Genomic DNA, 71225 nt, shown 5'->3' with positions numbered 1-71225 from the left:
CCCACTTCAAAGCTCATTATTGTGGTCATTTGGGTCCTGGCCGTGTCCATCATGTGTCCCTCAGGGGTGATGCTGCAGGTCACAAAGGAGCACAGGGTGAGGATAATCCTCGGGCACAACAATGACACCCAGCCCTTCTACTGGTGCAGAGAAAATTGGCCCAATCAGGAGATGAGGAAAATCTACACCACAGTCCTCTTTGCTAACATCTACCTCGCTCCCCTAAGCCTCATTGTCATCATGTATGCTCGCATCGGCTTCACACTTTCCAAGACTACTATTCCTACGGGGAGTGGAAGTGGAAGTGGGTCTGAGAAGGGCGCTGGCAACAACAAACCGAGCATGGAGGGTCGTCAAACGATTTCAAAGAAGAAGACCCGCGTGATCATGATGCTGCTGGTCGTGGCTTCGCTGTTCATCTTGTCCTGGCTTCCTCTGTGGACGCTGATGATGCTGAGCGACTACGCCAGCTTGGCGGAGCACCAGTATCGCGTCATCAACATCTACGTGTATCCGTTCGCCCACTGGTTGGCGTTCTTCAACAGCAGCGTCAACCCCATCATCTACGGGTTCTTCAACGAGAACTTCCGCAGAGGCTTCCAGGCCGCTTTCAAATTCCAGCTCTGTTCCGTCGGCATCGAGCGCCAGAAGACCTACTCCCATCGGATCCGAGGGAACGCGGTGCTCCCGTTCCAACCGCCCGCCTTCCATAGATCGGGCTCGAGAGGCGGCTCGGCGTTAGCGAGGAACGGGAATTGCGCGGGACAGGAGGGAAGTAGCTTGCGTGGCAGAAGCGATATCAAAGAACAGGACCTGATTGTGGAGGATCTGGAACAGGTGTCCCAGATTTAGAAAGACTTAAGAGAGACTTAATATCCCACAAGCTTTCAAGGGACCTTTGAGTTGTGCAATGCCTTTTCAAGGACGATGAAAAGTCCAAGGCAAATACATGATGAAAATGTACATATTTATCCCAAGTGAATGTAGTTGCAAGCTCAGCATCATTTGTTCCATAATTGAATCCATAACCTCCCACTTAGCCTTACCTCAGTTAGCAAAGCATTTATTCACCATACATCTAGAGTGTGCTTCTGAAACTACCATTATCTAGACCTGACAGAAGATAGGATGACCACCACCCCACGCCCATTGCAGTTCAAACAAAGAGTAGTGTAAAATGGTACAGCTAGCTGGGAGAACTGGAATTTAACCTAACAGATGACTCAGAGCTTCATTTCCCGTCCCTTACTCAGCAAAGCATTGTCACTTAATTGTCCTCTCCCATGCCCCATTTTGGTGAGTTGTTCTTCTCCCACTATATTTGGAGTCCGCTTCAGAAAAACACTTTATTTTGAGATCAGTTTTGTGGGTTAGATGGCCACCACACCTCAGTCCCACCCCCCCCCCCCCCCCCCTCCAAAATTGTCACATCCTATCCTTAAAGTGGCAATGGAAAATTACTTCATGCATATCTGTTCAACGCTAATGTATCAGCTAATGGCCTCACCAATTTAAGCAAACGCTTCATTTTGATAGTCCAGAGGGTGAAAGGTTGTCCTGTTCCTTTCTGGGATTGAGAATTAGGAAAATGACAAATACAGTATGTGACAAAACTCCATACCACCACAGAAGATAAGTAGTCCCATTTCTTTTGGGTCGCTTTGTTGCAGTAGTCGCTATACCTCAAAAAGGGTTTCGATGGAGTGTTTTTCCAAAGCTGACGCAATATTTTGTGAGGAAAGTAAAAATTCAAAGAGTGCTTTGCAAACTGAAGCGGTGTAAAATGGAAAGCACCATTGGTGGAGGGAAAAAAAACCCACATCTTTGCACTTCATATAGCAAACATTTTAAAATCGTCTGTAAAATGTCAATGTTGATGCTTCATGTAAATAAGGACATGTGAGAGTTTCATTTTCATACAAATCAAGCTTAAATAATACGACCTCAAGAGCCCATACAGATTAAAGGGCACCCACCCCAACAGAGGGTGAGACCACGATGAATCATCCTTGATTGTTGATTATAGTGTTCATGGTAAAGAAAAACACACGAGGGGGATTAAAGGGCTGAAAATTTTGGTGTCAGTCAAGCCCATTGTAGATCAGAATATAAAATACCTTGATGCAACATTGTCCTGAAGGTGATGGCATTCCTGTGAGATTCATATGCAACATACTGATCAGGCTTTTATTCATTTAAGATAAAAAAAAAGTTATTATAAGAATTATAGCACAGCTCTCATGAGTGAGGTGTAAAGCTCTGTGATGAAACTCTGTCAGCTTCGATATGTCACTGTGTGCTCCAGTGGCCGTTATAGCATGTCGACAATTCTTATGTGCACAGTAACGAGAGACTCACAGAGCCTCTCTTTGTCCACTTTCTCATGTGGAAAACTGACACGTTCACACTTGAACACTTACCGCGTTGCACGTCAAGTGGACACTGGAGGAACTGCAGGATTTTGCTCTTCCGCATCGGCTTCTTTTTTTTTTAACATTGCTGCTTGGATTCACATGATGGCAGTGTTTTTTATGTATTGTCACAAAGTCAATATTTCTGAAAGCTATTCCGCATTGTCTTTATCCAATGCAATTACATCTGAATACGTATTGTTCCTCGACATGTGATGTGTTATTGCAGATGTTGAAGCATCTATTTAATACATGCCAATTATCGAAAGTATCTTTTCAGTTTATTTGTATTTGTCATTATGTGTTCAAATGTCATTTCATTTGTGTTTGTGTTCGGCATTATGCTAGCTAAGGTTGTAATGTGATTGTGCCAAAATCTTAAAGGTGGCCTGTGTAGTTTTTCACCACTAGTAGTGCCATGGAGCAATGTTTACAAAAGTCAGGTTCCTGTTTTGGTTTGTTTCTCATAAGGAGGACTTGATTTGATAAAAAGTTGTTTTCACACTGTTCAGCTGAGATTGTAGTTCCCAGAAAAAAAAAATACAGCCCATACATTTCCTGTGAAAGCATCTTATATACGGCTGCCAAAAGTAGCAGTCAAGCAGATCAGCATGCAGAGTGAGAATGTTAGCATATAGTCAGGAAGTCAGGATTGATCAAAAGCATGGACAAACGCAAGATTTTGTTTCTCGTTTGAAATCCACTTCTTGGGGCGCCGGTAGCCTGGTGGTTAGTTTGCACACCACATGCACAGAGGTCGCCCAGTGTCCAATCAGACCTGTGGCTCCTTTCCCACGTGTTATTCCCAAACCTCTCTCTCCCAAATTCTGAATCTATCCACTGTCGTGTCTCTAAATACAAGGATTAAAATCCCAAAAATAAAACATACGTCAATTTACCTGACTTTTCAATCTGGAAACTTGCCCTCATGTTACTGCAGGGGGCTTTGAAAGATGGGGCTGAAAATCTTGGTATAGCCTAAATAATGTCTGTAGAAGAAAACACAATTTCCTAGATCTAAGTGTGCAGGGTGATGTTTCTCCTCAACAGGGCGAACTAATCAATGAAAGGTAACTTTAGACATTACCAAACCAATGTGACAACAAACTTATTTTCCTCTATTAGTAACTTGGAATAGGGTAAAAAAACTTAGCAAGGGGCGGGGAAAAAGGCAAAAATGACTAACAGTTGTGCTAACGATTCCCAAATAACCTGTATTTTTAAAAAGTGGGTATTTTTTAAATGTTTGATGAGCAGAGAAGTGCACTTTTGCCAGTTTGTTTCAGCTTGATGTGGCGCCATTTTGGTGACAGAGAACTCAACATGGCGTCTGTTGTCACTGACAGCCCGCTGCTTTAAGAGTATCATATGAATGCATGATATGTTATGGGATTGTTATGAGTGTGTGAGTCATGATACTGGTTTTGACCGACTTATTGTATGCTGTGCCGGTGCCTGTGCATGCTTTTTGTCCTTGCAGTGTGTTAGTGAAAACGTCTCATTGGGATTCATGTCATTCTTTAGTCAGGGGTAAATATTGGCCTACATGTAGGGGGGGGGGGGGGGGGGGGGGTAATGGAAGCACCCCTCGATGACACTTGAAATAGCAGCCTCAGGCATTAAAGCAAAGAAGAATACCTCACTGAGTTCATACAGAGCTCTTTTCTCTGGATCATGTTGGTGCTTTGTTTCTGTATCGATGTTGGGAAATATGGAAATTGTCAAAAGATGTATGAATGAATACTCTGTACCTCATGTGTCTTCATAAACACAACCTGTTTCACATGTGTAGAATAATATATGTTTGACCTGATATACTGTATATTTACCTCATTAAATGCAGAAAGGTTTACAGACCTAAAAACTGAAGCTTCGGCGTCCACCACATGGCAACCTACGTGAGCATCGACTATAAGAGATGATAATAGAGAGGAGGGGGGAGACAGCTCTCTACAATGTTTTGAATGTGGACTGCAGTACCCCTTTTTTAACACTAGGTGTCAGAGTTACATATTGCTCCTTTAATCCTTTAATGAACGTTTGTCTACTAGATAAATATGTTCTTGTACAACTGTGATTAATATATTGTACTCTACATGTTCTTTGATGCTTTTAAGCAATGTGCAGACTTATAGACAGACTTTTGCTAATATCAAATAAAATTGAACAGTACCAAGAATCTGTTGCAAGAATCAGTTTGTAATTATTATTCTCACATGTAAATCAGTAGGCTGCATGGTGGTGCAGTTCCTGCAGGTTCCAGGTTTGGATACCTGTCAGTCAGAGCCTTTCTGTGTGGAGTTTGCATGTTATCCCTATGCATGTGTGGCTTCTTCTCACAGTTCAAAGAAGATGCTAGTTTTCTAAACTTGATTCTAAAATTAGATTCTTAAACTACCTCTAGGTGTGCATGTGAGTGTGCCTGGTTGTTAGTGTCTGTAAGTCGGTACTGTGATTGTCTGCCAACCAATCCAGGGTGTTCCCAAGGTGTACAGCTGGGATCGGCTTGATCCAGTAAAGATAATGGATGGATAAATGGATTCCAATTTTCTGTGTTAAAAAATGAAGCCAATGGGAAAGAAGCAGTTCCTCGAGTGTCCACTTGAGGCTGCCTCCAAGAGACCCGGAAGTCACATACACACCCCATCCAAAAAAGTCCAGTTTTACAGCAGAAATGAACAAGTTTACAGCCTGGTACCACAAATGATTTTGGTCTGATTGTCTTCATGAACCATACTGAGGGGGTGACTTTTTTAAAATAAATAACTAATCCCATTTTGATTTTCTGAAGGATACAAGTTATGCAAAGTAAGGCACATATCTGACCCGATGTACGGGCAGGCATGATGTAGCGGTTTGTCAGGAGGCTTAAAAGCTACCCCAGCTCCAACACTTAGCCTGTCGTTAAGTTGACTGAAAGTTAGACTGAGACAACCATTTCAACATGGCGACTCCCACTGATGGAACTCCAAGCCCCCCTGCAGTAACAGATGGGTGACGTCACTCGGGCATCCTCCATTTCCAATGGGCGCTCTAAGCTGTATGAATAGTAATATACATGTATTGGATTAAATTGATTAAATTCCCGTTATAATGAGTCATTTCTGGATGTTTACTGGATATTTATCATGTTATCTCAAGGTTTCTTGTAATTCCGAGTCGATTTCAGTTATTTTCTCATAATCCAAATGTATATTTCTTGTTATCGCTGGATAACAAAGCTGATTTTTTTCATTTTTGCAAATGTATTTATTGCATTATATTCAGATTTTAAAAAATGCCTCAGGGGCGCTTGACAATCTTTGAAGCATGCAATTCACCAACTGTACTTACAGCTTCAATTTTAATCAAGAAAGATAAACGTAGAAGTATAAATGGATCCAGGGATCCAGAGGAGGCTGGACTTCATCACATAAACACAATCACGCTGTAGAGATCATGCAGAAGGTGACATACAATAGATGAGATGTAATGGCCATGATAATAATTGACTGTTCATTTATGCTTCACATTATTCAAGATAACAATGATAATGTTCTGCAGTACGACACCCGATGCATTACCTTCTTATTTTTATTTAAATGTGTTATACATCTGGCTTTAGCATGGATAATTTCAATTCATGTAAAACCTCATTAGACATGCCATGGCAAGAAGCCCTTTGGCAGCCACGACGTCCCTGACCCCGAATACAAAATACTTTTTATTCAATAGCTGTGATGAAATGACCATGGGCGGAATAATGGGACATGTCAGAAATTCGTTCTTCTTTCTTTTCTTCGGGTAACATGATTGATATAATTGTATGAATTATATGTTATATATTTCTGTACTGACACACAGTCGTTCTCGGCACATGTAGGTAACCATGGCGACAGCTGTGAGTTCCTTTGAACCGATGCATGATAAAGAGTAGTTTCAACTTAACGATAATTCCTCAAAGTACACCTTTAAGAGAACATTGAGGCGCAGTATCCGACGAACACGACAAAGCCCCACTGCTTTGCAGCAGCAGGAAAGTTCACAGCGGGGGAGTTTAGTGAGTGGGAGGACATTTCAAGCGGTCTCTGTAAGATTGTTTGGTCCTCACAGTGGTTCGATTGACAGCCTAACAGCAGCGCAAACGTACCGCATTAACATGGCATACAGACTTGAGTTCGTTTCAGCCGAACCAAACAAGTGTGAACACCTTACCTCTCCTGCACGCTAACAGCTTGTGCTGTGTTTTGCGACATTTGTTATCCCTGTTGTCCATTGATGGAGCTAGGTTAGCTTAGCTCATTTAAACTCTATTGAGAGTGTCAGTGTATCGTTCTGAGTTTGTAGAATGAGGTAAGGTACCGGCTGAAGTGCTTCTGCGTGTCCTGCAACTGGTGCCCAACTGCAAACATTAGGCTGCTCCCTACTCCTTTTTGCTTGCTAGAATGTTCTTCTCCACTCATTTCTTTTGGTATTGTTAATACATTCAATCACACAAAGCATTGATCTCAAGATTAAGGATGTTTTCACAACTTTGTTGTTTGCTCTGGTCTGAATCATGGACCAATTTCTGACATTGTTGCATAATTACCTCAAGTTTGGTCCATAATATGTGATGCGTGAGAAAAATGCCCTTTAATTGGTCTGAATCTCTTGCGGGAACAATCCCTGAAATAAACAAAGACTACTTGACTAGTCCTGCCTGGTTGGGGCTGCTCCAAATACAATTTCAAAATTGGAAGCGGGCAAGAGAAGTGGTTCAGATAGAAGTGATTGTACCCGACCTAAAAAGCCTCTGCATGTTTCTAATAAGCTCCACGAGCAGAAACGTGCTCAAACTAGGATCAATATTGGAGATGCTTTTTGAAAAATGGAGAGAGGTTAGAACACAGAAAGGTTTACAGACCCATGCAGAGCTGGATAAACACTGAAGCTTCAGAGTCCACCACATGGTGACCTGAGTGAGCATCGACTCTAGAGAGGAGGAGAGGAGGAATTATCCTACAAAATTAGCTACTTTGTTTCAAAATTGTAATGAACTTCTTCTTCTACTTAAGTTTTGAGATTGTCTTTTAGTTCTTACTTTTCTATGACAGTTCTGTCATTCCATAGGACTCACTTGGCCAAGAAAAATATTAACCACACCTTGCTTATTGTTACAAAAATAGATTTAACCGTCTTAAGGGGTTGGGAAAAAACACATAATAAATATAAAATGTCATATAAATGATGGTAAATTCAACATAAGCCAACTCTGGGAAGCGAAGCATTTAGTCAAAAATAAATGTAGTTGTTGGTGCTTTCCTACCAGGACTGTCAGTGAAGTGATTTTACTGTTGGTTATTGAAGGCCGTGATAAATGCAGAGCAAACTAATTATCTATTAAATCTGTGTCCTCTGGGAAAAGAGAAAATGGATTGTCTTCCGAACAGATTGAAGTCGCCGCCTGCGCCCACTAATCTTCAAAAGCCATTAGTGTGTCTACCTTTAGAAATATCTTCGTCTGTGCTCTTCCATTAGCTCTATGTGTCATTTTATGGGAGATTTCCATCAAGAAGACGTGCGTGCCTCTTTGTTTCCCAGTGCTATTTACTGTTAAAGCCCATACCTTTTAGCTTCCCAACACTAAACCCATTGTTAATCTCTCAACACCTGTGCAGAGCTTTTTTTCCTATACCTCAGATAGACTTTATTAAATGTTAAGGAGCCTATCTCAGTACTGGTAATTGATTTATTTAGTCTCATTATCGTATTCTACCAGGGGGGAATATGGGATATCAAATGTGATTTGACTGAAAAGGTTGATAGACACTTTATAATAAATGTGGAACAGTGAGGCATGCTGGGTACATCCTCATGGGGCTTTCTGGAGATTGATTTGGGATTTGGGTCATAATGTTCAATTAACAATTACATATCATTTCAGGGGGGAGACAAAGACTCTTGTTTATTGGATATTTGGGCAAATTTGTCTGTTTTCCAGTCTTTTATCCTGTGGAATCAATAATGCTCAGAGATGTGTCCATTATCAGTAATCAATACACAATGTGGAGGTCAGAAAGGAACTAAAATCTGTCTACTCAATTACAAAGATCTTAATGGCAAGGCATCCTCTTGTCTCCTCCTTGTATCCTCTTGAGCTTATAGTGCCATATTAGTCTTTGAGAACATAAGGCTCCCACAGAATGCAGGCCTGCTCGTGGTACCTACAGTCTCTAAGGGCCAGATTTACTAAGCTCCCAATTAAAGAGTACTAAATTGCGTGTTCACTCCAAAAGTTTGCACCTTTGGTTGGTGGGCGTTTTGCGGAATGACACCAGGTGCAAACCTTGTGGAGGCGGTACTATTTAAGTTGGGTTTTTGCGTGTTCTACTGGTTTACATCACGGAGAGTTTGGACAGAAAGCAGGATGACTGTAATCGCAAAATAGGTATCAGTGAGAGAGGCAAATAAACGCACAATACTTTCGAGGTATAGGATATAAATCTCAATATTGCAAAGAAAATTTTGGTTATAAGAAAACCTCGGCATTAAACAGGGCCTCTCTTTTCTTCCCTTCATCTTAAGAATGAAGTGTCATACATTGAGCAGGAGGTGCGAGCTGTGTCTTCTGTGGCACGGACGCTCTACACTCGCCGTTGTTGCGCACCAGACAGCTGGCCAGCGCTGTGTCTGATCGGGTAGGGTATCGAAGACGGGGGTACAAACGGTGGTGCGGTCCCCCAATCAAAGCGTCCTAAAGAGTAGCAGCAGCGGGCTTTAGAGGGAGGAGACGAGCGCATTATGGAGAGGAGCGCACCAGAGGGGGCGAGCTGGGGGAGAGACGCGCGACCCGAGAAAAAGGAAATCCCCAGTTTAAAATATAATGTTGGCGAAAAGAGGGAAATAGGAAGAAATAAATGTCAATGTTGAAATTCTATAGAATTCAGAGGCTGTGAATGTTCAGTTTTCTTTGGCTGTAGGCTTTGGCAACAATAGCCTGTAGTTGAATCATGGTGTTTCTCTTCCTTAACGATTAGAATATTGAATCAAATTAAAGAATAAATGCATGCCATTTATTTTTCTGTCATTTGAAACATGTAAACACTTCGCGATCTTTATGCCTTCTTTTGTTGTGCCTATATCTCCTCCTAACAGCAGTCTGTTGTGCGTAACACTGGTCTCCTGGGTTAGCACATTCTTTTCAAAGGTGTTAAATACAGACACCGTCATAATCACCGCAATTTTTGTCAGGTTTGGTAAATCACAACGCGTGTACTAACTTAACTTGTTTGCATTTTCTCCTCCCAGTATTTTGCACGTTAGGGCAGAAACGCCCCATATTGCATATTTATTAAGGCAAACGTACTAAATGGACAATGCGTGTTGTTTTGCTCATTTGAAAGAGGCAATCCTCACTGCACGCCGTTAGTAGATCAGATAGCACTTTTTTTGCTGGTGGTATCAAGTTTGCACATGTTTTAAGACATGCAAACCTTTAGTAAATCTAGCCCTAAATATACTATGGGGGGTAGAGCCTTCAGTTATCAGGCCTGCTCGTTGTACCTACAGTCTCTAAATGTTCTATGGGAGGTAGAGCCTTCAGTTATCAGGCCTGCTCGTGGTACCTACAGTCTCTAAATGTACTATGGGAGGTAGAGCCTTCAGTTATCAGGCCTGCTCGTGGTACCTACAGTCTCTAAATGTTCTATGGGAGGTAGAGCCTTCAGTTATCAGGCCTGCTCGTGGTACCTACAGTCTCTAAATGTACTATGGGAGGTAGAGCCTTCAGTTATCAGGCCTGCTCGTGGTACCTACAGTCTCTAAATGTTCTATGGGAGGTAGAGCCTTCAGTTATCAGGCCTGCTCGTGGTACCTACAGTCTCTAAATGTACTATGGGAGGTAGAGCCTTCAGTTATCAGACCTGCTCGTGGTACCTACAGTCTCTAAATGTACTATGGGAGGTAGAGCCTTCAGTTATTAGGCCTGCTCGTGGTACCTACAGTCTCTAAATGTACTATGGGAGGTAAGAACATATAAGCTGATAGTGACATCAGCATATTATAAACCATATTGAGAGGGTCTCAACATACATGTCTCACTTTGCATTGAAAAAAGTCCAAGATGGATTGATCTTGACAGCCCAACTATGATTCCATTATTCTTCATTCAGTGTTTAGTGAACATTACTCAATTTTCTCCTCAGCTTGAGAAACTCTTCATCCTCTATAGTCCTCAATTCTCCTCACAATTTGTCACTTTAAGAGCTCTCTTAAAGGCTAAGACGCTTTGTGAATAACTTTTGTCTTCACAAGGATCTAGTCTTAACTTTAAGGGGGAATTCTTAGAAACTGATCCTAAGAATCTTGTTAGATTTATGTCACTAGGAGAGACTTTGTACTTTGACAGCTTTTTGAATCCGGCCTCAGGAGTGCTGCAGCTGACAAATGTGGCAACGAGAAACAGAAAACACCAAACAGCCCTCTTGCACCACCTATTGGAATTTTGTCAAAATTACATAGAACATACAGTACTCACACTTTAAAGGAAATAATACAGACTCTGATGGTTTAATAAAAAGGTTAAGTTGCTGCATGTGATCCATTAATTGCCGTGTTAAAAAAAAGACCTGCCCGGAAATATCTCTTTATATCCTCAGATGAGGGCCTTTCTCTATTCTTGCGAGATCGATATGACATTTTCTGACTTTTAAAGGCCACATATTATCCTCCTGTTCAACCAGTTTGAATGAATGTCTGTGAAGTTTCTTGTTATATATTTACTCTGATCCTGTATTTGATCATGTCTATAAACCCCTCTATTTCAGCCCTGCTCAGAACAGGCTGTTTCTGTGTCTGTACCTTTAAATGCAAATGAGCCGTGTCTGACCACGCCCCCCTCTTAGATTTAGGTGGCTCGAGCTTTCTTACACCATGCCCTATGTTTACCTACCTGTTTACGGTGAGAAGGCAGACTCAGAGGGCAGAACAAACACCTAGCTGTGGGAGTGTCACCCACCTGGGGGAGGGGCTACTGCCCTTTGTGATGTCATGAAGGGAAAATCTCCAAACGGCCTGTTTGAGCACACATTTTCTGAAAAGTGGAGTAAGCAGAAGACAGAGAGGATGGACTTTTCTCATCATTGGGGAGTTTGTAGACAGACTAGAGACACATATGAGTGTAAGAACAACATGGTGAAGTGTGTTTTGCAAAATATTTGACATTTAAATACGCCCACAACAGCTACTACTTCAATAAATATCTTTAAAAAAAATAACAAAGCAGTGCAACCTTTGGGTAAAATTTATTTCCCAGGTGTTTAAGTAATACATGTTTCAAGGGATTGTCTCAACAACGACGTCTTCCAACCTCCCAAAACAACCAGGAGAGTAAATGAAAAGACTTTTTCTTTTTTACTTACTTTTCACACAAACTGTACAATATGTGAATATACTGTAGCACAAGGGATAAAAATGTTCAACTGGAGTACCCTTAATCAGACCCAAACTTACTCCATCAAGTATCAAAAACAGGCAAAAGTACTGCTGTTGGTACTAAAACAAGTCTTTGACTGCATACTTCAACTTTTATCAAAGACGTATCATCTCTTAAATGAAACTACAGATTTTTTTTAGTCTTCATTTCTTGTTATTTTCTTCAAAAAACAAAAGACTTTCTCGTGTGCTTCAAATCTCCAGCCCCTGACTCATCAACGTCATCATCAGCTCCAAGAGAAATATACATGCTCCAAGACGAATGAAGGCATTTCATACAATCAAATGTATGGATTAAAAACAGTCAGTGAGTGAAACCAGGGATTTGACAGAATATTTGCAGAAGCGACCACAGGGACTAAGGCAGGTAAAAAGTCCACAATATGCAGCAAGACATGTTGGAGTGGCGTGAGTCATCTATAAAAATGGATCCATTTTGGACCTTTCTTTGAGGGGTTTTGTGTATTTTCTTTTTCAATGACCCTTCTTTATCTTAGAAAATGACGGAGCTGTTGAAATGGAAGAGGAAGAGAACAGATATGAACCGGAGTACAAAAACAAAAACAAAAACACAGAAAGCCTCTCAGTTCAACCTTCATCTTTAGTGGTTTTATCCTCTAGATCGTCGTCGCTGTCTAAATGACGATGGGGCCTTTTCTCTGTGACGTTTCTGCTACTCTCCTCCTGATCGTCCTTCTTCTGCTGGACTGGTGGTAATGGTTTCACTGGTTTCAAGAGGAAAAAAAGGATCAATAATAACATTAATAATTATTAAAAAAGGAATGATTTTAGGTATGAGAAACTTAAAAAAAAAAAGGGTTTACAAAGTGCCTGAAAACAAGCAAAAGAAGCAAAAAACAAAAACATGACCGAGACCAAAAGGACTTTAAAGGTGACATTTCCTCCTCTTCTTCAGTGTAAATAAATCTCAGAGCTCCTCAAAACATGTGTGTGAAGTTTCTTGTTCTAAATACACTCTGATCCTGTATTTGATCATGTCTATAAACCCCTCTATTTCAGCCCTGCTCAGAACAGGCTGTTTCTGTGTCTGTACCTTTAAATATGTAAATGAGCTGTGTCTGACCACGCCCCCTCTCTGGAAGGGCTTTGGGTGTACTTGGTGCTTTCTCTCTCCATGTCCTATTGTTTACGGTGAGAAGGCAGACTCAGAGGGCAGAACAAACACCTAGCTGTGGGAGTGTCACCCACCTGGGGGAGGGGCTACTGCCCTTTGTGATGTCATGAAGGGAAAATCCCCAAACGGCCTGTTTGAGCACACATTTTCTGAAAAGTGGAGCAGGTATAAGACGGAGAGGATGGACTTTTCTCATGATTGGGGGGTTTTTAGACGGACTAGAGACACATGTTAGAGTTAGAAAAACTTTAAAAAAAGGTAAAGTGAAACAGCAATGAAAAGAGATAAAGCAATTAAGATAGATAAAAAACGCCATTCAAGCTTTCTAACCAAATAAAAGCCGGATGTTTCTGTTTCAAAACTCACCTGCTGACGAAAGAAATTGGTCTTCAGCTCCGGCGCCGTTATCGCTGTGACCGCCGCTGACATTTCCTTTCTGTCCCTCGTCGGTGACGATTCTCTGCCTCGCACTCTCAAACACAGACTTAATGACGATTGAATCCTCATAGATCTACAGAGGTCAACAGAGACCACACACACACACACACACACACACACACACACACACACACACACACACACACACACACACACACACACACACACACACACACACACACACACACACACACACACACACACCAAGCAAGGACAAGCTTTGAGTCCAAATACATCAAATAAAATTCAAATAGAATGAAGACTGAAAAGCACTTTTGTTGCCGTCCAATGAAAGAACTTGTCAGGGTTCACCTGAGATCCCTCCAGGTTGTAGGTCTGCGCGTTGTGACAAAGGAGGAAAATATCCTTCTCCAGATCGCCCACACTTCTGTACTTGTGATTGCGAACACGTTCCTGTGAAGCAGATGGTTAGTATGAAAGACCTCAAAGTGTGACCGTGGCGAGTAATGAAAGAAAAATAAAAAGTAGATGACCCTAAACACGATTACAAGAGTGTTTGGGTCATCTACTTTTTAAAGAGAGTTCAACATTTTGAGGAAAGTTGAATTAAGTTAAGAGATGCTACGTTTAGCTTCTTAGCATCTCTACAGTGTTACAGTTGTGTCACCTGACAATAATGCTTTCTTCTTTTGTTATTTCATGATTGTGAGCAAAACCTGCTCAGGTGTACTACAGCCACCGCCTGGCACACAACACTCAGGGGGCGTAGAAGTTGGTGGGACTGTTTGGTATCAAAAAGTATGGAAGGAGAAGCATTTCGTCGACCTTAATTTATAATAAATAATAATAATAATAATAATAATCTTTATTTATAGAGCACTTTTAAAAAACAAGTTACAAACTGCTTTACAAGGACAAAAACAGGCAGGTCATAGAATAATAAACAAGGCAAGATTAAGGAATAAAAATCACTTTAAGATATAAAATCTGTAAAATGCATTCAATTCTTTTAAAGGAATTCTAAAAAGTGAAAATAGTAACAATTTAAAGCGCTGAAAAAGGTCATTTGTGTTATTTAGGAGTGGTTATAGCGATATCTCAGGGTTATCTGAGGATGTGGGGGAGGGGCCCAGGGACAAAGATCCCGACCCATCTGCACTGACGTCTGTCTGTGAGTGTGTGAGTGTGTGAGTGTGTGAGTGTGTGAGTGTGTGAGTGTGTGAGTGTGTGAGTGTGTGAGTGTGTGTTCAGCGACACGTTACCCTGATCCTCCTGAAGTCCACAGGTTTCCGGATCAGCTCGTAGTACTCGGGTACCTCCTTCTTGGAGGGAAGCTGCACAAAGCCCTTACTGATCTGTCGACCCACGCTGAAAACACAGGTCAGGTTTATCACTCAGCATCATGTTATCACTGCTTCAGAAAAAATGATTTGACATTCATGGAAAGCCCAAGAGCGGACCATGAAGATCAAAACACACAATCTGTCTTTTAGAGTCGAGGATTCATGTCTGTTCCTTTTTTTGATTGACAGCTCCTGCAGCGCCGCGTGAACCAGATTATCAGAGTACAGGAGGAACAGTGAGAGGAAACATTTGCACTTCCTGTTGCTGCATGAGCACAGAGAACAAGTGATTGAGCAACCCCCCCTTACCCGTCCTTGTAGTTGATGACCATATCGACCAGTGTGCTCAGTGTTCTGGTGAGCTCAGGTGGATTTGGAGGCAGCTTCTCAGCCGGCGGGCGTCCTCGCTTCCTCTTCACCTTTTCACCCGTCTCCTGCGTGCCCCGCAGCTCTTTCTCCCCGGGCTGATCGCTTTTACGCTTTTTCAGACCGATGTCCTCTTCCATCTCCTCCAGGGAACCGTTCTCTCGGGACTCGGGCTGCAGGTAGGGGACAGCAAAAACAAAAAAGTCTGAGGAAATGAGGAAATGAGGAAATGAGGAAATGAGAGGTCGAGTAAGTAGTGTGAACATGAAGCTCGCCTACTCTGTTTTTGTTGTTCAGGTAATAACTCAAGATTTCAAAGCAAGGATCGCAAGAGCTGAGGAATGTGTTGAAAGACAAATTGTTACAGATGTGATCTTTTCTCCTTCATTTGAACATTTAGTTTAAACTTGTTTTGTCACTTTGGAGGCTCAGAAACGGCTTCATGCTGAATTTTTAACATTCATTTTCCTGCAAAGACTGAAACCTAAAGCACTCCAGATGGCACGCTTCACATCTAAAACCCTCTAATAAAGCCAATCAGTAGCGGTATTTATAATTTCTGGAGCACTCAGAATGTAGAAGTATTGTTTTTGTATTCAAATAAAAGACGGGTCATGATATCATCATCATAATTTGCATGAACGGAGCGACCCCCACTGCCTGTGCTGCCTCTGCAAAATAGGACAGATTATTTGATCTGGAGGCTTAGATGTTGGATGATAATCGAAGGATCAGATTGAGATATGAATATAAGAGGAGAAGCCACGTCTTATAACGCTAATAATGCATTAAATATTAAACCCGTATTTCACTGTCTCCTCACAAAAAGAAAAAACGAGACGGAAACATAATCTGCCGCATCTAACGCAGGATGCTTTGATGCATCCTGCGTTATTTTTCGACCATTTCATTGCTTCATTTTCTAACTGTTGTCTTGCTGCAAACCGCTGTGTTCTCCACAAAGGCAATTAGAGGCCAGAAACATGAGTATGCATGCAGCAAGAGCAGCTCTAGCAGCAGCAGCAGCATCCCCGTCTGGAGAGAGGAGGGAGGGAGGGAGGAAACAGAAAAAGGCAGGCTGTCCAATCCGAGCAGAATGTTGATGCATCAATCACACAGGCTCATACAGTACACACACAGCAGCATTCAAATCATCTAATAAATTGAGCATGCGCTTGTAGAACAAAAAAAAGTGTTTCTCAAGGACGGAGATGAATGCATGCGGAAAAAATGTAATTTTTTGCACACATTTTGTGAAGGGATCGTGCAGCAGCATAACTGAAAAACAATAATAATGCAAATAAGAATGAAGGTGACTGTGACACTCACACACAAACACACACACACACACATAGAAGGAATTGCTGTAGCTGCAAAACCAAAAGACATGGCAGATTATTTAACAGAGAGGAGGCAACAATAGGAATCCTGCTCTTCATCACTCGGCTCAAAATGTGAGCTTTGAAAGCCCCGCTGCACTCTCTCTCTCTAAAGGGGGGGCTGCAAATGGCTCCAGAGGAATAACTGGAGGGATATATAGAGGGTAATCCTCAAAGATGTAAAAAAAAAAACCCGCAGCTGTGAGGCTTGTCCGAACTGTCTGTGCATGAATGTGTGTGAGAGAGAGAGAGGAGGCTGCTGTCAGCGTGTGCATGTGATGCTCCATGCCTGTTCCTTTTTTCTCTCCTTAACAAGCCTGCCTCTTCCCCCCCTGACTAATCTGGCAAAGATTCCCTCTCATCTGTTACAACACACACCTACACACTCCCTCTTCCTCTCCCCCCCCCTCTCTCTCTGCTCACACACACACACACACATATAAACTCACAGACACTCTCTTCCCAGAGCGCACACACACACACACACACATTTTATCCATCTCTTCCTCTCTTTCCCATGCGATGTAGCCCTGGCTGAATCCTTAAAAAAAAAAAAAAAGAGGACATGGAGGAGGATATTTACCTGAGTGCAATCTGCAGGCTGGTTATCAGGATCGGCTGCAGCTGTGGGGGAGAGAATTAGCAAGCCAGCATAGCGGCGAGCTGCTAGTCTCTTCATCAGCTGATCACTCAGAAGCGGAGAGCCCAGAAGGGGGGAGAATAAAAAGCGCTATGTTTTCATATACAAATCAATGGGCAGAGGGAGAATAGAAATGCCATACCCATCTCCTGTCCGCAGCTCTCCGAAGTCTTTTTCCTGACTCTGGAAGGCCCCGAGCTTGTCTCCCTCTGCATGTTTTTAATATCGACCGCTGCCAGACTTGCTTTTTTCTCTCTCTTCCTACCCCGCTGTTAAAGTTATCGGGTCCATTTTTGATTTTTTTTTTTTTTTTTTTTTCTGATGTTGCATTTCAGAAAAGGGGGACGTACCATTTTTTTCTTTTTTTCATGTCAACCAATGCAGTAATGGTAGAAACATGAGTCCAGCCTGCCTGCAGCAAACACAGTCATGTCTGGGTCATACAGTGTGTGGGCATGTGAGGGGAGCGAGCGGGGTCATTCTTCCCTCGCACACGTCATCAAATCCTTCCGAAAGCTTAAAGAAAGCGACTTATTCCCCTTATTATTAAATATCCAGTATCAAACCCCGTTCACTTACTGGATCTTTTATGTCTTGACTGTACAATCAGAATGGTTCGTGTTTTGTGTGTTTTAATGTGAACCAGAAACAATGAACGCAACATGCTGTGCTGCCAAAGTTTTTCTTTCCTCCCACCACACACTGAAGTCTGACAAACAAGTTAATCACTTGCATGTTTACACTAGTAGAGGTTGGCATCTGCAACATTAAAGGGGGACATGAAGGCTATGTGTGTACACCATAGACTGTGTATAACATTGCCTATATATTTACATTTTCATATATTACACACGTGACATTCAATCCCCCCTATCTAGATTACACTTATCATAACTTATTATTTTCAAATCTATATTTTTTCAGTGACAAAATTCCCTTTTTTGTGTCCGGCAGGCCCAGTAGCGATTATAGTCTGTTGGGGCCCTTGGCAAAAATCAATTGGGGGGGCCCTCATGCCTGCCAGTGTCCCGCTGCTTAACCCTCATCCTCATGTTTCCTGTACTTTTACTTTCATTGACATACTTTGGTTTTAACTTTTCACAGCAGTCAGCGAGAGTGTTTGTGTTGTCAGTCGGGTGGTGCCCTCTTAGGGAGGTTTCCTGTCGTTGCAAAATTTGCACCTTTTAGGCCGCTGCTTTGGTTTAAGTTTGTGAGCTCTCTGGGGCCCCCTACTGGTCTGGGGCCCCCGAGCAGTTGCCTTCTTTGCCTGTTGAAAAGCAGCACCTCTGGGCGGGCCACTCCATCGAGTGTTTATCAAATACGATACTGAGACTTTTTTTTTTTTTTGGGTTTAATTTCCAAATTTCACAAATATTATATTCAAAATATAAATACAAACATCAGTAAACATCTTGTAATTTCAAAACTTTAATATTATTATGATTTGATTGCTGTTTGACACACTCTGGTTTTGTGTATGTGCTGTTCCTTGTTGGGAATTGTCTATTGGATAAAAATGGGTCTGTAAAAAAGAATTCCCCATGGCGACGATAAAATCTCCAGTCTAAAATTTAAATAACATCAAGCCATGAAGTCAAAACACCTCTGAAAGTTGTTCTCTGCTGCAAAAAGAGCCAGTGTTCACATTAGTTGAATATAATAATATCATGAACAATAAAAATCTTAATAGCATCGAAGACCAGAGGCGCTGTTTGTCGACAGGCAAGACAACAGGCAACTGTGGGGCCCTGGGCCAGTAGGCGGCCCCGAAGGGCTGACAAACTTTAAACCACAGCATTCAACTTAAAGGCTTAATATGTGATTTTTAACACTTAAATATAATCTAAATCAAGTACATCCTCTGAAAATAACTCTGTGAGTCATGACTGTCTACAATGGGTGTAACACCCGAGTCCCACTGTCTGTGATGTTTTCAGAGTTTTCAGAGTCCTATCTTCACTTTGTTTACATCGCCCAGACGGCCGGCTGACTCCTCCCCTCGTGTATAAAAGTTGTTTAATTGAGGGACTAGAGAAAAGAAGAATAACATACTGTACTCACTGCTTAACTGTGTTTCTAGATCACGCTCATTTCAGGTAAATTTACATGCAGTGTGAAGATACGAGCATAATAAAGATCGCTAGCATTAGCATGCTAACACAACAATGCAGCGCGAGTTGTTTTTGTTTCATGCCACATATAAAGCCTTTAAAATGTGCACATTTTGTAATGACAGTAGGATACCTCCCTAAGGGGGCCCCATCTAACAGCAGTCCCTCTTGTTGCTCTGCTAAGCGTGGCAATGCGTTTTGTCTTTGAAAACCAACATTGATGTTGAAAATAGGACCTAATGCAAAACTCCCATTGTGAGTGGAGCAACAACAAAACCAGCTCAACACACACTAACAGATTTTATTCACAAACATCCCAAAGTCCCAAATCCCAAAACTGGAACTCTCACAAATCTCTTACAGTCAACACGACTTAAAAAAAAACAAAAATGGTGGAGGATTGGCTGGAAGCTTTTGGACTACTTCTTCATAGTATCAGATATTCTTAATCCTTTGCTTTTGTTTGAAGGCTCTAAATTCCAGCAGGGTGATGGACCTAATTTTCTCGTGTTATTTTGGGCCGATACTCGAACACATCTGTTTTCTGGGAATCAGTTTGTTACCACCCCACCCCACTCCCCCTCCAAACATGTGCAAAACACTGCTGGAAAACATCACACAATGTCGAAACTCACACAGTACAGGAAATGAAGGTTACAAGCAAACAGAGACACAACAGGACTATAATATCCTGTTGCATGTTCTTCTGTTTTCATATTATGTGAAAACTCATCATGACACATTTTACCAGTTTGTGTGCTACAGGACTCTGGTGTGGGTAAAATGGGAATTCAGTGGAACCAGTTTATCAATTTTGTATTTGTCGTATCCTATCAAAAAGTGGGGACAAGATGGACAAAAGGATTAACAGTAAAGAGCAGTGAGGGAACCCGGTCTGTCGTAGAGGACAACAAAGAGCTAAGTGTCAAAGGATGACTCAGACTGTCAGCAGATGGAGGAAGTGTTGATGACCTTCGGAAAAATGTGAGAAAACACTCAAACCAAGGAAACCCTCTGAAGTTTAATCAGGTCAAATATAGAAAGAAAAATGACTCTTTAAAAACAGAAATCGGGTATGGAGGCTTTGCTCCTCCAAGAGGGCGGCCCAGGTTCGAGTCCCGCCTGTGGCTCCTTTCCCGCATGTCATTCCCCACTCTCTCTCTCTCCCTGATTTCTGACTCTATCCACTGTCCTGTCTCTCCATTAAAGGCACAAAAAGCCCAAAAATAAATAAAAAAATAAAAAGTTATTGGTCTACATTTCCTTGTGGATGTTGGGTTTTGATCACCAGAGATGGACATTTAAAGTAAAGAACCAAACGTAATCAATCTGAATGATGAAGCTTGGAGCTGCAGTTTGAGCTCATTTTAAGGTTTCTATACTTCCCCAATAATCAAAAACCAAACCCTCCCCTACATCGTGTTGGTGATGTCTTTGTCGTAGGCTATGACGTCATTAAATAACACACTTTTTATGGATGATTCCCAGGGAACGAGGTGACAGGTTTCCCTGCTCATTAGGAGATATCGGCTGCACCTGTGATGTTCTCCCTCAGCTGATGGCCCGAGAGGCTTCATTGGGAGGTTAAGGTTTCGCTGCTCAGTTGGTTGTTTGTCTCAAGAGAGTCAACAGCATCAGTTGGCTTTCTTTGGTCTGACATTTTGATAGAATCAGTGGGTGTTTTTTTTAAAAATGGTAAATGGACTTGAGCGTGTTTTTATATTTTCTAGTCTTCTGACTACTCAAAGCGCTTTTAAACTGCAGGTCACACCTACACATTCACACCCTGATGGTAGAGGCTGCTGAGTAAAGTGACCATCAGCCATTCACACACATTCATACGCCGCCGACAAAGCAGCAGGAGCAATTTGGGGTTAAGCGTCTTGTCCTAAGTGTCTTGTCCAAGGACACATCGGACATGTAGCTGCAGGAGCTGGGGATTGAACCCCCCGACCGTCTGGTTGAGAGACGACCGACCCTACCAACCGAGCCACAGCGGCCATGTTGGAGGGCTAAGTCCTTCTGCCGCCTTTAAGAAACCCAAGGCTTTCTGATCTGCTACCATTTTATAACCAGTGCTGTGTTTTGTAAGTCCCCCAGCCCGTGACCCCTGTCCTTCAGATTTTGTTTTCTGGGGGGGAATGAAACACACTGAACAAAGAAAAAGATACAATCCAATCCACTGACGGGAAACAGTTTAATACCGCTGGTTGTAGGAAAACATGCATGATGTCCTTTAATCCTACATCATTGAATAACCTCTATTACATGTTACAGTTTCCTTTAAACCACCGTCGTCCTTCCTGCATATTATCCCATATGCCCTTCTGTAAAGCGTCTCGAGATTACACTCGTTATGAATTGGCGTAATGATTTATTGATTGATGACCACCTACAGGGCTTGAAATCTTACAGCATGATCCAGCGTAGTAAATATTTATTGCTATATGTCATAAACAAGCAGCACGTTTTATTGGATATGGGATTTATGTGCACAGTGAAACACTTTTTTAATTTCTTCCATATTGCATCCAAATAAGACTGAATTCCTTCACAAACCGTTTTAAATTAAAAAACGCACACAGCCCCTCGTGTGCCCCTTGTCTTGACTTTGAAGTCTCTCCCGTTACACAAACACAATAAGAAGTAAAGAGGAGCACTGAAGTTTTCTGACATTCTGAAGTGGACTGGATCAGCTTACCCCGATGAAAAAAACGAGAGAGATCATTCCAGTATTTTGTTCCCCTTATAAATAAGAAAAAAAATAATCGCCGGCTGTTACCATGGCAACAGCAAAAAAAAATTGACGGCGGACCCTGTGTATCATTGTATTTTACTGCTGTTGCTGGGAAATGAGTCAGAGTGCGCTCTCAGTGATGGGAGAGACACACACACACACACACACACACACACACACACACACACACACACACACACACACAGCGAGGGGAGGAGGGCTGTGGTGGCGACAGCAGGCCGCTGTGAAGAATGACAACGTCTTTTATAGATCATTCTGTGTGTTTTTGTATATAAAAGCTTTCTATTCCTACAGAGAGGCAGCACTTTGAAAAACATTAGACTATAGGTAAAATGTGAAACGTCTGGAAAGAAGCCGGAGACAAAGAGAGCCAGGCGTCGTGTGAAACATGAAAGAAGCTAGACCTAAAAGCTGTGAATGATAGTAAATATTTATCACAACCCATTTCTTTATTGCAATGTTACACACGTTATCGCAACTCACATGTCACACGGCTAATTAAAGCATGTTGCATTGATTTAAAATAAATCAGTGAGAGTCTCTTAGCTGCAAAGCTAATGCAGAATTGATTTCTAATCCCAGATTTTGATGCCAATAATCTACCCACATACTCTGTTCTTTAGTGTGATCTTTGGAAATATTCATCAGGACACCCTGAACACAACCAGTGTGCACGCCATCCTGAATGTTTGATAATGATTCATGACTTATTCAAACACTGAATTCAGTTGTGTCTGCAAGCTAAACTTGCTTTGATCAAAATCCAGGCTCCGGTCACAGAGCAAAGTAAAAATAAGCCAGTCGCTTTTTTTCATGTCTTCTGAAAATATTTTTTTAATTCAACATCCCTTGCATCTCAAATCTTCTAATTTTCAAAAAATCGAGGACAAGATGGAAAATGTCAAGAGCTAACGAGGACACACAGTCGTTCACTTTGAGGAGGACAAAGAGCAGAGTGTGGAGGGATCACTCAAAAGCTGTCTGAAGGTAGAGAGAGTGTTGATCACCTGCTGCTTGATCCACAGGTTTTCAACTGATAATAAGAGAAATGTGAGAAAAAAATCCACCAAGGAAACCTACAGAAAATGTATCACGTTATAAAAAGAAGAGTCTTGGGTTACCGTTTCATTTAAAAGATATCGAATCAATTTCAGCATACTTTTGAGAGTTATCCTTATCAAGTGCGGCACAATGAAGCAGCTTAAAGGAGCAATCAGTAACGTGTAGAGAGTGAAATGATAAAGTGACCTTACTGTATGATCAGACATTAAGGAAACATACTGTGTTGAAGTGCTGGCTTCTCTGACAACAATGCAGCAGCCAGTATGTCCTCCTTCTAACTTTAGATTCTGCTCCTGAATGCTCTGGATTTGTTTGGACCAGAGAAGGCAGGCGATTTAAGACACCCCCCCCCCCACATGGCCGTTTTGGACGCCCCTCGGTTTGTCAGATATGAGAGCAGTTATCAGGTCAACAGGTGTTGCAGCGATGGAAGCGGGGCAAGAGAAGTGGTTCAGATAGAAGTGATTGTACCCGACCTAAAAAGCCTCTGCATGTTTCTAATAAGCTCCACGAGCAGAAACGTGCTCAAACTAGGATCAATATTGGAGATGCTTTTTGAAAAATGGAGAGAGGTTAGAACACAGAAAGGTTTACAGACCCATGCAGAGCTGGATAAACACTGAAGCTTCAGAGTCCACCACATGGTGACCTGAGTGAGCATCCACTCTAGAGAGGAGGGGGGGGGGAGACAGCTCTCTACAATGTTTAGAATGTGGACTGTAGTACCCATTTTAAACACTAGGTGTCAGAGTTACATACTGCTCCTTTAAAATATACACTGGAATGTTTTCAGTTTTCTCCTCTAACCAGCAAAGAAAGAAGAGACGTGTTTCCCTAAAGGTTGAAATCATCCTTTATGTTGCATCATCAAAAACACTTTTCATCCATCTTAGAAAAATTAGAGGTCACTACAAATGAAAAAAAAAAAAAGTTTGAAATATATACCATGCATCAAAACTCGTTTAGTAAGGAAGGTGTTGATATGACAAAACTATGAACTTAAAATAAAAACATCCTTAAAAAAATCTTATTTACCTTCTATTAATAGCTTTTAATGACATCACAGTTACCTACTGATTATCTCTGCGTGTGACTCTACTGTGATGTAGACTGTTCTGTATTGTCTTCATTTATAAATATTATAAAAATGATAAGAAGCGATTGTGCATATGTGACTGCAGGATACAGAAAATGAACATAGTATGACATGCACACTTTATGTAATGTTAACTAAAGCTCCTACTACTGCTAAAGCTCCTCTTAAATGCCTGCTGTCTGAATTACAAAATCTTTGAAATGTGTTCCTTTAAAATTCTTCCTGTCGTTTTCAGGCTTTGCTATTGAGTCACCTCATGAGTAAAATCTTTGAAGCAAACGTTCAGGCTGTGGGGCTTCAGCTCATTCAGAGTTATTTCTCCCACTAGACGAGGACAGAGACCTGTGACGAGCAGCTGCCTGTCGAGACACACACACACACACACACACACACACACACACACACACACACACACACACACACACACACACACACACACACACACACACACACACACACACACACACACACACACACACACACACACACACACACACACACACACACACACACACACACACACACACACACACACACACACACAGAGAGAGAGAGGACACAAACTGTTAAAACAGTGAATTTTACTGTATTTTATTTTAACTTTGTTTAATCTCTTCAGGTGAGGTTTTGAGATAAGCCCTCATGGGTTTCTACCTCACCTGCACATGTGTTTTATTTTTTATTTGTTTTAATTTTCTGTTTGACTCTTCTTTCAAAAAATGTGCAAATAAACTAAACTAAAACTAAATGTTTGCCGACTGTTAATGCATTAAAAAAAAATCTGTACAAGTTAGTCATTTTAGAACGATAAACTACCTGCAGCACTCGCTACATGTAGCTGAGTCTCATTTCAAGGAGAGCAACCTGAAGACGCACTCACACTAGGCAATCCATACCGAGCCCAAGCACGCTTCACCCTTAAAGTCCAGTTTGTTTGACGAGGGTGAAAATCTCCGATCAGTACCCATCCTCGGCCCTGGCACGCTTGGAAGAGGTGTGCGTCGGCTCAGTACAGTTCACGCATGAGCACATGCACGGGTACAAAACGTGGACAGCCGTCCATTATGGAGACATCCCGGAGTGTTCCGTCTGTATCTGGCTAACATGACTCAAAATAAGACACACTGTCAGTAAAGTAGCCGTCATGTTCTCTGTGTTGTTCTACGGTGTGCGGATGCTGACTCGACTGCTCGTCCCTTTTTTATTTAGTTTTAGTCATCCTGTCTTTTAAACTAAGCACGCTTCATGATTAGCCATTCATGTGTTGTATTACGAGAAGTGGGCAACTGGGGCTAGTGTGAGTGCGCCTGTAAGAGAACCCAGTTAATGAAGGACCAAGCCTTTATAGCAAGGGACAACCAGATACAGCCCGTCTCCTCACTCAAAGCGACCCGCCAGTCAATTTCAAATATTGCTAAATTATAAATATGAAGACAAAATGACAGACTGTGACATGAGGATTTCAACCTTGATTGCCAAAAAGACACCATGCACAAAAAGGCACTTTATATAAATGCTATGTGACAATTTGACTTACTCACAAAAAGAAAATGATTGGCATACTGGGGAGCAGAAACGAGTAAGGACAGCTTCATAACCGGCTCACTCTTAGTGAATTTTCCTGGATATAATCTGCTGCGATCTCACATTGGCTCACCTTTACTTTAAATGGAAATGCACGAGGGTTCTGGCAGGAAAACGTCTGGATAAAACAGCTTTAAAGGCAGAGAGATATTACAACGTGTGTGTATGTATTTATTGAAATATTTTCAAGAGATAACCACTTCCCCTTGTCACTGCCATAGGTACATACATTATATGACCTGTATGTCATTCTGTGGGAAACACTGCACATCACTTGAGTCACATACCCCCGTCTGTCCTTTGGAGAAGTTAGCATGTGCATAAAGGAGCACTGCGATGTCATGATGTCCCGCCTCCAGAGCGATGGACAGCGCCGTGCTTTCATCCTGTAAACACACAAACTCAAAAACATTATGTGAGGTTCTGTTGTTCACTGTGCAAAGGTTATTCATCAACAGAGGATTAACTTCTATAAGTTTGATTAAAAATATGTGAGACAACGTTTCTGCTGCTTCACAGCTTCAAACAATCAGTCTGACACACTCTACACAATGACTCACATACACTGTCAGTCAGCGCGGCATCACAGTCGGGCTGTGCCAGCAGGAGTCTGACGATCTCAGCGTGGCCGTGCTCGCTGGCACACATCAGCGCCGTGGAGCCCTCGTCGTCCTGCAGGTTTACCTCCGCCCCCTGTGCCAGCAGCGCCTGCACCATGTCCATCCTGCCGTGACTCACAGCCAGCATCAGAGCCGTCTGACCCGCCTGGACAGGAAGAGAACACGGGTCAAATAGAGGGATGATGCTAAACGTATACATCTAAAAAAAAAAAAAAGCAAATAAAGATAACCACACAAGTCTGAGAGCTGGAGCAGAACTGGTTTAAAAAACTAAACTTCACACTGGAGGTGTGAAAATCTTTTTATTTATGTACAAATCGAGATTCTTCTCTTCTGAGATGATGTTAGTTGATGGTTTTTTTTTGCCACTCATTTTTTTATTTTTTCAACAGAAAAACATCAACAACATAACATCACAATAATTGCCAGACATTTAGAAATGTTAAATTTTAGGTCATAACCTAAGTAGTGCAGTTCACAAGGAGTCTTTAAATAGCTTCTCATAATTGACATGATAAAATAAAATGAAAAATAAAATGAAACAGTGAAAGGGAGGTAAACGACAAAGTTGTCAGAATGAGTGGGGCAAACCACCTAGCACCTTATCTATCGATCTGTCAAATATTGTCTCCATTTTATCTTCTGAGATTTTAAATAGTTTTATAACTTCCAAAAATCTAATTTTTTTTGGGGCGAATCAGACTCTCCCTGCTAAGTGCTAACGCTAGCTCTTTAACTCAGTAGAATGACAAATGGAGCAGCAAGAAATTCAGCCAGTCTCACAGATGACTGGACTAGATCCTGAAGTATGTGCTCCTTCAAAGGCTTTGAATACATGGATCCATGAATTCAGAATAATTCTGAATCGAAAATAGATTCTGAATCGTGACCTCAAGAATCAAAATCGAATCGAATCATGAGACACCCAAAGATTCCAGGCCTACTTTACTAAAATAGAAAACATGTAGTGGCTTATTTCTCACCATGCAGGTTGTTAATGTGATTCACTCATGGTCTGCTATCGATAGAAACACAACCTGACATTTAAACATCACATCTGACCTCCAAATTAAGGGATACTTAAAATCCATTTACAGCATTAAAAACATTCACTGTAGGCAGTTTATTTTAGTGTCTGCAGCAACACATGAACACAGTCCAGAGGAGCAGCAGAACCATCAACACCCACCAGCTGCACCTGAGAGCAGACTGACTGACCTGGCTGGCCTTTGCGTTGACGTCTCCTTTAGTGAAGAGCTGCTCCACTACCCTCATGTCCTCTGGACTCTCCACAGCCGCGAGAGCCGCCAGCATGATGGGCGTGTAACCCGCTTTGTTCTGCTGATTCACGTTACACACGTCTGAAGGCAGGAGAGAGGAAAGCAGAAAGATGTTCAGAGATATGAGATCTATATGTTGGTAGATTTATTGGCGTCACTTTGTATGCAAACTTATTCCACTCATACTGACTGCGACAACGATGGTGAAAATCTGTGAGAAATGTCACTGAGATGATTCATTGTGCGCGTGTGTTTGTTATGCCGACATGGAAAATGAAAAGCTTTCCTCTGCAATGATGCAAACACATTTAAGCCTGAATGAAGTGTCCATAAAAAACTGTGGCTCCATCACCGCTTCTTAACAGTTAAGCTAAAACCCTCCATGTTTCACTCACTTTTCTTTTTTTTGTTTGATGTTTGATCTGTTTGTATTAATATATTTAAAAGCAGAATGTGCTACATGTTGCACATAAATATCTCATAAATCCAGTCTGTCCTGTGTAAATGTGTCTCTGAGTCATGACTGTCTACAATGAGGGAGAAGCTCGAGTCCCGCTGGCTGTGTTGTTGTCAGAGCCGTGTTTACATGGACGGGACGGCCGGCTCCTCCCCTTGTGTATAAAAGCTGTTTTAGTCAAGAACTAGAGAGAAGAAGAAGAACATACTCACTGATTATTTGGATGTTAGTAAGAGTTTTTAGATCACGCTCATTCTGTGTCAGTTTACATGAAATGTGAAGCTACAAGCTAACTTAAGAGCGCTAACATTAGCATGCTAACATAACAACTTAGGGCTGCAGTTGAGCAAAGGACGATTTTGTCCGCCGCTTGTGCTTAATGGTGCTTAATTATGATGCGTTCTAATTGCTAACTCCTTTGTGTGAACGTGAGTGGAGGAGGGGGGTTGGAGGCGTGGCCAAACAGCAGTTTGTTTTGGTTTACTGCTGGAGCTCAAGGGTGACATCTACTGGATCAAAATCTTCCTTTAACCAAAGTCTTAAATTAGCTCCAGTTGCTTCCAGTTCTCCTAGACCTGCACTGTGTCCTCAACACCCACTTACAAAAAGATTTCATGATTCATCCTGGATGAATGAGATTTTTATGTTCTTCACACATGATGCCCAGGACGACCGGGCTAGCTTACAGTTATGAATCATCATTATGTTTGAATGTTTCACGACTGTAAAAGCCAAAGGAAATCTCTCTCTGGCTGGGAAACACACAAAGCAGAAAACACAGGTCTTGTGCTCATGGAAACTTCAGACTCTGTGTTTTTGTTGCTTTGTCATAAAAGCCAAAAAAACATCATAACATAAACATGAATTACTGGCAAGTCGTCCTGTGCGTGCTCCTGTACCTGCATCAAGCAATTTCTTGACGATGCCAAAGTTGGAGTGAGACACACTGTAGTGCAGAGCTGTGTTGCCGTTGCCATCGGCCATGTTGGATATGTGCTGCAACACCGAGGGTGCAATGACCCGAAACGTTGACAAGTAATCCTCCACGGTGTCGGGAGAGGCCGACTTGTTGCTGGACACGGAGAACCAATCCTGCTGCAGGATTTGTAGACAATCATACTGCAAGAGAGAAAAAAAAAAGAATCCAAAAACAGAAGAAATAAAACATCGATACCTTTTTATGCAACCAAATAAAAGCCCTGCACAATGCAAGAGCAATTTTGACTACTGCTTTGAAATTGATAGGAAGATTTTGTAATTATAGGACTGTGGATAAAAGAACACAGATGAGGACAAAACAGCTCGCTTTTTATAATGCGCACAACAACATCCTAATGGATTCAGCCTATTGAATCTGTCTTCAATAAATCCATAAAAGTTAGAGCTTTGTTGGTGCTTCAGGTTTCATTATGAAATCTTTACTTTCCTTTTATATATGAACTCTCTCTCTCTCTCTCTGTTTCCCCACTTATCGTGAAAACGAGGAGTCTCTTCCGCTTACTTAAACCATTGTTTTCAAGCTGAAGACAAAAAAAATCAAAATGACAGAAAATTACAGAGCCGACACATTCCTGTGCGTCGCGACTCCAACGCCAAAGTAATTTCTTTCTAAAATGACACACTTGAAGTCGCCCATCTCTCCACACCCAGCCGCTGACATGCCATTAAACGTACACACACACACACACACACACACACACACACACACACACACACACACACACACACACACACACACACACACACACACACACACACACACACACACACACACACACACACACACACACACACACACACACACACACACACACACACACCCCACAGCGACCTTAATTTGCTCTCAGAGGAATATAGTGTACAGAACAGAAACATACCAGTTGTGTGCTGGAGAGAGTCGTCTCATCACTCAGGTGCTTTTTTAAGGCTTGACAAGCGAAAAACATCTTCTCGCTTAATTTGGACCTGAAAGGATTCAAACGCTGAAGGTTACACAGAGTACGATCAGACCCGAGGCTGGACCCTGTAATGTAACTCTCACACAGTAAACATATCAAGATAGATGGGCGCCTTATCTGTTCATTTCACTACAAATGATTCTGGACTCTCAAGCCCTTTTCACACATGCACAAAACTCAAAAACATTTTAAAGATGGGCTGCATGTGTGAGTGCAAACTTAGAATCTGTTCACCCGGGCTTTATTCCGACTTCTTCCAGCCAGCCCCGGAGTAACATTTCCACAAAGAGTTGGCTTAAGTGTGAAGGCAGAAGGTCACAGTCAGGGAAATTGAATGCGAGCGGACGGCGGTGATGACGTTTATATCTTGCAACCGGTGTGATCATCTTTCATGTAATGACACAGCTTCTTTACGTTTTCTGCTTGCCAGTATGTTTCTTAAGTTGATTTACAAACGGCGTTGTTGTAAAGGCAAAAAGGAGGATTTCAGAGCCGGGGCTTTGCTGAACTTTTCTGGAAATACACAGGAGTGGATGTGAGAAAAGTTTTTTTTTTTTTTTTTTTTTCCATTACCTTTGTTGTATTTGTAGTCTGGTAGACCCTTTTGATCCCCTGCTGGAGCCACTTTTGCCCTTCTTTGAAGGCGTTCCATCTTGAGAAGCTTCCTTTGATTTTCTGTTTCCCCTCCTTTCGACTTCCTCAGAGTTGGTCCGCTCGCTGGCAGAAAGCTCGTAGGATGACACAGGATCCAATCTGTAAGGCAGAAAAAGAGTAAATAAACAGAAGAATATGAAGATATAGAGTCAGTACTAGTATTTCTGTATTTACATATTTGGATTATTACCCAGTGGTGACCCTCATGAACTTCATGTTCTTCCTGTTGCTGCTACAGCCTTGATCTCCATTTGACTTCTTCCTTACAGGTCGCGGCGCACCAGCAGTAGTTGACCTATCTAGACACAACAACGCAGAACATGAATCTTAAAATAGAGTAATCATAAGACAGTGTGTTGTCTGCAGGATTCCTGGTCAACCTGGTCAGAACTCAGTGAGGATATTTTCATTAAGCTTCACATATTCTTACAAATAGGGGTGGAACATGGGCAGCTGTCTCTCTTTTAGTTGATCAGATATCTTGATATGATTGTCTTGTTATGTATCAATTATAGAAGAATCCTTGCAACATGATATTATCTTTATCAAAGGCTGTGTACTGCATGTTTTATTGTGAGTAATCCTGCAATTACCACCCATACTTACAAATCTGAAGGCTTCATTCCTCATGAGAAAACTCTCTCTGACACCAGCTACTCCTACACAGCCATTCAATTTTAGACCCTCAGCCACAAACTGGTATGTGGTACGAGACGCCTTCCCGAAACCAGAATTCATTCCAAACATTGCAAGTGTATCCCTAACAAAAGTCAAATTGCCAAGCCAAAGGCAGCCACTTCCTCTTAACCTCACACGAGTTAAACTGGGGCTATAGGGAGTTGTCTGCAAGTGAAGTATTTTTAAAACCGGACAGCTTTCACAAAGACGTCGTTCCATTGTACTGACACAGGCAGACAAAAGGTGTGTTTACCTTGCAGAGCTGAGGAGGCCTGTTGTTCTAACATCTGTATCATTCGTTTGACATCATGTCCATCCTGATGGCACATTTCTTTGTTTGCTCTGTCACACTCAGAAGACTCGGCTGTAAGTTGAGATTCACGGCCTCTGTCGACTGTGACATAAAAAAAAAGGTTATTAGAAGACTGGTTTGACTGGATATAGTATGACCTTTCAGACATAACATACATTATTTAAGAACATTTCAACGTTTAAATTACCGAGTGGAGTCTTTTTTATGAATAGTGGCACTATTGAGAAAATCTTGGATCAGTGGGGGCTTTTCTCGATGGATGGTTTGATACAAAGTCCTGATGATTGTACAGGGAAATGCAAAATATAGAATACTATATATATAAATGGTAAATGGACTTGAGCTTGTATATTTTTTCTAGTTCTAGTCTTCTGACTACTCAAAGTGCTTATACACCGCATGTCACACCTACACATTCACACACTGATGGCAGAGGCTGCTATGTGAGGTGACCATCAGAATAACTAACCCATTCATACACATTTCATTCGCTGCCGCCAAAGCAGCGGGAGCAATTCTGGGATAAGTGTAGCTGGAGGAGCTGGGGATCAAACCCTCAGTCTTCCTGTTAAGAGACGACGACTAACTGAGACACATCCGCCCCGCCCCACAGTGGTAAGGTGCTTATAATTTCTTCTTTTAACTGGGGTAACCACTCAGATAAGAACTAAAAACTAAACTAGCTGCATTAGGTACAAAGGTACAGAATAATTCCTCTTCAGTCCATTGTGAGAAACTTGAATATTATATCCACAGCCATTTTTCAAGTGCATTCAAAAGACATTTTAAAATTGTTACATCAGGTGAAATAAAAACAACCCCCCCCCCCTCCCCCCGATGTCTTCGAAAGTAGGTCTTAGAAAACTGTTTTTTTCCACTTGCTGGACTTTTATTTATCTCTTTTTAAAAGATGAAAGTAAAGTGATTTAGGGAAATTATCCAAAAATATGTTTTTTGCCTTCTTTCTCACAGTGTGCCTTACATAATAAAAAAAAAAATACAGTATTACCTGATGGCTGAGCATGTAAAGTATGGACTCCTGGTCCACCTTGTGCTGCAGTTTTGTTAACGCAGGGCAGCTTGGAACTTGCGCTTCCTTGGCTACAATGCTGCTGGACCAACCCTTCGGTCCGCGGAGTGTAGTCTTCTGTGAGGAGGTCTCCGTGCTCCCTGAGGAGCCACTGCATCTTCTCAATGTAATGGTTCAGCTCTGGTTCCCACTTGGACTGAGAAGACATCTGATCAAGTTTACATGATGAAACTGAAAACTCTCGTATCCTCCCCTCCCCTACGCCGACGCTCCTCGTCTTGATGGGGTCAGGTAGATGGGATGGTCCAGAAGCCATGTTTCTTGTTTTCAGCCCAACAAGGAAGTTATCATTAATGTTCGCTAATCCAACACCAGTGTCTCTGGTAACCTTGGTGACTGTCCCTGGTGTTTGCTTGCAGGCACCTTCTGGCAGATTTGTAGTTCCTACACCAATTGTGCGCATCTCTGGATTCCTTTTGATATCTTTGACCCTGTTGCCAACGGACACTGTCCTAGTTAAAGTCTGAGTGGTATTGGTGTGCTTGTCTTGGGTACTCAGGACGGTATTGGTGCTAGAGTCTGCATTGAAGGCATGTCTGGTGTTGGTGAAGCGAGACACCGAACTGGATACGGTGTTGGTACGCTGAGAAGTTGTCTGAGGTGATGCCATGATTCCAAGATCCACTCCCCTGACTTTATCTGTGGCAATACCTTGGGAAACGACTTCCTTAGCCTCGCAGATGATCACATCGACTGAACAGTCCCCACAAGCCACTGAACGATACTTCATCTTTCTCTTCTCAGACCACAGATTCTCTACTGGCACCTCTGTGTTGGTTTCTGCATCACAAAATCTGATCTCCATCCCAACTCCTTGTGTGTTTGTAAAAACTTGGATCCCAACGCCTTTCTCCATAGTCTCAACTCGCTCCCTTACTTCCCAATTGCTCATGGGTACATCGGGTCCTATGCAAACATTCTTTATTGCAGGCCCACGACAAGATACTCCCACAGTTTTTACCTCTGTTGCCTCCCCTGTGCTGGCATCTTGGACCTCTGTGTGATTACCAACTCCCTGGCTAGTAGTGTCGGGCCTTGCCTCAGTGCCTGTGCTCACAGTGGAAGGCCTGGCTAATGAGGCTTTATCCACTCTGTTCCTCGCTCCTGCAGCCAGAAGCTCCAGTTTCAGACGGCTCATCTCCGTCTGGAGAGCTGATTCTTCCAACTCTGCTTCCAAGTGACAAATCCTTTCCTGCAAGGAGCCAATAATTAGTTGTTGGGAGTCGGGCTCTTCTTCCTGTTCTGTGTAAATTCCAAGATTAACTTCAGAAACTTCTGTTCCAATGGACCTCATTTCCACCTGATCAGTGTGTACATATTTGTTTTCCTTTGACAAAGTGATATCTATCTTATCAGGGCCGACTGCGACTGACTTGATAGCGTTGTCCTGGACAGGCCTATGGCCAATTCGATGCCCTGCTTGCAAATGTCCACCCTTGATGTTTTTTTCTAACGCCTGCATCTCTTTGGTCAGTGGCCTGGACTCCCTGAAGTCTGTGTTGACACTTTTTGCTTTTCCGTCCAGCCTTTCCTCCGTAATCAACTTGTTGTCAGTGTCTGATCTTTCCACGCTATGTGCTCTTTTCCAGATGTCTTCGCTTATGTCCTCATCATTGTCAGTCTTAAGCTGAGAGACCAGGTGCCTCTTTTCTTCCTGAAGGACTGATATTTTCACCTGCAGGATGGGAATGATTTTCACCTGCTCCTCAAGCTCTTTCAGCCTCTGCAGAGCTACCACCATCTGGTCTCGGACAAGCTGCAGGTGCGTTTGGCCAACGAGACTTGTAACCGGGGTGCTTCTACCCGAGCTCTGTGGGCTTAGCCTGAGGCATCCTGTGCTGCCTCTACCGCTCATGGACGAGCTAAGGTGGATCTGCATATCACTTCCTGTGCCAGTAGGCTTGTTACCGTTGTTGTTATGATTATATGCACCCAGGCCAGTGAAGGGGGAAAGAGACCCAGGTGAGCTCACCCCTCCAAAGCTGGCCAATCTTCGACGAGGATATGGCTGAGGTGGAGACCGGCCTGGCAGCTCCTGATCCAAGGCATTGTCGGTTTCCATGATGGTCTTTTCCAGCACTGGGCTTTGTCTTTGTAAATGAAGAGATCTCGCAGCAGGCTGAGGCTTTGACTCAGTAAGTATCTGAGAAGATACCTGTCCTTCATTCCTTGAGGGTCTGTAATCCAAAGAGGATCCATGTGGTGGAGGAAGAGGAGGTCGACCCCTGGTTGTAGCCGACATTCCCAGCATTCTGGTATCATCACTGCTGGATGATGACAATGATTCTGCAGAATGCCACTGGCTCGGAGAAATGCCACTCTGTGTTTTTTCCACATTATTGACGGCCACTCGGGGCCTCCTCTTAAGGCTTAAACGCTTAATGGTGATGCTGTTTTGGAAACTGCCAGCACACTTTAGGTAGTCCACGTCTGACGGATAACTGTAGTCGATCCCAAGGTAGTTTGGTATACACTCTTCAGTGCTTTGTCCTGTTTGACCAACAATGGCAAAGGCAAAGGTTATTATCACCCTGGCAGAAATATAAAGTTGTTCAATCACTGGGCTGTAAAAATGGTTAATCTAAAGTCCCGCACTATGATGGAATTTATTCAAATTTCTCCATTAATGGATGGAATAAACATCAGCAAATGGTATCATTCAATACATTGAATTTGAGTCTAAAATTAATTTTAATATTGACTTTAATCAAAAACACTGATTTGCAAAAACCAAGACATGCTTACAAATCTCTTTATGCTATTCCCTCTTCCCTTACAATTTATTTTATCTTTCCTTACCTTCGTATCATACGCTCATCAGCAACCGTTTCTATTCATGTCTAGAGCATTTCTTCTGTCAGCTCCAAATCTTTTTCGACTATAAACTCTCTGAGCTTGTCTCACAAGAGGAGGAGGGACAGAGGATGTACCAGTCTGTTTTCAGTAGTCACTTCTCCCCAAATGGTACGTCTCTCTACATAGACTGAACCCACTCTATAATTACTCTGCAACTTTCCCTCTAAATGCCTGACCATAGTCTTGGCAGGTTCTCCCAACCACAGACATCTTCCAAGTATTTGAGCGGGTGAAAAAACAACAACAGTAACAGAATCCATTTTTTTCATTTCTAAAGCACTTCCATCATTTAGTTGAGTAATTAAGCAATAGTACATGTGTACTTATTCTGTTTTTTTGCACTTGCTCTTAGCTTCAAGTTTCATCAATACCCTCAAAAACAAAATTCTTAACATGTTTTTTTGCATTACTCATAGACGACTGGACGAGCTATAGTATTCAAATCAAGTTAAAACGATATTTAAGTTACTGGAAATGTGTATAAAAGAAAGTTACCTGACACATTTCTCAGGATGTAGCTGCCTTGAGCCATGAATATGAGTCACAATCGATCAGTTGTCGAGAAATTTCTTAACATCCAGTTGGATCGTTGAATAAGTCTGTAAATTTAAAAAAAAAAAAAAACATGTAAATGAAGCTGCACGTCTTGAAAATGAGCTTCTCCAGTAGCTGCACGGACCTTCAGCATCACTTGTCATTCTCTGTCTAAAGCCAGGGTGCAACAGTCAATAACAGCTTCCCTTTCAATGCTGCTTACATCAAGGAAATGCAATACCAGGCCTTGACATATTATAGTTAATTCTGCAAAAAGTACAGCGAGGGAAAGGCTAAAGCCTCAGCGCAGCAGAGTGACTCACCACATCGCTATGCCGTATCACTTTCTCATCAGTAAGCACCTTCTGCTCTCAGCATGCGGAGCTCATGAGGAGTTTTATTTTAGCAAAGAATGCAGAAAACCTTCAATGTCTGCCAGTGACTTGTATTTTACATATTGTCTCTTTTTTATACAGAGGGGGGTTACTTTGGAAGTAATGAGCATTATGTTTTATGTATAGAATATCATTAAATGAGGTAAATAAATGGGGTGGGAGGGTCATCATGGGTGTAGTGGAAATGGAACAAAAAAGGCCACTGGAGGGAACTTGAAGTCTTCTCAAACTCACAATGGGTTAAAGGGAGGTCCGCCATCAAACATCACGCACGGTTGAGGTGGTGTATGTTTAAAACACTGTGTGACTTCCTCTCCCCATTCACAAGTGACTCCTTCTTCTCGCTGCCCCGGGCATAGGCGGTTCTCACAGACTCTATAGCACACATCAAATTGGCGACAACAATGGAGATTGAGTGTGTTGGGCAGATACTGAGGGGAAGTATCGGAGACAAGAAACTCCTTCCTTGGATCTGTATCCAGTACAGTCTCCTCCTTAAATGAGAAGCTTACATTACAGTTACTTATGGTCTTAAATATGTTTGGTGATGGATGACAGACTTCTTGCTTTTGTGCTGATATCTTATAGATAGATATGGATGGATGGATGGATAGCAGCTTACAAAAACATGCACGACATGAAACATTTGTTTCATCTAACAACACCCCCCCATATGTATATATTAACCTATAAGAAGATTGAAAGAAATTTAAAATCTAGACCTGTACCAAGAAAATTTGCATAACCAGTGCAGAAATAAAAAAAAAAAAACACTTTTTCTTTAAAAGTTTCTTTCATTCAGTTTCTTTGTTCTATCATGCTTTGTACCGTCTGAGGTCCAAACTGCACAATTTTTCTGTTTGAATGAAAAAATATAAGAAATTTGGGTCGCGATTTATTCATTAAGGAGTAGTCTGTGCGTCCTGAGGCTCGACCAGTTGAGAACCACCGCCTTAGGCTAATACGCAATAGTTTCCTTAAGCTGCTGTTCATCTTTATCATTGAGAGTTTTTTTTACATGATTGCACGTGCTTCAGTGTTTTAGCCTATTAAGGGAGAATGAGGTTGATCCAGAGCATCATGAATCAAAAGAGAAGGAAGGAAACAGGGAACTTAAGACAAAGAGATTTAAACACAAAGAAATGCAGAATTGTGATTTCAAAGCTGCCAACACTCATTTATCGTTGGCTCTAAAAACAGATAAATAAATGTAGATGTAAGTATTCATGCATCCATCCAGACGGGATTAAAGCTCAGCTGTGACCTATAGAGTCTGCGTTTCTACCAGTCTCCAACACAGTACTCATTAATTAAACATATCTAACATATGCAACCTCACGCACACAAGTGAGAGTTCTTCAGCGTCTCAGACATCTGAAGAACATGACACCAAGCCTCGGGCAGTCAATCCAAAAAGTTTGGCAAGTTTACTTAAGATTCAGCCACAGTGACCCAAAGAAGTATTTCTGAGACTCTTTGATGAATAATACAGAGTGACAGAGAGTGGGGGAGAATCTGGAAGTGACAGATAAAAGGGTTTGAGACGGGGAAGAAACAAAGAAGTTCTATTTAAAGAGAAGATGTTTATCTATATATATGTTTGCTCATTCCTCACCGAAACACTGGAGAGCTCACACAAACAGAAATATTTAAAACTATTTTCAAGACAGATCTTCATCTGTAGACACAGAGAAAACTTTTCACCCCGAGCCAGTGTTTCCAAAAAATACAAACGCTTTGCTTTTGTGACCGGTGTACTCACTCCCGCATGTCATACCCAACTCTCTCTCTCCCTGATTTCTGACTCTATCCACTGTCCCGTGTCTCCATTAGAGCACAAAAATAAATCTTTAAAAAAACGAAAAAAAAAACCCAAAAACAGATCATTGACCTAATCCTTCAGAGAGCGACTATTGATGCCACGGTGCCCCTCGGCTTAGGAACGATCTGCCTGAGGAGGTAAGGCATGCACAATCAGTGACGTCTCTTTAAAAAACTCAGTTACAGACATAAAGACATCATCTTCTTCTTTAACTGTTCTTTATTTGTTCATTTAACGTCCTATTCCTCGTGGGCTTCAACGCTTCTATTAATGGTTTTATCTTTATATTCCCTGTGACGTTATGCTGTCTTCTTATAATCTTACCTTTCTCTTTTTGTCGTTGTGTAAAAAAAGACAGAATAAAGATAAAAGATGATTTTTTTTCTCCATACAAGTCGGCGACAGGCACAGGTGTTCGTTTTTTGGTTCCTGCCTTTTTGACTTCTCTCTGTTTGTCCTGGATTGGTTTGTGTGGTTTGTGTGGAGTGTCTGAAAAGCTAAATGTGATTTTAAATAAATGTATTATTAGTAAATTTGTAAAGGATGGAGTTAGCAGAGCTGATGCTTCCATGCATTTGTTTAGAAATGAGTCATGTATGTAAATGTACGATCTGTCTCACCAGCATTATTTGACTAGTGATGCAATGGAGAGGTTATCTTCACATTATTAAAAGTAGCCTGCTTCAATTTATGAGTTTCGGGTGTTGTAAAGTTGTTGATACAGTCTTTATCTTTCTTCACTGAGAGCAGCTCACATGCGGGACAGTCAGCTGTCAATTATTAGAAACCATCACCGGCTTTAAGACATCTTAAACAATAGAGCATGGAGCGATAAAGCCACCCGAGCTCTTCCAGAGAGGGGGCGTGGTCAGACACAGCTCATTTACATATTTAAAGGTACAGACACAGAAACAGCCTGTTCTTAGAACAAGAAACTTCACACACATGTTTTGAGGAGCTCTGAGACTTATTGAACGTACCTCGTGTGTCTATTGTTCTGTCACTCACCTGCCCAGGGACTGCAGTTGAAAATTAGCCATGACGGCTAATCTGGCACGATACAGAAATGTTATGAATGTGCATCGTATAGTGTTATGGGGTTTTATGTAACCAAATGTTGTACATTTTAATCTGTTTGTTTACACAAAGGCCCAACTGGGGACACGAGTTGTAAATTAGCAACAGCTATATACTCTTTATGCAGAACATCAGTTTCATGCTTTGTATTGAAATTATGTTAAATTGCATTGTCCCTTTTAAAATAAATAAATTCAATTCAAATCGTCCCTGTATCTTTAAATAGTGTAAATAACTAAATAAATAACACTCTTAGGTTGATTTGTTTATAATGTTATTTGTTTTAATGAGTCACAATAAAGGATATTTAAAGTTTCTGTGCAATATGCTAACAGTTTTTATTGTCCCATTTATTTTGAAGGGCCTTAAATGAAATTCAATATTTTGTACACTCACATGTACTTAAAAAACATATCTGAAAAACTATGCATTACCAATAATCTATAGTTTGAGATGCTTAATGTCTATAAAGGAGCATAAAGATGCATAAAGAGAGATGGTTGTTGCTAAACGCTGAAATAATACAAGATAAACTTATATTATAAGACTGGTGTTAAACCCCCTTAAATTACTTTTTCCGTTTAAATACATATTTAGGTTATTTCTCTATTTTTAAAATAGTGAGCAAAGTTAGCAACAGTTAGCTGAAGGTTGATGCTGCTCACCTGTTCAGGAGGAGATGTAAGCCAACGACAACAAAAACTTATTCTCATGATGCAGAAGTAAAAAAATGTCTCACCATGACGTCACGGGTTGGAAAGGCTAAAAATAGCACGCACTCTTTTGCCCTTTTTTCCACGTTTGTTGTTTGTTTTGGAGTTTCTCTCTGCAACGCCATTCCTGGAAGAAAAAAAAAGTTTCATCGCAGGTTTCAGGACAGCTGCCTGTACTGCGCATGCGCCGTGAGTTGTCAACATACCCAGCAGGTGCTCCTGGGAGCTGGTCAGGTGATGAAGAGTGCTCTGTGAAATATTCATGATGTCTTTTTTCTCTCTCTGCTGAATCGATTACACAGCATTAAGAGGACATGATTACTGTCTTGTTTTTTAATATGTGAGGCATCTTTCTTTACATTTCGGAAGGATTTAACCTTGAGAGAAAAAGCTGGTTATGTGTCATGTTTTGACCGATTATAATAAACATCAACAACTATTATATGTCAAGAATATTTTACTTTCTTATACGAACTTTAAGTGCAAATTTACCCCACAGAAAGCTAATAAAACAACATTTAATATACTTTTAAATGCAACTAATGTAACCTTAATTTACTTTTAATTAAAGCAACATGACCAATAAAATAATTCTCACAATGCTTTCTAAATTTCTAAATATGCGTGGATTAAACTACAGGCGTATACTTATACAAATGGTAACAAAAGGTAGTTGTGTATTTTTCCTGTAGTTGAGCTGTTTTGATGTCTGCTGAACATTTAAGTGAAAAATGTAGCCCCTCTTTCTTTTTTTTCTGCAGAGCACTAAAATAAGACTCCGATCGATCCAGGACCAGGTTTAGAGTTACAAGCAGAGCATGCTCATTAGAATCGATTCAATGCCCAGACTTCATTTTTTCTCATCTACTTGTAAACTGCACAGCGACATCGTGTGGACACTCTGGAGAAATGCATTTGACAATAGACAAGGAAGGCAACAAGACAATACTATGCTTTATCACAATACTTTTTACTCCCCTAGCAGAAAATATGTTGTCACACAGCCTTGCACATTTTGTACACAGAAACATATAACTACAGGAAGAGACTCATAAACAATCAAAGCATCCTGTTAACGTGGAAGCTTATTAAGACTTGTAACAAAGCTCTTTAAAGCATGCCCTCTTCCAGGTCAGAGTCCTGGATCTCCAACCTGATAGTAGAAAAAAAAAACGAAGTTACTACACAGATCGATCGAAAATGCAGGTGAGAAATAGGATAACTAGCAGAGAAAAAATTATACACGTGATTTTATGTAACCCATTTAGGATGTTTGTGTTTATGTAACAGGCTATTTAAACCATCTATTAAGTTTTTCAGATTGTATTATTGCACAAGTAGAGTACAACAGCGTGAGATGGATGTCCTTAACGGTGCAGATGGCATGAAGCAGAAAAAACATGTACTTCAATAAATGAATAAAACACATAAAAACACTCCTCTATATTACACACACACACACACACACACACACTCTCACACAGCATGTGATGCACATTTGCAGGAGGACAATATTATAATATCTTTAAGTGTACTTTGCAGGTTTTAGGTCAGCATCCGTTGTAAGTCATGCACAGTGGTGGATTTACTCATTTGGGGGCCCCCTGCATCTTTTGGGCTGATGTAGTGGGTCTCAACTGATGGTTCAGAACCCAAAAGTGGGTCGCAGTCTTTTTCAGTTGTCACTGAATGTGTATCTGAACATTTTGTTTCGTCTAAAAAGTCTGGGTATTTCAATTTTGAACATGTTTGTTTTGTTCTTTTCCTTGGATCAGTCACATTTTTTTTGTACCTTCTGAGGTCCAAACTGCACAATTTCTATTTTTGTATTCAGTCTGGCTGACTCTGAATCAATCCGTCCAATATCAGTGTCTCCTTTAGGTCTTATCTGTGTTTGAACTCCTTGTGTAGGATAATCTGTTGCTTGTCAACTTGTCTTTGTTTGTGTTTCTTTCTCATGTGTACGAGCTGCTCCACACCAATGATATGTGTTTTATTGTTATCCATTTCTGTAGAGAAATAATGGTTATATGATACTTAAAGCTGCATACTGTAAGTACGTGGTACTTTTATAAACCGAACAAAGGACAACGGTTAAACAATAAAAAAGTTATTCAACAGGTCTTGAGGATCTGTAGACAAGAACAAAGAATACAAAACTGAGCAATGGATTTAAAAAAAGGAAGCACTGCCTGTTTTTTCTTCTTCATTCTTTACTGTATGAAAGTATGAATAATATTGACTATATTATATATTGTATAAACTGTTGAGGGCAAAGTGTCCTCTCTCTACGTCCAAATACTTTATCTGCATGCTGTAAATCCCAGGTAACACCCTGCATATTACCTAATTAAAGGACTGAAATCTCTTCCCCTTGCAGTGAACTCTGATCCATCGAAATAACTATCTGATGATCCCTCCCCTTCATCTAAAACAGCTTGGTGTGAATTACTGGAACTGAAAAACCAGTGTCAACAAGAGCAGAACGGTTGTCGTTCATCAGAGCGCTGACTGTGTTTCTATCCAGAGAAAGAGGAACTATTTGAACCATTGAGTAGAAATGGCTCAGCGAGGAAACCAACTGGACCAAGACAGATTCTGCTGTTCCCTCTGCCTGGATCTACTGAAGGTTCCGGTGACTACTTCTTGTGGACACAGCTACTGCATGAAGTGTATTAAAAGCCACTGGGATACAGAGGATGAGAAGAGAGTCTACAGCTGCCCTCAGTGCAGACATGTTTTTACACCGAGGCCTGTCCTGTTGAAGAACACCATGTTGGCAGATTTAGTGGAGGAGCTGACTGAGAAGACTGGGCGCCAAGCTGCTCCTGCTGATCACTGCTATGCTGGATCTGAAGACGTGGCCTGTGATGTCTGCACCGGGAGGAAACTGAAAGCCCAAAAGTCCTGTCTGCAGTGTCTGGCCTCTTACTGTGCGAAACACCTCCGGCCTCATTTTGAAGTACCTCCATTAAAGAAACACGAGCTGGTGGAGCCCTCCAAGAAGCTCCAGGAGAACGTCTGCTCTCGTCATGATGAGGTGATGAAGATATTTTGTCGCACTGATCAGGAGTCTATCTGTTATCTGTGTTTAATGGACCAACACAAAGGTCACGACACAGTCCCAGCTGCAGCAGAAAGGAGCGAGAGGCAGAGAGAGGTGGAGGTGAGTCGACAGAACGTCCAGGAGACAATCAAGTTCAGAAAGAAAGATTTGAAGTTGCTTCAACGGGAGGTGGCGGTTATAAATGGCTCGGCTGATAAAGCAGTGGAGCACAGTGAGAAGATCTTCACTGAGCTGATCCGTCTCATGGAGAAAAGACGCTCTGATGTGAAGCAGCATGTCAGATCCCAGCAGCAAACTGAAGTGAGTCGAGTCAGAGAGCTTCAGGAGAAGCTGGAGCAGGAGATCACTGAGCTGAAGAGGAGAGACGCTGAACTGGAGAAGCTGTCACAAACACAGGACCACAACCAGTTTCTCCACGACTACCCCTCACTGTCACCACTCGTTGAATCTACACACTCGTCCGGCATCAAGATCTGTCCTACGAGGTACTTTGAGGACGTGACAGCGGCTGTGTCAGATGTCAGAGATATATTACAGGACGTCCTGAGAGAGAAATGGATAAACATCTCACAGATAGTGACTGATGTGTATGTTTTACTATCAGAGACCATGACCAGAGCTGAGTTCTTAAAATATTCATGTGACATCACACTGGATCCAAACACAGCACACACAGATCTGTCATTATCTGAGGGGAACAGAAAAGTAAATTTTGTATGGGAACAACAGTCTCATTCTAGTAATCCAGACAGATTCAGTCATTACTCTCAGGTCCTGAGTAAAGAGAGTCTGACCGGACGTTCTTACTGGGAGGTGGAGTGGAGAGGAGGAGAAGTTTGTGTCGCAGTCGCATACAAGAACATCAGCAGAGCAGGGAGCTCAGATGAATGTGGGTTTGGCTACAATGACAAATCTTGGGCGTTAGATTGTGACAACGGCAGTTATAACTTTTGGCACAACAAAGTCAGCACTCCAGTCTCAGGTCCTGGGTCCTCCAGAATAGGAGTGTACCTGGATCACAGAGCAGGTATTCTGTCCTTCTACAGTATCTCTGACACCATGACTGTCCTCCACAGAGTCCAGACCACATTCACTCAGCCTCTACATGCTGGACTCAAGATGTATTATGTTGGATCCACTGCTGAGTTGTGTAAACTGAAAAAGACAGAAGTCATTGTCCCTCACTGCACACAGATCACATGTCAATCAAAACATTAGGTGGCGGTACTTCGGCATCTAAATATCTGTTGTCGTGTTTTGATCTTTGATTTTTTTTTTTTTTAAGGTGGCGCTCCTTCCTGTGTCTCTTCAGCCATGGAGACTATCTCTGCTCATGATGACTTTTGTTCACCATCTTTCAAAATTAGGTGACGATCAAATATCGACGTGAGCTGAGAATATTATTGTGTGATACATTTTTGAAACTCTTGTTTTTGTCTTCTTTTGTCTTCAGTCTGAAATGTTCAGAACTTTTCTTTGTGTGTGTTTTTTTTGTTCCTGTACAACTTCAACCTGGTGATGAAAGTTTTGGTCTCACAGTGAAAGTGATGTAACGAGGGAAGGTAGAATAAGACGACAACATTTCACTCTTTGCTTTTTCTTCACATTGAATCCCCTTGTTGTGATTTATTTCTACATGAAATCAAACTTATTTTTCTTCTTCTTCTTTGTGTATTTTGAGGCCTAAATCGTTTTGAACAGAATGAAAACTACTTGCCTTATCTTCTTTATTGTATATACTTTGTTCTCACCATTTTTTTGTGAAGAAATCTACAATCACATTGACTTTGATTTGTTTGTCACACCAAATCTTGTTGTTGTTCTGATAAAGTACTAAGAGGAAAAAAAAGAGAAATGCTTTCTATTGTGACATCTTGAACTGTAAACATGTTGATTGTGGTGATATGAAAATCATTCACCTGTGTTATATGCTGTAAACAGGCAGCACTAAACAGGTACACCAGGAAACCATGAGTGAAACTACCGCAGAGACAGCGAACAACACACTGAGTGACTCAGCTTTTACAACCAGTCAAAGATTTCAACTCTGATTCTTTACATGAAGTTACAAGTATTCCATGTTGTTCACTCAGAATTCAACAAGTCACACACATTTGAACAGACTCTTATTTTTCTATGTACATATTTCCTATCAGTCAGCTAATTTATTATAATTAAGCAGAATATTTGTATTTAGTCTGTATTTTAGCTCTTATGTAAATGTGTGTTGTCTGTTTATTTCTTTGTTTCTATTTTTCTGTGCAAGTTGCTTCAAAACCAATTAACCCTGGTGAGGTAAATAAAGTTGTTTGTTTGATTAATCGATTGATTGATTTATTGATAGGTTGATCACTTTAAGTGAAAAATGTAGCCCCTCTTTTCTTTCTTTTTTTCTGCAGAGCACTAAAATAAAACTCTGATCGATCCAGGACCAGGTTTAGAGTTACAAGCAGAGCATGCTCATTAGAATCGATTCAATGCCCAGACTTCATTTGTTCTCATCTACTTGTAAACTGCACAGCGACATCGTGTGGACACTCTGGAGAATTGCATTTGACAATAGACAAGCAAGGCAACAACACAAGGCAATAACAATTCTTTATAGGCTACTCCCCCAGCGGAAAATGTGTCGTCACAGCCTTGCACAGTTGGTACACAGGTAGAGAAAAGATAAACATATGATTTTAGGTAACCCATTTAGGATGTGTTTGTGTCTATGTCAGGCTATTTAAACCATATCTTAAAGTTATTCAGATTGTATTATTGCACAAGCAGAGTACAACAAAGTTTGATGGATGTCCTTTACAGTGCAGATGGCATGAAGCAGAAAAAACATGCAGTTCATTAAATAAATAAAACACAATATTGCACACTCCTTGATATTATGCACACGCTGCATGTGATGCACATTTGCAGGAGGACAATCATATTATTATAATATCTACTGTATGTGTGGTTTTTGCAGGTTTGCTAATGCAGACCCACAAGAGCTGTGGACGTTGTGTGGTTAACCATCAAACATCACATCATGACGGAGGCTATTATCATGGCTGCTATCCTGTTTAGTTCAAAGTTCAACTTCAGCTCTCTGTTGTGAAACAAAGTCTATTCAACTTCTCAGGTCAGCTCATATTGTAAGTCATGTGTACGACTACGGACACTGTGAAGTCTTTGTACCTTTCCACGTCTGTTTCCCAGACAGAGATGGTCATAAAGCGAGTACATGCACGCTGCAGAGATAATGCTCGCCACCTCTGCCTGCAGCTCCCCTTTACCTCTCAAACACTGTTTTATCAGCAGCATAAAAAATGAGGTTTGAACTTTGAACTTCTGCAGGATCATGCAGAAAAGGAGTCGTTTATCCTGCCGTGCAGATTAACTTCTGTTACCCTCATTAGTGTCATTAGCGCCACCGTGAGGAGTCATGAAGTAATGACACTGTGAGTCAAAATGGCAGAGAAATCTGTCCTCACGTTTTCACATTTAAAAAAAATAAAATGTCACTTTTGTCACCAGCGATTCTTCCGATAACTGTACCATGAGTCAGGACTACAGGATATATAAGTTTATGTTTTGTAAAGTATTGCCCATAATAAAAACACGTGAAATAAAGGACAAATTGCTCAAACTAAGTCGTACTTTCACATTGCAGATGTAAAAAAGCAACTAATCTGAAGTCAAAGTGAGCAGGGATTAAATCAGGCGAAGGTCTTTTCTTTTTTGAAAACACAACAAAATGTTCCCTATCTGTGAACTTTGCTCTTTTAAACCCTCAGTCCCAGAGGTGATCAAACCAACCCCCTGCCTGAGAGTGAGAAAAGACACGTTTGATTGGTTCAAAGAGCCTCACACCCCCCGTCCCTCCTTCCCCCCTATCTCAGTTCTAGAGTCCACTTTTTTAACTCCAGGATTACACTCACCTTTTTGACTTCATAAGACATTAGGGTCCCGGTTCCACACCTGACAGCACGATGTCTGACAGAGGAGCGTTCGACACCAATGTTGTGACCCTCACCAGGTTTGTCCTGGAGGAGGGAAGGAAGGCCCAGGGCACAGGAGAGCTCACCACCCTGCTCAACTCCATCTGCACGGCCGTCAAAGCCATCTCAACGGCTGTCAGGAAGGCTGGGATCGCTAACCTGTGAGTAGGATAAACTCTTCATATCGTTTTACAAAGTGAGACTAACAGAAGAAACATGAGCATCTCTAGGGCATCCAATAGTTATTACAATTATTACTGAGACAAGTCAGGGACTATAATATGCACCCATCTAAACATTTAAAAACAAATACCACTTCAGCGAGATTGAATACCCATTAAATTCAGATTTGTAAGTCTTAATTTCTCCTCCTTTCCATTGCATTAGTCATGAATATATGTTCTAAACTTAAGGTGCATTTTGACATCTTGAATTAGTTCTGTACTTTCTTTTGAGGATGGTTGAGATGGTTAAATACAAAGAGAAAGTTGTGCAGTCACAGAGAGCATACATGTTCTGCAGTAAATAAAGCTTTGCAGACAAACAGAGCATGTCTTGCAACCTTTTCCTTGTAAAACAATAAATAAATCATGCACCTTATTCAACACTCCTGAAACATTTTTGAAATGTTGACGTCACATCATGTCATTGATAAGTACATCAGCATGTTGGGAGACTGATCAATGAGTTATCTACATTTCAAAGCGGATTCAGACCCCGGCCAAAGGTAAACTTAACTTGTTGTGTACATTCACTCGGGGGCAAAGGTCAAGAAGATAATGAGGTTTTCTTTCCATTCTCAATGTGGGCCTAAAAACACAATTTAACAAACATATCACGAGATGTTTCTTGTTGTTTTTATGGGGTTAATTAATGCATGTCCTTTATTACTTTTAAACTGTGTCAGAGGAGCTTTTACTCAGGCTTTGGTCTCAGCTAGTCAGTCAGTCTCCTCTTTTCCTCTCTTGGAAGATATGGCATCGCTGGAAGCACCAACGTGACGGGGGACCAGGTGAAGAAGCTGGACGTCCTGTCCAACGACCTGGTCATCAACATGATCAAGTCCTCATTCACCTCCTGTGTGCTGGTGTCTGAGGAGGACGAGAAGGCCATCATTGTGGAGCCAGACAAGCGGGTACTTTCATCTGCGCAATAAAGACGTGAACGGCATAAAATGGCCGATCAGTGGGATATGAAACAAAGCGATACAGAATACGATCTTATCTTCAAGATAGAAACGGTAAAATACCGTATTAGGGTATTACGATATGATATAAAACTACAAACCAACATGATACAACGAAACACAACACAACACATGATGTTGAAGATAGGATAAGGTTAAATACCTTATGTTGGGGCGCTGGTGGCGCAGTGGCTAGTGCGCGCACTCCATATACGGAGGCTGTAGTCCTCCAAGTGGGCGGTCCAGGTTCGAATCCAACCAATAGCTCCTTTCCTGCATGTCATTCCCCACTCTCTCTCCCTGATTTCTGACTCTATCCACTGTACTATCTCTCCAATAAAGGCACAAAATGCCCAAAAATACATCTTACAAATACAAAAAAAATAAAAAACCTTATGTTATGGCACCATATGATACAATATGATCCCATACGATTTCATAAAATGTATAAATATGATACAAAAAAGGTGTCAAAACAGTACAATACCATACCATACTGCTCTACACTATACAATATGATACTGTACAATTCAATACGATTAGATGCAATACTGTACTGTGCTGGTTTTGGTAAGGAGACGATGAGGAGAATTTGTCTTGGTCTTGAACAGATATTTAAATCAGAAATGTCTTCTATTTCTGGTTTTAATTACAACATTAATAATATTTTTTTGTTCTCACCTGACAGGGAAAATACATCGTGTGCTTCGATCCACTGGACGGCTCCTCAAACATCGACTGTCTCGTCTCCATCGGAACAATTTTCGCCATCTACCGAAAGGTGAGCAAACTGTGACGCTTCATGCTGCTCATAAATGCAATGAACATTTTAATGGATTTTCCTTGATTCATTAAAAAGGGTCAAACTTGCAGTGTCCCCAACAACACTACTGCCCTGCAAACATATTTATGACCTATTTTACGTGTCGTTCCACAGACCACAGATGATGAGCCGGTGGAGGCCGACGCTCTGCAGCCTGGAAGGAACATCGTAGCGGCAGGTTACGCTCTGTACGGCAGCGCCACCATGATGGTCCTCTCCACGGGTCAGGGGGTCAACTGCTTCATGCTCGACCCTGTAAGACCAGAGTTCAGCTTAATGTCCACCTAATGTCATTATACATAATATTGTGTTTCCTGCTCCTTTTTTCATCGTTTATTTCATTTTTCATCGCTTTTATTCTTCAGGCTATCGGTGAGTTCATCTTGGTGGACCGAGACGTGAAGATCAAGAAGAAGGGGAAAATCTACAGTTTGAACGAAGGATACGCACAGCAGTTTTACCCAGATGTGACAGAATACCTGCAGAAGAAGAAATACCCACAGGTAACCGGTTGTACACTGGTTGCTGCCTTTTTATTAACATGACAAAACATGGCAGTTGTCCGTTATATAATTAAAATGCTTTGTGTGTTTGTGTTTCCAGGACGGTTCCGCTGCATATGGCAGTCGGTATGTTGGGTCTATGGTCGCCGATGTTCACCGTACTTTGGTGTACGGAGGAATCTTTTTATATCCAGCGAATGTCAAGAGTCCCAAGGGAAAGGTGAGCATGTGTGTGTGCAGCCAGATTAGTCTCAAGAAGAATAAATGTACACAGAAGGATTCACAATTTCACAGTTTAGGATTTATATCTTAATAACCCTCTTCATTGACCGCCTTTGTGTGTCCTACAGTAACTACACAGCTTTGTACATTCATGAATATGTGACCTCTAAAAATCAAACCTAAACCTTCACCAAAAGTGAGATTAGTCCTACACAAACATTTAAATTAAACCTGTGCAAGAAAGAAAAGAAAACCTATAAACAAAAAGTAAAAACAAAATTGCATGGTGACCTTTGTTATGCATTTATATTCCTATAAAGTCACACCTATGTCCTTTGTTTACCTTCAAGCTGAGGCTGCTGTATGAATGCAACCCGATGGCGTTCATCATCGAGCAGGCAGGAGGCCTGGCCACGACAGGATCTATGAACGTTCTGGACATCCAGCCCACCTCCATCCACCAGAGAGTCCCTGTGGTCCTGGGGTCCCCTGATGATGTGCAGGAGTATCTGGACATCTGCAAAAAGCAAAAGAAATGAGGTATTTAACTCCACTACTTATCAATCCTACACAGAATCTTATTAAAGGTACATATAAGGAAACGTTCTGGGATAATTAAATCACTTTATGTTGTTTTTTAATTCAGCAGGAAAAGTCTGCTGCTGAGAAACCAAACAACAGCAGAATGAAGAGGCTCATCAGGACGCTCATCGTTTAGTGTTTTCTATTCATTCCCTCGACTGTATTGAAAAGGAACCAAGCTCATCACTGGTCCCGTTAAAGCCTGCCGCACACTGTGCTTATTCCATCTCGGTGCTGTTTGTGTTATTTGTTGTAGACACACAATGTATTTTTTTTTTAAATAAACACATACAAAACAATGCTGATGTTCTTGAATATGTTGAAAAGGCCATCTGCATGCATGGGTTTTCTGCAGAGACTTTAAATATAATTGGACAACGCCTGAGTGACGTCACTGTCTGTTACTGCAGGGGGGGGGGGGGGGGGGGTGGGGTGCTGGAGGCTTATTGGCAGCAGCCGCCATGTTGGAAATGCTGTCTCAGCCTAACTTTCAGTTTAACCTAACGACAGGCTGAGAGCTGGAGCTGAGGCGGGATTTAAGACTACTGACCAACCGTTACACCGCGCCTACCTGTCAATCATGTCAGCTATGCGCCTAACTATGGATAACTGGTAACATTCATAAACTCACCCCCAATACAGTGTGTGCCCATGATGACAATAACCAATCAGACCTATTTTTTTTTTTATTCGAGGTTGTAAACATGTTCACATTTCATTTTTTGAATGGGTGTGTATGTGACTACCCGTGCTTCTGCAGCCAGCCTCTAGTGGACACTCAAAGAACTGCAGTTTTTTTTTTTTTTTGCACTTCTGCATCGGCATCAAGCGATACTGGGAGGCTATATTAGGCATTGCATTGTACTTGACAGCCATCAGCAGCCCACCCTGAAAGGCCTTAGCAGACCCAGAAAATGTTTCCAAGCTTTGCCGCACTACTAATGAGCCATAAAGACTCACAGAGACAAACACAAAGATCCCAACAGACACAAAAGCCTTCATTCAATCAATCATGTTTATTTAGTGAAGCTGTTCTTGTGGCTCTGCAGAACTACAATGCCTTCAAAGTCAGCGAACACATAGTCTGTGTCTTTCATCATCATGTAGTGCAGCTCCAAGCTACGGGGGGAAAACTAGATTACGATTCTGATATGAAACTAAATTAGTTTTTTTAATAACATTACATTGTTTGAATCCCTGGCAGCTTTCGTCACTTGGAAACTTGGCACCGCGCTGCAGAACAGTTCATGCTGCCTTTACTTCTCGGCCATTTTAAGCCTTTCTGAGTGCTCTATGTGAGTCATATGAAAGTTAAATTTTGTGAATTGAAAGCAGATGTTTGATCAGAAATGGGATTTTCAGTGCTTTTGAAAGAACTTCTTTGTATATGTAAAGCATATTAAAAAAACCTAATTCATGCAGCTCCAGCATGCTGGACGGGATCCATATTGTCTGGTATTCAATAAAAAGCTCAACCACTTCCTTTGTTTTATATGTGTTTTGTTAGTGTCAGCATTCAAGGGGGCCCCAGCGCCCATGAGACACACACAAACACGTACACATTACAGGCACACTTGTTTATTTCCATCGTGTTCAGACTGTGTATGATTATAGGTTACTGAGTCAATATTTAGATTGAGCAGGAAAAGGAAAAAAACCCAGCCTGCGTCCCTCGCTACCGCGTGGTGTGTGTACAAGTATGCATGTCTGTGCTCATGTGTATCGATGGGATGACATATGTAGGCTTGAATCTCTCCTTTAATGCATGGCCATAGGTCCTTATCGTGGGTCTAAAAATTAAAATTAAAATTAAAATTAAAATTAAAATTAAAATTAAAATTAAAATTAAAATTAAAATTAAAAATAAAATTACAATTAAAATAAAAATAAAAATAGATACAAAATAGCAAAACAATACAGACAAAATACATCTAAATGAGATGAAAGTCAATCAGTGATTTTTATGTTCAGGTTGTGTGTTAGAGCGTGATGCATTAAAGTGCGGAATTTAGTGGGGAATAGCGAGAAAACAAACAAAAATATAAATAAATGAAAAACAAATAAAAAATTAGTTAGAGAGAAAAAAATGTATGTAGGCATGTAAACATTAATGGAAAGAAGATCAAATTATATAAATGTAATAATGTGACCATCATAAAAAGAGAGGGTAATAAATATATATATATAATAATTCAGGCATATCTTCTGACTGAGTAGCACATCTCCCAATAACAGAGAGTATAAAAAAACATATTAGGGATTCTAAAACTAAAATTATTGTTACCTCCCAGAAGATGGAAACAAGTTGAAGACTATTCATCCCAAAAAATGTCCCAAATACAAAGTCTGTGAAACTAGCCGGTGTGTGCTCAGAGACAAAAGATTAAAAACTGTACGCTTTCCTGGAACATGTTCAGCCAGCGACTTCTATTATAAACAGGATTATCTCTGGCAGGTTGTGTGTACCATTAAACGTCTCTATAAACTCAGTCATCAGCCTACACATTGGACCTTACCGTCTCATCGCTTGTTTAACAGATCAGCATGGCTTTCCTCAGAAACAGTGATGGAAGGCAGGCTTGTAGAGTCTGTGTTTAAATTCAACATAAACTCTGAACCCCAAGACCACCCTGACTGGAGCTGACTGCGAAACCAAATACCGCCTGGAGGTTTGCGAAAGGGACCCATATTTGTACCTGATACCCCCCCCCCCCCCCGTCTCATCAAGTTCTCTAATTTTGGAGAAAACAATGAAAACGTCGACAGGTTTTTCTTGGTAGTTTCCCCTCTACAAGACCACATTTCATACATTTACACATCAAAAACCTTGAATCTAAACAGACATCTGAGGTACTTTGGTGCAGTCTCTTGTTACTCCGTCACTTTTTTTTTTGTGCAAACTGATGTGGCTGTATTGGTGCCAAGTTGGATCTGAGAACATTTCCCAGCAGTTTAGAGGGTTGTTTTCTCTAAAGTTATGTTACCAGGCAACATTTATGCTTACCAAGCGCTGAGCCGACTCTTTTTTTAAGTTTACCTTTGACAGCACACTTTATTAAATAACCATCTACTCCTTTTTTGACGCCTGAATCTCTGAAAACTGCTTCACCTAAAAAAACATCTATCTCAGCAAAAAACAATTGGCAGAGCTTCAGAAAACAAACAAACAAAAAAAAAATCTAAGAACAAACCGACCCTGCAGGAAGGTTTTATCTTTCATTCTGGTGGTTTCAAATACAGTAGTAACCATGGTATTTTGTGGTGTTCGTCTGTGGAAGCGGTAAACACATCGTCTTGATTTATTCTATGGTGTCATGGATTGGGGACTGTAGGACCGGACCACCACTGCTGCTGCTGCGTCTTACAAAGGGAGGTGTGTTTAGATTACATGCATGTGGTTACTGTCACTGAAGACAGTCTCATCTGAGCTCTGACCACCAGACCGGTGTCCGTGCTGAGGATCTACTTCCTCCTTGAAGAGAAACATCGGTTTATTAGTGTGGTTTTATTATCCTCTTGTTTGTACTCTAGAGAAGTGATCGTATCAGTACCTGACCAGTGTCTCTGTGTCTGCACTGCAAGCCTGAGCAGGCTTTCTATTGTCCAGTATAACAGATTTTACTGCAGGTTTCATTAAAGTCTTTATCTGTGATTTTCCACACTTAAATATAATATAAATCAAGTATATCCTCTGAAAATAACTCTGTGAGTCATGACTGTCTACAATGGGTGTAACACCCGAGTCCCACTGTCTGTGATGTTTTCAGAGTTTTCAGCTTCAGTTTGTTTACATCGTCAGGACGGCCGGCTGACTCCTCCCCTTGTGTATAAAAGTAGTTTAATTGAGGGACTAGAGAAAAGAAGAATAACAATAAAAACGGCTCTGTTTTGATTTTGAAAACAATATGTGTTATCCTTAGTTAGGCGCTTAGCTGACATGATTGACCTGGGGCAAAGTGTAACGGTTTGTCAAGAGGTTTAAAACCCGCCTCAGCTCCAGCTCTCAGCCTGTCGTTAGGTCGACTGAAAGTTAGACTGAGACAGGATTTCCAGCATGGTGGCTGCAGTTTGTTTACATCACAGGGACGGCCGGCTGACTCCTCCCCTCGTGTATAAAAGTTGTTTAATTGAGGGACTAGAGAAAAGAAGAATAACATACTGTACTCACTGCTTAACTGTGTTTCTAGATCACACTCATTTCAGGTAAATTTACATGCAGTGTGAAGATACGAGCATAATAAAGATCGCTAGCATTAGCATGCTAACACAACAATGCAGCGCGAGTTGTTTTGGTTTCATGCTGGTGCTCAAGGGCGACACCTGCTGGATCAAAAAAATGCATATAAAACCTTTAACCTACTACGGCGCCCAATTTCAATGACCATCTTTTTGTCATGGCCAAACCAGTGTCTCTCTGCTTTGATCTATTTCAAAGCTTTTCCTGTAAAACCCCCTTTAGTGTAAAAACCAAAAAGGTTCATGATTCTGTTCGTAACATGATCCAGTTTTACCCCCTGCTATGGCGTTCATCTTTCTGCATGAAACAAGCCAAAAGAACTCTGTTATACTTTTGGGATACATCAAAAACATAACTGACTATCTCCACATCATAGCTAGCTGGTCCCAAAACGATTAGCACTTCCTGAGTACATGTTGCTGCTTGAACGCCTGACTGACCCACGTTTGAACTCCATGTCTCTGTTCTCCAGCGAGTTCAAAGTCAAACCCCTTTTCCTGTCCTGGTGCATGGATTCCCCCCAAGAGGGATTCACTTAGTCTCAGAACATGTGGTACCATGCGCAAACATCTCTTGTGTGATTAACATGCTAACGTGCTAACACTGACTGCTGGTGTGAAAAGGTTCCTCTATACCTTTTCACCTGCCCCCACATTCTTGTTTTACCTAAATAGGTTGATTGAAATAGGTTTCATGTTTATCATTGTTGGTTTTTATTCTGCTTTAGCTTCCCACTTTGAAATATCTTCATGCTCTTTTGCTGTTTCATCATTTACTTTTGTTGGTATTGTTGTTCTTTGGCTTCCCTTTCTCCTGCAATAGTTTGCCCCAATTAGGGTGGGGCCAAGAGAGGGATAAAAGTAGACTCGGCCGTAGTCTGGGTGGGAAAATGTTGGTTGTGGAACCTTGGTTTCTTCCTGTTTATGTAGTCTAGTTGCTTTTTAATAATCTACCTGGGACTCTTTTTTTTTTGCTCTTTTGTGCATTTTTGTTTAATAAATCCACCACTTTATTTTTCCGCCTTGCATGGTAATCTTTAAGTTCTGCAGTTGATGCAATTTATGCCACAGGTCACCAATATAACTTCAATCCAGGAGATCCAATTACTCCTGATTTGTCCAAGTTTTCTGGTGCATAACAGAAAAACTCAAAAACCCTGCAGGGATCTGTTGTTGATTTGGTTAAAGATGACAGTTACACTGCAGGTTTTGTGCACAGGCTGAACAAAAGGACAAAGTCATTTTTGTGTTTTTTACCAAAAGCATTGCAGCTCCTTTCGGTCGTTAGAAAAGAATGCAAGAGAAATATGAGCATATCTGAGACAGACATCTGAGACATTTTCCAGGAGACACAGAAAAATGAAAAATGCAGGCAGAAAAAAACACTTGGCAGCTTTTAAAAAATGAATCCTTTCCCTCCCTCCCCTCTCTCCCCTCTCGCTCCCTGTCCCTCTCTCTGGGCTTGGAAGCACTTGAATACAGAGTTCAGTGGATTGTAGCCGCTTGTGTGTAATGACTTCTGACAGCAGTGGAGACAAACTGAAGAGCACGTCTGTCTCTGCATGAGTATTTACAAAATCTACTCCCGGGAACCGCATTCCTATTCTGGAAACTCCATTATATGCAAGTCGCCATGAACAACCGCATCTACAGGATGCATATCCGGAGCTACCAGTTTGAAAATAAATGGAGGACAAGAAAAACTGGCCATCTTATTTCCCTCAGAACAACCCAAAGAGGCTTGCTACCAGAGTAAAGAATCAAAGTGATGTATTAGAGTAATTTAAGAGGTACAGTTTGGGGGAGAGCAGCAGCTGCTGGCTCCATCAAGAGCTGCTGGCTCAACTCAATCTGGCCGTTGTTCTTGTGTGGCGACAACCCAACGCTGATGGGATTTCTGCTATGCATTATGAAGTACTTCTTAAAAGTAAAGTGAAACGTGTGGGCAGGGTTTGTTCTTTCAAATGGGTCTTGTGCATCAGTGTGTGCCTCCTAAAGAGTGACAGAGCACCAACGTCTACCTCTGTGACGTTGGAAATCTGTCTCAAAACAGTAAAAAAAGCGCAATTGATATCAAAGTAGAGAGTCTCGTAAAGTGTCTCCTGAATCTAAGAGAAAATACAATCTCATAACAGCACAAAAAAAAAACAAGTTCAAACCAAGCAGCAACCTCCGGTCTTGAAAAATTTACATTCCCATTGGACTCTATTGGATCTGCAGAGTCCCTCTGCACCTTTAAGAAAAAGCTAAAGACCCAGCTCTTTCATGAATACCTACTAACTTAATGATGATGGGCTCCATATTATTGATGATGATTATGGTTGTGATGATGGTTTTTGTTTGATAACGACGACTTATAAGATGGTTTCTATACTGATTAGAGCTCTCAAGAACTGCCCTCAATGTTGTGCTTTGCCTCTGGTCACTTCCTGTCAGCACCTGTGTGTCCAATCAGACTCAAAGCTGATTGTTTGCTCTTACTGACATTGTTCCCTTTTTTCTAGATCCTTGCTTGTATTGTTCTTACTCTCTGATGTACGTCGCTTTGGATAAAAGCGTCTGCTAAGTGAATTGTCCAGCTCTCCAGCTCTCAGCCTGTCGTTAGGTCGACTGAAAGTTAGGCTGAGACAGGATTTCCAACATGGTGGCTGCAGTTTGTTTACATCGCCCGGACGGCCGGCTGACTCCTCCCCTCGTGTATAAAAGTTGTTTAATTGAGGGACTAGAGAAAAGAAGAATAACATACTGTACTCACTGCTTAACTGTGTTTCTAGATCACACTCATTTCAGGTAAATTTACATGCAGTGTGAAGATACGAGCATAATAAAGATCGCTAGCATTAGCATGCTAACACAACAATGCAGCGCGAGTTGTTTTGGTTTCATGCTGGTGCTCAAGGGCGACACCTGCTGGATCAAAAAAATGCATATAAAACCTTTAAAGTGTCATAAACGCTGACGTCATTTGGCACAGTGTTTTCCTGTCCTAACAGAAGCTGTAAAGAGGTGAAGAGCTGCTTTGTGACTTTTTCCATGTTTGGATCACATGACTGATTATATTACAAATATCAGAACTCAACCACGCCCAATTCAAACTGAATATTAAGAACTTTTAGAGTTATGTAAAAATAAACTTCTGACACTTTTTAGATGCTAGCTAATGCTAACTTTTGACCCTGAACGACTCAGTAAGAAGGTCACTGTGGGTTTAGGTTTCCATTGGCTGTTCAGTGTTGTTTTCGGCTTAAGCAGTCTGCTCTCATGTCAGATCTCTGAGTTAATGGAGACCCTCGAGCAGTTCACCATTTGGTCTTTCTCTAACCTCCTCTTTGATGTAGCCTCAGATTGAGTCTGCAGTCGTCCTGTTGCTCTGGTATGCCCCGCTGGATGACGTGGAGGGAGGGAGGAAAGGGAGGGAGGTTGTAAGTGTGGGTTGTTTGGCTAAGAAACTCCTCTGCTCTTGTCTTGACTCCTCTATAATCTCTCTAATTGGAATCAGGGGGGGAGGTTTCGAGGGGCCCCTGAGAGCTGCCAGATCTTTGTGGTCATGGTGTGGTGAAGTGACATGGGTCAGAAGAACAAAGTTGTCCGACTGAACGGGGGTAGTTTTAGTTTCTACACTTTCTTCTGTTGGCTTTAAGGCCCTTGTAGAACCATTAGATGTTTGTTTACGGGGGTTCTTCCTCTTTAAAGTCCTTTTCTTGCTAATGTGTTTGTTAGAAAATACGCTTAACAAAAGGGAAAGTGCTGGATCATTAGGATTTAAGATTACACAGAATGTTTTCCTTTTTTTCATTCTCCTCCAGTACTTTTTAGGAACAGTCTCCCATCATAACTTTTTTTTTTTTTTACCATCGGCTCGGTATGTTTCCTGCATGGTCAAAAAAAGTGTCCGACAGCAGCTCTGCATGTGTTTTAACAGCTGTTGTTTCTGACAGCGGAGAAGAAGAACCACAATCCAAGTGTTTACCTAAAAAAAAAGAAGATGGCGCCCGTTGATCCTCACCGTTCTTGTTGCAGGGGTGAGCTCTAATAAAAGAGTATTTTAAGTTTCTGGAATACAAAGTTTGCCGCAGATTTATTTAAAGCATGATGAACTATCCATAAAAGATTAGAAGACAAACAAACAGTACTGCAGAAAACAGCCCGATCTGTAAAGGTGTAGGATAAACTACAGCAGCATTTTTTAAATCTCTATTCCCCTGCATGTTAGTGCCATTTATACATAAGAGAGCGGGTTTTATTTTTGGTGTTTTTGTGTTCTACAATGTCATATCTGCTCGTGGCCACTGCAGCATGCTTAATTGAAGGTAATTAAGCCTGCCGTCAAGCTTGGCTGCTGATTGGTTGAAGAGTCCAGCACGACAAACAAGGTCACTTTGTTGTGTTTTTTTCTTCTCTCTGTTCTCTCTTCTGTTTTTTAGCAGACGTAGAGTCTGCTCTCCGTTATCTGGAACCTCACATTGGAATTGTTTAAAATCACAAGCTTTTCAGGTATTAAGACGTTCATTTTAGTATAGCCATATATGGTCGAGTGACGTGCCCCTGACTTCAGCATCATCTTTAGGATAAACACCGAGCCTTTGGGACGGTCTGACAGAACCGACTTAGCAAGACACTGTATCACATGTGTGCAGCTAATGTCATTCATGAACTACTTCAACTTAAGCCATCATATCGAGAGTCCTGAATCTTTCTTGTGTGAAGCATCTAAAAAATGAATGCAGAAAACAGACATTGCATTGATCGATTACCATCTGACGGCAAAGGTGTGTAGGCTAAACTATAACAGCATTTATCTTTATTTCCTTTGAAGAAAAGTCACTATTTGACATCAAAAAATAACTAAAGTTAAAATATCTTCAACACCTCCTAGCATGAAATTCTGATGTCTTCATTTTTTCCTTAAAGGAGCAATCAGTGAGATGTGTAGCGACTGAAATGATGAAGTGACCTTACTATATGATCAGACATTAAAGGCTTTATATGTGATTTTTTTGATCCAGCAGATGTCGCCCTTGAGCACCAGCATGAAACCAAAACAACTTGCGCTGCATTGTTGTGTTAGCATGCTAATGCTAGCTATCTTTATTCTGCTCGTATCTTCACACTGCATGTAAATTTACCTGAAATGAGCGTGATCTAGAAACACAGTTAAGCAGTGAGTACAGTATGTTATTCTTCTTTTCTCTAGTCCCTCAATTAAACAACTTTTATACACGAGGGGAGGAGTCAGCCGGCCGTCCGGGCGATGTAAACAAAGTGAAGATAGGACTCTGAAAACTCTGAAAACATCACAGACAGTGGGACTCGGGTGTTACACCCATTGTAGACAGTCATGACTCACAGAGTTATTTTCAGAGGATATACTTGATTTATATTATATTTAAGTGTGAAAAATCACAGATAAAGACTTTAAAGGTCCAATCAGTGAAATGATAAAGTGTCCTTACTATATGATCAGACATCAAGGAAACATGCTATGTTGAAGTGCTGGCTTCTCTGACAACAATGCAGCAGCCAGTATGTCCTCCTTCTGACGATAAACATATTGAGTCAACTTTTTTATAGCCTACTTAAAGATTCACGAAACATAAAAATGTTTAAGGTAATTTTTTAAACAGCAAATTGTGGATTTACTGAATTTCTCACAAAAACAAAAACAAATATGAGTCACAAAAACGTTCTCATTTCGACATCTATAGATAATCAGCTGGAAGTTACTGAGTGCATTCTGCAGAAAGTTTCCTCAAAACACCGAACAGCTTGCGTCACTGCCTGCGTGTGACGTCATAATCTCAACAGTTAATCGAGCCAATCAGAAGTGGTTCTCTTGCAGCAACCTAGTCAGTCCATCACCACAGACTTCATCACAAAGCTGCTGTTAGTCCGGGTGGATGCGGGGTGGCAGAGAAGCGACCGAAGAGCGACTTTCACGCTTGAAGGATCTATCGCGTTACTTTGGGAAGAGTTTGGGAAATAACTTCTTCCGTTTGTTTTTCCAGCACTTTTTTTTCGTCTTGTGTGTGCGTGCTGACCGACGGATCGGCTACGTAGAAGTAGCAGGGACTGAGTTGATCTGGGACTTCTGAATCCACATTGAGACTTAATATGATGGACTTGTTATGGGCATCATTGGTGACCTGCTTCTTACGTTGTGGCAGCTACAATCTAACATTATGACGTGACCAGTGAGTAACCCTGCAGAAGCCCTGATGAATTCTAACGTATTTCAGACTTATTCTTCCTGGAAATGGAAAATCGTGCCATATTGATGGAGCGAGTGGTGCTTTTGACATGCAGTGTGTTGATCCTGATCATCGGCTCATGCATCGGCTCTCCTAACCACAGTCGCCGGCCGGTCTGCTGGAAAGCAATCCTCAAGTGCCACGGGGAGCCGGAGTGCCATTACGCTTACGATCAATACCTCTACGCGTGCGCTTCCGTCATCACCGGGGAGCGCAAGAGGTGTCCCAGCCACTGCATCTCGTCTCTGATCCAGCTCAATTTAACCCAAAGCGGCCCGGACCTGGAGGAGTGCGACTGCGCCCTCGACCCGGTCTGCAGGAGCACCAAACAAGCCATCGAGCCGTGTCTGCCGCGCACCAGCACCATGGGCTGCACGGAGGCCCGGCGGCAGTGCGAGCAGGACTCGTCGTGCAGCTCCGCGATGAGGGATTACTTGTTTCAGTGCAGGAAACTTTTCGGGGGGGAAAAGTGCTCGGACGGGTGCCGGAGGGTGATCGCGAACATGCGCTCCATACCCAAAGCGCAGCAGCTGGACACGTGTGTGTGCGACGGCACGGACAGGAACATTTGTGAGTACGTGAAAGTCAGCATGAAGACTTTCTGCTCGGATTCCGCCGATAGGTTCGCGGGGAGCGGATTTTCAGACTCCGAGGAGGACTCTGAGGATGATTACATCGATCAGGAGGATGATCAATACGTGGAGAACTCGAGTGACTCCTTGCTTTGTCGGACTCTGCTCACCATCCTCACAACCAATTTGGTTTTTACGAGATTAATATGAAAGGTGATGCCTTCAAGTGCAGCTAGAGAGTCAGAAATCACACCAGAATCTGCCTTAAACTGAAATCTGGGGCTCTAAAGATAGTTTTCTTCTACTGATCTGCACATATTCCCCCTGTCAAGATGATCCTGTTAGGATAAAATCAATAGCACAAGTTGCCATGTGGTAATGTTTTCTAAAAAGAAATGGCTGTAATAAGTGCAGCTACACACCCTGCTGTCTTTAAAAATCAGCAGAAACCACATCACAATCTGTCTGAAACTAAAACTTGAGGCTATACATTGTAGTTATCTTCCACTGATCTGCACACATCCTCTGATAAAAGTGTTAAAATCATGAGTTTATGTTGCTAATGAGTTATATTTTGGCACAGCTAGAAGCTCGATTGTCTTAAAAATCTGCAGAAATTACATCAAAATGTGTCCTGAAGCAACATTTTCCACCTGTGAGATCCATTTTTCTTGCTATAGATCTGCACAAATGTTCATGTTAAGCACATTGATATTCAGATTTGAGGATCTAATTGTTGCATAGAAGTCATATATTATTACACATTCCAAATTTTAGCCAGAAAATGCTGAAGGGGCCTATTTGTGTTGTATATCCCAGTTTATATAAAGTTAAATTGTACAGTATATTGTAAAAAAAAAGTGTTTTTTGTATAAATATTTGTTTATGAGAGACGAGTTTTGCACTGTACCAGAAGGTGAGCCACCCTTTTTTTTTTCTTTTTTTACTGCCGTAAGACCACAGAGGAGTAGGAAAATGTTCAAAGTGCCTAAAAACGTGTGGTTTTTTATTCCCCGCGTCATGTGACCATATCAGAGGCATGCTGTGAAAGCAGAGCAGTTTTCTCCTCGCCAGCTGTACACAGACCTCCTCCACAAGCCCGTCATTAAAAACCAAAAGTTGTTGCAAGCCTCTGAAATGTGTCTAAATGTCAGAGGAGGAAAAAATAATGCCAGAGAAACGAGAGGGGACCCACTTGACCTTGTCAACATGGACGTTTGTGTAAAGTATGAAGTGTTGATTCTTGGAAACTGTTCAAACAGACGACAGATGAGAGGTGAACTCAGTTTGTTTATCTCCCCCCCTCCCCCCCCCCCTCCAATGTGTTTAAAGTCTTCACTGTGATGACACACTGACAAAAAAAAAAGATAGAAAAAAATGGCCGCCTGTTCTGGTGAGCGGAGATATTAAGTGCCCGTAATGAACACACACACACACACACACACACACACACACACACACACACACACACACACACACACACTCCTCTGAATGTACATGTACATCAAATAAATAAGAAGTTTAAATGATTATCTGGAAGTTTGTGTGGCTCTGTCAAAGTCTTTTCAGTGTGAAAGATGTTTGCGTCACATATTGTTTGAAGAGGAGCTTCGAACTCTCGGTTAATATTCAGGTATGTGCATCTTACTAAAGGCAGGGTCGGTCATTTTCCCCCAGATTCACTTTTTAAGATTTTGGTTGAAATTGTTTTTTTAGGTCCTGACAGAAATTAATAACTCATGTTCTCTGAAAAAGAGACAAAGAAAATCTGTCATCTGTATCAGTTTGTAAGTCTGTAAAAACTTCAACCAATGTCTGCCACGAGGTACCAATCTGACGAACCAATCAGACGCCTCCCTGCTCGCTCTCTACCTCTTACGCAATTGTCTAATTGTTGGGCAAAAAATACACAAATATAATAATTTTTCAACACATGAACTGATTTCCTGCGTTTGATGAATAATTTACATGATTTTTAAAAATCTTTTTAAAGATTAATTTGGGTTTGCCTTTATTTATTCCATGTTTATTTGTATAGGGACAAGTTTGGAGTAAGTTAACTCCAGCATTTGTAGCCTAAGCTAGTTAGTGATACATGTTACTGGATGGGCTTTTAAAATACACAAAACTCAACAACAGATCCACATAAACAGAACCAAACAATCAAAGACAGAACAGTTTACTGGATTTTCTTTCGCTGAGGTGTCAAGAACTACGGAGGCCCGATGTGGACAAACATCCAAACAGTTTCCTTAACTGCGTTATTTGGAGATAAAAGAGTCATTTCCACTTGTTCTCTCAAGATCTCGACTTATGTACGTAATTATCTCGGGATAACGCTGATTTAAAGAGACAGGTTCATTTATCGAGATCTCTAGAAAACTACCAGAATGAACTGGTAATCCCGGGGAAACCGAGTAAACATCCAAAATGTACTTGGTACTTTGCAAAACGGGTAAAATTAAATGTTTGGATGCATGTCTTCTCTGGGCTTCCGTCAAAAAACAAATCTTATTTAAGGTCTTACTTTACACTGAATGCTGCGTACATGTGTCAGTTTACAAGCTCATGAGTCAGTCAGCTCTCTCATGCACTCACAGAAAAGCCAAGTGTCTCCTCCTGCACTTGTGATAATGGGTCTTGAATCCATTGATGGCAGCCATGTTGCTTTTCAGGGCAGTGGGGGGGGGGGGGGGGGGGGAAAGAGATGGGCCCTCCAGCCCATTGATTGGAGGAGAAGTCGAGTGGCACCTCTATTATGGAGATCCCAAAACACACAATGGTGCAGCGGTACAATGTGGGGGCACTTCATTCACTCTTTTTTTCTCCCTGGCTGTCACCTCTTTTCAGGGGGAGTGGGGGGAGGCGAGGAGGAGACGGCTATCTGAGAGGAGGACGGAGGAGTTATGTGTGTGAACGCTCAGCTTTTTATTGCTCGGTTTTAAGTCCTGCTGGGAGTCTGTCTGCAGATACATTTTTATGTGCAGGTCGATGCCTAGTGGTTCTTTTCATCGTAATTTTGCAACCCTCTAATCCGATAAAATCACGAGCCAACATCAAGCTTTAAACAGTCTTAAAAAAACAGAAATCATAAATCCCACAATGCCTCTGTGATTGTTAAAAAAAAAAAACCAAACAAAGCAATGTGGTGAACCACTTCTGGGCTTTTGTTATGAGAAGCAAAAAGCCTGTCACTGTCACTTTAAGAGAGACCGGCCCCCGCTGCAGCCATTAATAATTGTAATGCCTTTTTATTATTGTTGGGGATAATGAAAGGATGAGGATCATATGGGGGCCCCGAGACTCTACTTCGCCCCTGAAATGTTTTCAATTAACTTTTGGCACCATGAGGAAAATAGGAATGTTGTGTTTTTTTTTCCCATGCTGAATCGGAAAAGAGGCGACTCTGTCTTTTGGTGCGGGGGGACCAGAACCTCATTAAAATTGCCTCATCATAACTCAAAGTGTGCTCTTGGCCCGACCTCCCCGCTTCCCCCGCCCCTGAACCCCCTCCGTCCTCTAGGTTACACTTTTTTAAAAAACACGCACTATGGGATAAAACTCATTTTTGTTGGTTTTACTCACTTTGTTAATGTTCCTCAGTCATGAATTTACTTATTCTCCACTTTGTAGGTACATGGTTCTCTCTCTGTGTGTAATGTTTGTAGTGCCCATTATTCCCCTGAATGCATCATGAATTTATGGCTCCTGTTGAATAAACATTTAAATCACAACATAACCTTTTCTGCAAGATCAGCACGTTTTAAAAACTGCTCTGTCTCCTCCTCCTCCTCCGACCGAGCCTGTTTTGAAACTTTCAATCCTGCAATAAAACATATTTCTTCTTAAGGTCAATTCATGTGACATACGAGTAAAAATGGAGTAAATAAAAAAGTTTAGAACAGACAGAAGAGGGGAAAACCAAGTGTCAAAGATAAGTCTTTTTACATTAGAGACCTGATCGAAATGGAAAGATCTTTGAGTGAAATGAAAAAGTAAAAAGTGCAAATCTCAGCCTTCATTTCTTCCTTTTTCAAACTGCGTCAAAGCTGAGTGAGGCGTCTCTCTTACAGATACCACAGCAGCAAAATAAGACTAATTTTCTGATACATTTGGTAGATCTATAGCTGATATATGGTATTCTACAATTCACATAGCAGACTCTTTTATCCAAAGTGACGTACATCAGAGAGTAAGAACAACACAAGCAAGGATCTAGAAAAAAGGGAACAATGTCAGTAAGAGCAAACGATCAGCTTTGAGTCTGATTGGACACACAGGTGCTGACAGGAAGTGACCAGAGGCAAAGCACAACATTGAGGGCAGTTCTTGAGAGCTCTAATCAGTATAGAAACCATCTTATAAGTCGTCGTTATCAAACAAAAACCATCGTCATTACCATCATCATCATCAATAATATGGAGACCATCATCATTAAGTTAGTAGGTATTCATGAAAGAGCTGGGTCTTTAGCTTTTTCTTAAAGGTGCAGAGGGACTCTGCAGATCACATGGAGTTTGGAAGTTCATTCCACCACCGGGGGGCGACATCTTAGCTTTAGATCTCTTTGTCTATGCTCGTCCAAGTTGCTAAAAAACAAGTTGTTTGGTCCTTTGTCTCTCGGTGTGATCTACTGTATTTGTCGTCCCCAAGTTGATGCGTGTTGTGGTGTGTGTGATGAGTCACCCGTGCACCTCGTGTTTATTGTCATGTGTTTTCATATTCAACCCCATTATATACAGCCGGCTTTTTGTAAGTGTTTTTTATGTAAATGATGAAGACTTAAACAAATTCCCCCTCCAGGTGTCCCCGTCGTCGCCCATGTGAGTGTTGAAGTCCCCCAGTAGAACTACAGAGTCCCCAGGAGGAACCGCTTCCAGGACCCCCACCCAGAGACTCCAAGAAGGCTGTGTACCCCCAACTGCTGTTAGGTGCAAATGCACATACAACAGTCAGAGACTTCCTGTCCACAACCTGAAGTCGCAGAGAGGTGACCCTCTCCAGGAGTTTGGTTTCCAGAACCGACGCTTCACCACGGTCAGTGTTTTTTTACTCAGCATGAGTCGGGAAGACTTCAGATTCCCTCCCCCTTTCCTGTCTGTTAGAATACCACTCCAGTGTTTATCTCATAAGTTCAAAAGAAGTAAAACCCGATTGCATCCTTCCCAAAATATCTCTTGCATCTTCTCCCTCTTCATCACAGACTTCTTCTGAGTTCAGGACTTTTTTGCTTTTCTTTGCTACTTTTCCATCCGGGCCTGAGTTAGTATACCTCATCACTTTGTAATACGACACACGCACTGGTTTTACATGAAGCATTCTTTAGTTTACAAGTGTCTCAAGGTCAGCACGATGGAGAACAAACACAGAGAACATGACTGAAGCTCCACTGACTTTGTGGATTATTTTGAGTCGTTTTGGTCTGGTAGAAACTCCTGGATTTCCTAATTATGCAAAGTATTGATCGAGGGTGATCATTAGTCTCCATTTGACTGGGACCATCAAGTTTTTAAGATCCATGTCCCGAGTCCCCACAAACATCTATAAAACACTAACATGTCCCGGTTTTGCACAGACCCTGTCCCGGTTTAAACCCATTGAAATACACCATGTAGCTGACAACACTGATTTCTCTGTAAACATGTCAATCAGTGTTGTTGCCATGGCTGCTGCTGTTTTAACCAATAGAAAAACATCACTCATACACCACAAGTCAAAGTTCAATGTGTCAATCCATCTCAGGGTCATCAGCTGTTGCTTAGCTAGCCTATAGATCATCCTAACCTAAGAGGACCAGGGCAGGTATAGGTGAGGTGTCATACTGAACAGGAAGTCAGCGTTTTCCAAAGAGCTCCAGGAGAGCGACAGCTTCCTTCAAAAATGTACCAGCCAATGAATACCCTCAATTTTGCGAACACTGCAAGTGTCAATTTTCAGTTTGCATACAAAGCAGAATTAAAACAAACAGGGTCCTGTACCTCGTGCATGAGCGACCGTACCACACCAGGGCCAAGGAAGTCACTCACACTAGTCAAACAAAAACTGGACTTTGGGGATCCAGACAAAACTTGACTAAACTTTGGATGTACTGAATCCAGCAAAGACATTTCCATTTCGTTGAACGTGTCCCGGGATGCCTCGAGGTGTTACTCTTCAGTTTTTCAACCCAAAATAAACAAACCTTAGCAAAAGCAAAGCGGAGTAGTAAAACCCCGGTGACCCGCAGTAATTGGAGGTTTAGGGGGGGTGGACTTGAGGAAGGCAGCACCCTGAGCTTTTAGAGAGAGAGGTGGGAAAGGTGGAGGAGGGGTTGATTTATGATTGAGGGTTCATGGGGGGGGGGGGGGGGGGGGGGGGGGGGCTGTGCTGGGGTGAATGTCAGGGGATTTGGAGCCCTCCCTGAATAATGATGCAAAGAAGGAATATTTAATCCACCAATCGGATCGCCTCTCTCGGCCATGGCTGGGTAGGAATTGTCCCCCCGGTTACCTCCCCCTGATCCCTCCTTCAGCTCCGGCCCGGGGAGCAGGGGTGTGAAGTTAGAAGGCCCAGGAGGAGGAGGAGGTTGGGGGGGGGGGGACACAAAACATAGCTGACAAGGGGCATAACTTCATTTCCACGGTGCTGGGACAGCTGTGTGGAGTAATCTGCCGTGGCAGCCCCTTAAAACTTCAATGCCTTTAGTGACCCCGGGGAAGTGGGGAGGGGGCAAACTCCAACTGTGTCGAGGCGTTTAGGAGTGCGAGGGGGGGGCTCCTTTCACACCCTCCAAAGGCTTTTGTTGTAAAAAAATATCCCTTACCTCTTTTTTCACTGAATGCAAGGACTATATGTTTATGAGAGGAGACCACAATGGGCCTTATCGGAGACCGAGAATTCATTTTCTAGCTCGTGAAAAACAAAGCGCCAAGTCTTCAGATTTTAAAGAGAAAATAAAGTGACAACTTTCTCTTTTTTTTCTTACCTGATGAACCTCTAAAATAAATATCTAGATTTTTTTAATGGCTGAGAGAGGCTGAAATGTTTGACTCATGATTCAAAATGAGAATTTTGCAACTAAACTCTGCAAGATATCTGTAAAAAGTTTGTTGTCAAATATTGTTTGTGTCTCTTTTTTTTAATATCCTTTTTTTTTCAATCTTGACTGAGTTTTTCTGATCATAAGCTCTAAAGGTGAGGGCAGCTCATGGGCTCAGCAGGTTCAAGCTTAATAAAATGTGTCTGTTCAAATCAAAAGAAGAAGAAAAATCTGAAATGAATTGCAGATGTTTCCTCCCCCTGCAGAGGATTTGATTTGAAATCCAGCCTTTAAGATGCCGGTGTTAAACATTTCTCAAAGTGATTTCATTGAAATTAAATATTCAAGTTGTTCTTCAGTTTATAGTTTGAGCAAACATAAGTACAAAAAAAGGTAGGGGGCAGTCTATCGGTGCAGAGGGGTTCATTATTTGGTGCTAACTGTTCTGTTGAAGGCTGAAGGAAGAACAAAACATTTTAGCCTAAGATAATGGCCCGAGGCTGGGTCGCTGTCCGCGCTGAATGGGGTCTCCCTGGAGCTCAATAAGGTCCCAAACTTTTACTCCATTATGCTGACAACCTAAAGGCCAGGGGGTCCCACCCCCAGTGGTTACCTCTCAAGTATGCATTCATCACCCCCACTGCACACACACACACACACACACACACACACACACACACACACACACACACACACACAGACACACACACACACACACACACACACACACACACACACACACACAGACACACACACACACACACACACACACACACACACACACACACACAGACACACACACACACACACACACACAGACACACACACAGACACACACACACACACAGACACACACACACACACACACACACACACACAGACACACACACAGACACACACACACACACACACAGACACACAGACACACACACACACAGACACACAGACACACAGACACACACACACACACACACACACACACAGACACACACAGACACACACACACACACACACACACACACACACACAGACACACACACACACAGATACGTGCACACACACACACACACACACACACACAGACACACACACACACACACACACACACAGACACACACACACACACACACAGACACACACACACAGACACACACACACACACACACACACACAGACACACACACACACAGATACGTGCACACACACACACACACACACACACACACAGATACGTGCACACACACACACACACACAGATACGTGCACACACACACACACACACACACACACACAGACACACACACACACACACACAGACACACAGACACACACACACACACACACACACACACACACACACAGACACACACAGACACACACACACACACACACACACACACACACACAGACACACACACACAGATACGTGCACACACACGCACAGACACACACACACACACACACACACACACACACACACACAGACACACACACACACAGATACGTGCACACACACGCACACACACACACACATACGTGCACACACGCACACACACACACACACACACAAAACAAACATACACACATAATAATCTGAGGGATCTATGGGAGGTAATATTTTCTGAAGATTTACTGAGAGGAGGTAGAAGTAGTAAATGTGATGTGCTGATGTGTTAAAATAGAACTTTTGAATGAATGCTGTGACACTTTCTAAAGAACTCTGTTCCAATCGCACCTCGCGCACACACATCCTGTTTATCAGAGGCCTCTGCGTGACCTTCTGCTTTTACAGGATGACCACGACATGACCTTCTGCTTTTATAGGACGACCGCTACATGACCTTCTGCTTTACTTTGAATTAAGTTTCAGGAAATGTCTCAACTTTGTTTACTGCCAAACTTTTAATCTGTCCTACAACCAGGCAACCTCTGGTGTGAAAAACTGAGGCAGATGCAGAAGTGCAAAATCCTGCAGTACGTCGAGTGTCCACTAGAGGCAGGCTCCAAGAGCCCGGACGTCACATACACATGACTGGCAAAGAAGCTGTTTTTTACAGCATAAATTAACACGTTTACAGCCTGGTACAAAAAAAACCAAACAGGTCTGATTGGTTATTGTCTGAAAGTTAGACTGAGACAGAATTTCCAAGATGGCGGCTGCTGCAGATGAGCCTCCAGCGCCCCCTGCAGGAACAGATGGGTACTGTTTGCTCCTTCTTGCAAGAATAAAGAACACAGAAAGACAAATCATTACTCGAGAAGATTCACATTCACCTGGGATTTAATCAATATTTTCATCCACTACAGTGAGACCAGAGGGGCTTGAGCGGCTCAGGTCATTTTAAATTAAATTCAGAAGGTCCTACATTAAACCCAGAACTCTTAATGTCATGGTTAATCAGTGTGTTTTATAGCCCACTGATTTCTCATCAGAAAAAAATCTCCCTTAAAAAAAAAGTTATGAATGTGTCATAAGCAAATTTCCCCTTTCACAGGTCTGTGCACATTCTTAATTATTGTGCAAGGCGGCTGCAGCAGCACAATCACTGGTACTGTTTGTTTAACTGGGCCTCCGGCACGAGGATCTCCACTCATGCCTGCAGT

General features: G+C 41.7%; 6 protein-coding genes across 9 annotated transcripts in view; 4 read left to right on the top strand and 2 right to left on the bottom strand.

The window, feature by feature from the left end:
* LOC132992344 (neuropeptide FF receptor 2) overlaps positions 1-1041 on the top strand; it is a 2711-nt gene extending 1670 nt beyond the window's left edge. The window contains exon 3 of the mRNA XM_061061591.1: positions 1-1041. This exon is cut by the window's left edge and continues 43 nt beyond it. Coding sequence (XP_060917574.1) covers positions 1-852 — 852 coding nt within the window. The 3' untranslated portion in view covers positions 853-1041.
* A 10617-nt stretch (positions 1042-11658) lies between these two features.
* On the bottom strand, positions 11659-17458 carry LOC132992345 (probable global transcription activator SNF2L2). The gene is made up of 6 exons (XM_061061593.1): positions 17070-17458; positions 15051-15280; positions 14661-14766; positions 13750-13851; positions 13366-13510; positions 11659-12589 (listed from the first exon to the last, which is right to left on the bottom strand). The coding sequence occupies exons 1-6, from the start codon at positions 17163-17165 to the stop codon at positions 12453-12455; spliced, it is 816 nt and encodes a 271-aa protein (XP_060917576.1). The 5' UTR covers positions 17166-17458; the 3' UTR covers positions 11659-12452.
* A 6428-nt stretch (positions 17459-23886) lies between these two features.
* LOC132992371 (KN motif and ankyrin repeat domain-containing protein 1-like) lies at positions 23887-40350 on the bottom strand. Of its 3 annotated transcripts, none has more exons than XM_061061622.1 (12): positions 40211-40348; positions 36139-36242; positions 32707-35277; positions 31638-31778; positions 30897-31005; positions 30626-30805; positions 29972-30059; positions 28994-29213; positions 27576-27718; positions 26302-26502; positions 26025-26123; positions 23887-24512 (listed from the first exon to the last, which is right to left on the bottom strand). In XM_061061622.1, exons 2-12 carry the CDS (start codon positions 36173-36175, stop codon positions 24456-24458), a joined length of 3846 nt encoding a protein of 1281 aa, XP_060917605.1. In that variant the 5' UTR covers positions 36176-36242; positions 40211-40348; the 3' UTR covers positions 23887-24455. The 3 variants fall into 3 exon arrangements, 2 of the variants coding, with proteins under 2 accessions (XP_060917605.1, XP_060917606.1); XR_009676324.1 differs by having other exon boundaries at positions 24496-24512; positions 26298-26502; positions 40211-40350; XM_061061623.1 differs by lacking the exon at positions 40211-40348 and having other exon boundaries at positions 36139-36398.
* A 2159-nt stretch (positions 40351-42509) lies between these two features.
* Positions 42510-44630, top strand: LOC132992336 (E3 ubiquitin/ISG15 ligase TRIM25-like). Its single transcript, XM_061061579.1, has one exon. It carries the CDS (start codon positions 42745-42747, stop codon positions 44467-44469), a length of 1725 nt encoding a protein of 574 aa, XP_060917562.1. The 5' UTR covers positions 42510-42744; the 3' UTR covers positions 44470-44630.
* Positions 44631-47150: 2520 nt separating this feature from the next.
* On the top strand, positions 47151-50648 carry fbp1b (fructose-1,6-bisphosphatase 1b). Of its 2 annotated transcripts, none has more exons than XM_061060727.1 (8): positions 47151-47392; positions 48204-48366; positions 49106-49198; positions 49355-49495; positions 49606-49743; positions 49844-49963; positions 50316-50505; positions 50615-50648. In XM_061060727.1, exons 1-7 carry the CDS (start codon positions 47223-47225, stop codon positions 50502-50504), a joined length of 1014 nt encoding a protein of 337 aa, XP_060916710.1. In that variant the 5' UTR covers positions 47151-47222; the 3' UTR covers position 50505; positions 50615-50648. The 2 variants fall into 2 exon arrangements, with proteins under 2 accessions (XP_060916710.1, XP_060916709.1); XM_061060726.1 differs by having other exon boundaries at positions 47153-47392; positions 50612-50648.
* A 9985-nt stretch (positions 50649-60633) lies between these two features.
* On the top strand, positions 60634-63133 carry gas1b (growth arrest-specific 1b). Its single transcript, XM_061061490.1, has one exon. It carries the CDS (start codon positions 61037-61039, stop codon positions 61811-61813), a length of 777 nt encoding a protein of 258 aa, XP_060917473.1. The 5' UTR covers positions 60634-61036; the 3' UTR covers positions 61814-63133.
* Positions 63134-71225: the final 8092 nt, after the last annotated feature.

This window comes from Labrus mixtus, chromosome 17 (genome assembly GCF_963584025.1).
Source record: "Labrus mixtus chromosome 17, fLabMix1.1, whole genome shotgun sequence".
NCBI classification, from domain to species: Eukaryota; Metazoa; Chordata; class Actinopteri; order Labriformes; family Labridae; genus Labrus; species Labrus mixtus.
The sequence above is the reverse complement of the archived record's forward strand: the minus strand, read 5'-3'. Positions and strand labels throughout refer to the sequence as shown.

Coding starts and splice junctions, on each gene's coding strand:
- LOC132992345 (XM_061061593.1), bottom strand. CDS start 17,165: ATGAAGAGACTAGCAGCTCGCCGCTATGCTGGCTTGCTAATTCTCTCC. Junction 13,852..14,660: donor TGGACTTCAGGAGGATCAGG/GTAACGTGTCGC, acceptor TCTGCTTCACAG/GAACGTGTTCGCAATCACAA. Junction 13,511..13,749: donor ACAACCTGGAGGGATCTCAG/GTGAACCCTGAC, acceptor TGACCTCTGTAG/ATCTATGAGGATTCAATCGT.
- LOC132992371 (XM_061061622.1), bottom strand. CDS start 36,175: ATGGCTCAAGGCAGCTACATCCTGAGAAATGTGTCAG. Junction 35,278..36,138: donor CATCCTGAGAAATGTGTCAG/GTAACTTTCTTT, acceptor TTGGTCAAACAG/GACAAAGCACTGAAGAGTGT. Junction 26,503..27,575: donor TCAACGCAAAGGCCAGCCAG/GTCAGTCAGTCT, acceptor CTTCCTGTCCAG/GCGGGTCAGACGGCTCTGAT.
- LOC132992336 (XM_061061579.1), top strand. CDS start 42,745: ATGGCTCAGCGAGGAAACCAACTGGACCAAGACAGATTCTGCTGTTCC.
- fbp1b (XM_061060727.1), top strand. CDS start 47,223: ATGTCTGACAGAGGAGCGTTCGACACCAATGTTGTGACCCTCACCAGG. Junction 48,367..49,105: donor TTGTGGAGCCAGACAAGCGG/GTACTTTCATCT, acceptor CTCACCTGACAG/GGAAAATACATCGTGTGCTT. Junction 49,199..49,354: donor TTTTCGCCATCTACCGAAAG/GTGAGCAAACTG, acceptor GTCGTTCCACAG/ACCACAGATGATGAGCCGGT.
- gas1b (XM_061061490.1), top strand. CDS start 61,037: ATGGAAAATCGTGCCATATTGATGGAGCGAGTGGTGCTTTTGACATGC.